Below are 72,089 nucleotides of genomic sequence, written 5' to 3' on the forward strand. Positions count from 1 at the left end.
CGCAACCCCAAATTTTGATGTGGTCTAGTTTGGGAACTTTACCAGTCCACATCTCATGAGGAGTTTTGGCAACTTTCTTTGTAGGGACCAGATTAAGGATATGGGCAGCAGTATATAAGGCATACCCCTAAAATGAGATTGGTAGTGAAGCTCAACCCATCATGGAACGATCCATATCCAACAAGGTTCGATTACGCCTCTCAGCCACACCATTCAACTGTGGTGTCCTGGGAGGTGTTAATTGTGAGATAATCCCACATTCCTTAAGATAGTCGAGGAACTCTGTACTAAGATACTCACCACCACGATCGGATCGAAGCATCTTAATGTTCCTGTCCAATTGATTCTCGACCTCCTGTTTAAACTCTTTAAACCTTTCAAAAGTCTCTGACTTATGCTTGATTAAATAACATATCCATATCTACTATAATCATTAGTAAAAGTCAAATAATAACAATTAGCATCCCTTGTGGCAGATTTGAAGGGTCCACACACATCTGTGTGCACTAGATCCAAAAAAACCTTCACCCTTAACACAAGAACTAGTGAAGGGTGACTTTGTCATTTTTCCAAGTAAGCATGATTCACAACTATCATCTGACTTTAGTTCAAATGACTCCAAGACTCCATCCTTTTAGAGTTGGTCTATGTGTTTCTTGCTCACATGTCCAAGATGACAATGCCATAATGATGCTTTATCCAAGTTATTATTACTAGAAGAATCAATACACAACACATTATTTCCTAGATTATCTACAACAGATACAACTTCATACACACCATCACAAGGTAATGCTTTAAAATAAAGAACATTATTAAAGAAAGCATTTACTGCACCAATTTCATTATCAAAAGAAAAGGTAAACCCTTGTTTGTACAAATCATGAAAGGAAATAATATTTCTTGCCATTTCTGGTGAATAACAACATTTATTCAAATCTAAAGTAAACCCACTACTTAGCAACAAAGAATAAACTCCAATCTTGGTGACAGGTGAAACTTTCCTATTCCCCATGATCAAGTTTATCTTTCCATGCTCCACATTCTCACTTCTTCTTAGTCCCTGCAAATCAGAACATATATGAATACCACAACCGGTATCAAGGACCCAAGAGTTAGAATAGGGCGAGTTATTAGATAGAATAGTGTAAATACCTACATGGTTGGGTTTGACTTTCCCAACCTTCACATCTTTCTGGTACTTTGGGTAGTTCCTCTTCCAATGCGACTTTTCATGGCAATAGAAGCATTTAGCCTCTTTTGGGTCAGAAGGAGGAGTGACGAAACCTTTCTTGGTTCCATTTGAAGAAGAGTCATCAAGGGTCTTACCCTTGGTACCCTTCGAAGGGCTCTTCCTCTTCTTCCCTCTACCTTTCCCGATTGCTAGGACAGGGGCGAAGTTTGGAGTAGGAGTAGTAGTGTTAACAACCGAATTACCTTTAAGACCTGTTTCTGCGGTCTTCAGGAGTCCTTGAAGTTTGCTGAGTGTGACTTCTTCCTTATTCATGTGGTATGTCATGAGGAATTGATCATAACATGGGGGTAAGGAGTGAAAAATGATATCTATTGCAAGCTCCTCGGGGAAGTTGACATTAAGCTTCAACAACCGATCTACATACCTTCGCATTTTATGCATGTGGCTTGTGACAGATTCTCCATCCTTCATCCTGGTTGTTATCATGGAGGAGATTATTTCATACCGCTATTGACGAGCACTCTGATGGTATCTTTCCATCATATCTTGGTGCATCTCAAAAGGGTAGTAGTCCTCATAGGACTTCTGGAGTTCAACTATCTTGGTGGCCATTATGATACATGCCATTTTGGTGGCATCTCTTTCATGAGTCCGAAAGTCAGCGATCTCCTGGGGAGTAGCAGTGGACTCATTGATTTCCTTTAGCTCCTTATCGATAAGGACATATTCATTGTCCTCGTAGCGAGTTACCATCCTGATGTTCCGGATCCAATCCATAAACTTGGAACCATCGAAGATGACACTCCCACATAGGTTCATGAGGGAAAAGGAGCCAATAGGATTTAATCCAGAAGCAGTGTTGTTGGAAGACATCTAAAAAGAAGAGAACAAGTTTAGTTTAGATATAAAGATAGTCCTTAATAAAACACCCAAATGTAATATTAAGGCTAGGATCCAATCACAATATTTCATAACTTAGAATAGGGATGCCGTAATCTAAGTTATAACATATTTGAAAGGTAGGTGAATGACGATTCACCAATTTCCACCAAAAAACGAAATATAAATTATTAGGTTTTAATTGGTTCTTAGAAATTCCTAGAGTCTTTTGAGATTCAATGAACTTTTCAAAGGCATGTTTCAATCTCGAGTGTGCCCTCCAAGTTTTGTGACTGGGATACCGAGGATCACAAAACGAGGTTTGAAGTAACAATATTGCAAATTACTTGGTACCCTTAAAGTTTATCACTCAATCGATGTGCCGGTTAACCACACGCGCTCCACCGACATATAATAAACCTTAAGTCACCCTTTACCCACCTTGTTAAGTTCAAGTTAGTGTGTCGGTTAACAACACACGCTCCACTAATGACTTAAACAAAGTGTAAAGTGTAATTTCATCGATTAGCACCTTATTCACATTTTCCTAAAGTAACTAAGATTAGGAATTTAATAAAACATTTAGTTACTTTATAATATTCATCATACTTTTAATGAGAATTTTATAAGTCCTTGTCCTACCCGTTCGGCTAACGACCCTCCACCGATCAAGGAAGCTGTGGGTGAGAGTGGACACCCATTAAGCTGCCATTTTATAGGCAGCAACCTTATACCCCCTTATAGACCGGCTTCGTGAATGAGGCGTACTAATGGTAAGACGACTTGATCTTATATATATATATATATATATATATATATATATATATATATATATTATTAACTTATAATATTATAAAGTATAAGGGTTGACTTTTAACTTTTAAAAATCTAGGAGTTGGAACTAAAGTTTATTAAGATAACTTTACATAATCCAAAACTTGAGGGCAAGTTTTGTAACTTAACAAAACTCTTCAATTCATAACTTATGAGTTATTAAAATGAAGACTCTTCATTTTTGTAACTTATGTGTTATTTTAATAGGTTTAAAACAAAGAGACTTTTGATTATCCATAACTTGAGGACAAGTTATGGACTCCATTAAAACACATAAAGATCATGAATTAAGCATTAAACAAATAATTCCTATGATCTATCAAGAACTCATAAGAACATGAATATTCATATCAAAATTTCAAGAACATATGAACACATATAATCATGTAATTTTGATATTAGCCATTGTAAATGGATTAGAACAACCATTACACCATCTAAAACAAGTTTTACAACACAAAAATAGTTTAGGGTAGTGTTTCTAGTCCACTTCCAGCAGCAAAAATCAAAATTCTGCACTCTGCCTGGCCAACTCGTCGAGTGCACGAGCTGACTCGCCGAGTTGGTTGAAGTTTCACTTGGACTCGTCGAGTCCCCTGTGTAGACAGCTCAAAAATTCAATTTTTTACACTATTTTGCATCAAGTATTAACAAACAAGCCTAGTCTCTGATACCACTGATGAGTTTTAAGCATTCTAACACTCCTAAGTGTACATGCAACCCTAGAAAACCTTGGATCTATGTTTTTCTAAAATACATGCAAAATATGATTTCCAAGGTTCATAATCCTATCTAGCATACATGGGGAACTTTTAACATAAAATGCGGCTAGAATTACATACCTTGTAGTTGATTTGATTTCTTGAAAACCTTGAGAGCCTAGCACCCAAAGTGTGATGCCTCAAATGTTTCACACAACACCAAATGCTTTGGAATAACTTTGAGAGAATGTATAACACACACACACACACACACACACACACTCTCTCTCTCTCTCTCTCTTGCCTCTCCATTTGCTCTTGGTGTTTGTGAGCCATTAGATGTACTACACTTGTGGTACTTGCTTTCAAAGACAAGAAGATTGAAGATTTATGTTGTTATTACAACATAACAACAAGAGGTATGTAATCCATTCTACTTCATGATTTTCGAAATACCAAGGAGCATGTTAGGGTTCTTCATGTGTTCATAATGTTGTGTATCTAATAGTGAAAAACATAGATCTGTATCTAGGGTTGCATGCACACATAGGATTGTTTGTATAAAACCCTTCAATGTTGATAATGGGCCAAGATGCAATGATGATCAAAAACTTGAATGAGGATTTGTCTAAGTTCTTTGATATGAAAGACTTAGGCCTAACACAATAAATACTGAGCATGAAAATTACCTGTGATAGAAAATCAAGAAAACTTTTCTTATCACATGAGAAGTATGTTGAACGTGTGATCAAAATTTTCAACATGTAAAATGCCAATCCCATTGGTACACTCTTGTCTTATCACTTCATGTTGAGTAAGAAAATTTGTTCGTCTTTTGAGAAAGAAAAAAGAGATGAAGGTAGTCCCTTATTCATCAGTCGTAGGAAGTATTATGCATGTGATGGTATGTACAAGACCATATATTGCTCATGTTGTTGGTGTTGTGAGTAGATATCTAGATAATTCGGAAAAGCAACATTGGGAACCATTCAAGTGGATACTTCGACACCTAAAGGGTAGTTTGAAATTATGTTTATGTTATGGGGGAGAAAAGCTAATCGTGGAAGGTTATACAAATGTCGATATGACAGGAGATCTTGATAAATAGGAAATCTACATCAAGTTACATTTTCACTTTGGCAGGGGGAGCTATCTCATGGAAATCCAAGTTACAGAAGTGTGTAGCACTGTCAATAACATAAGCTGAGTACATTGCTGTTGTTGAAGATGGGAAAGAGCTTATATGGGTAAAACAAGTTCTTCAAGAGCTAGACTTTCCACAAGAAGCGTACATCATTCATTGCAAAAGTCAGGGTGCTATGGAACTGAGCAAAAACTTGATGTATCAATCATGCACAAAACACATTGATATCTGTTATTATTGGCTTAGAGAAACAATCGAGGGACGACAGCTGAAGCTATCAAAGATCAACATAAATTTCAATCCTACAGATATGTTGACCATGGTGATGACAAAAGAGAAACACAAACTATGTTCTGACATAGTTGGGATAAGGATTGTTAGACAGAGATTGCAGGGGGAGATTTATTAACTTCCAACCTCCATCTAAAAGCCCAACATTTTTTACGGAACCATTTTCTTCCTAGGATGACAAACTTTTCTTCCTACCCTATAATGAACACATTAAATGGATGTTGGAGAAACGGTGGACGCCATATGTATAAATAGAGGCTTCATCTCTAGTTGTAAAGCATCCCAAACACAAAGAGTTCAAACATAACAATTAGAGTGAGCGTTTTACTGAAAATGAGTTGGTTTTTTATAATAGTTGAGTGTGAGAGTTGCTCATCCTATTATAAATCTATTATTGTGTTGAATAAGAGAGTTTTCTAGTCCCAACAGAGTATCTATAGATCTGCCTTGGTAAGAATTAACCCATATTTTTAGAAATGTAGAAAATCGAGTTTATGTCGTAATGGACTAGTCACCCCTAAAATTGACATTTGGATTGTGGTAACAAGCTTGATTGATAATGGTATGCAACTATCTTTTTAATTAATATAATTGCATATTATGCATTAATTTATAATCTTTTATTACAAAAACTCTAAAAATGTGTATACTTTAGAACCAAAATATATAAAATTCAAAAACGGAAATTACATATTCAAAAACTAAAATATATAAAATTCTCTAAGTATCTAAGTCAAACATTTACATATATTAAAGTTTCAAGGTTATAAGGTTGGTGGGTTGTTTCTTCCTGTCATGTTTCAAATGCATTTCGTTAAACATTTTCTCGATCTCTTATCTTTTGACCTCAATTTATGCTCATTTTGGTATCAGTTCTTGTTGTTTGGCATCACTATTCTATTAGCGTCATACCTTAAAGCGAGGTGGTTGAGTTGCTATATTGTTTTTTAAAAACCACTATATATTTTCGTTATGAGATCATATTGTAGTTGTCAACCTTAATTTGCATTAAAGCAAGAAGAATGACATGAAGCTGAACTCATGGAAAGGGAAGTTGCACTTAGACGTAATAACAAATTTTCAAATGTCTTAAAATCAATTTCATTTACGTACTAAGGACAAGTATATTATTTTATCAAGTTGACAAACATTTGGAGTTGTTTTCGGTTCATGAAAAGAATCATTTGAAGTGATAACTAATCGTCCTTGTTCTAATTATTTCAACTTTTAACATCTATATTGTTTTTTTAACTATATGTGCCTATCATTTTTTCTTTGTTCTAGACTTTTCAGTGTCTATTAATTACTATGAATGTAAAAGTCTAACTTGTTTCTTTAATGATCGAGGTTATATTCTCTTGAAATGTGAGAAGACATATGAGATATAATATGAGCATTCAGTAAAACAAAAGGGATTCACATAAAGAAATTAGCGAAGGAAAATATTAATCGTTGTTAGAGAGGGATCTCCCACAAAAATGATTGCAGATTTCTAAGCACATCGAGACCAAGTAGCGACGTATAGTTGTCTATCCTAAATTTTACATTATTAGTGATTGAATAATCGCAAAATTTATAATTCTCAAAGACTATATTTCTAAAGGAATAATATATTCTTTAAAGGTTAATGCCATAAAAATCATAAGTTTAACGTTTTTTTTTTTATCAAAAAGAAATTAATCTTTTTTGTTTTCATCATTTTCCATTAGAGAAAAAGGAAAGTTTTAAATGGAAAGAGAAGGAAAGAAATGGAAGAGAATTGAGATGGAAATCTTTCCTTCTATTCCCTCGAACTCAATAACTCATCCACCCAAATTTGATTTAACCCATTTTAGTTTTTAGCCTTCGTCGGCAAATAGAAAATTTCTTTTCTGCGATTCCTTCATCTTCTATCTCCGCATGCATCGACTTCGCAGGTATCAACATCGATTCTTCAATGTCTCATCTTCTCGGACCATCTCAGGTACTAGTCGTCTGTTTTGGAAAATCCCTTTTCTTCTAATCTCGATCTCGATCTCGTTCCTCTTTCCAGGGTTCTAATTCCCCCCCCCCCCCCCCCCCCCCCCAAAAAAAAAAAAAAAAAAAAAAATCCCTAATTTTAATTTAGGTATCTATCGACATCTCCGTATCTCTGGACCTTTGTGTTTATTTGATTTTTTTCATGTCAAGTCCATAAATCGGTAGTAAATTGTCTTGGGTAATTTGTTTTTTTTTTCCTAAATATTCATGTAGGTTTTGTTCATCCAACCGGATTGAAGTTTAGTAAATTTGCAAGCTTCAGCAATTTATCTATGAATAGGTTTTGATTCGCCAAGATTGTGGATAGGGATGAAAATTGGTCCAAACCCGGACCGGATGGACCCGGACCCGGAAAACGAGATTTTATAGAACTGGAAACCGGACCGGTATATAGAAACCGGTTCCGGATAGAGTGGGTCTAGAACCGGAAAACCCGGAAACATGAAAGTGGATAGGCTGGAATCGGATAAAGTGACTTTAAAACCGAAAAACCTGGAAAAACCGGAATTTTTTGGTAATTACTTACTACTTAGTGGGTTGAACTTTGAAAATTTTCATATTGATATCCTGATTTTGGGGGATTGTAACTCATTGAATACGAAACCAAAATTAACAAAATTATAGTCTAAAATCATGTACAAACTCTAAAACACTATGGACAAACCTGCATGTCAATCCAACTTTAAACGAATGAGATATGCTTGTGTTAATATTTTCACATAATACAAAGTACAAAAACAAATAGTTGAAAAGTTGAAAATTTTCAGTTTTGATATCCCGACTTTGGAGGACTATAAATAATTGAATATTAAACCAATCCAACTTCAAATGAATTAGATATGTATGTTTTAAAACTTTCACCGAATACAAAAAAACTGAAAAACTAAAAACTTCCAACTTTGATATCTCGACTTTAGAGGACTGTAAGTCAATGAATATAAAACTAAAAATGACAAATTTATAGTCTAAAATCATGTACAAACTCTAAACTACATGTTGGAAAAAATCGTATGTCAATTGGAATTGAAACGAATAAGATATGCATCTTTTAAACGTTTCACAAAAACTGGTTCCGACCCTAAAAGTGGTTCCGGTTCCAAAAACCAGTTCCGGTTTTTAGACCTGGTTTACCCGGACCCGATGGACCCAAACCCGGATTACCCGGAACCCGGATAAAGCAAATTTTTAAACCCGGAACCGGACCCGGTTCTACATATTCCGGTTCTAACGGTTTCGGTTCCGGTCCGATTTTTCGGTTCTAAATCTTATCCTTAATTGTGGACGAATCATCCAACATAACTAAATAAGGGTGCTAGAACCTGACAATTCTTTATCCTTATTAAATTTAACCCATATAAAGGAATATGGCCGGTCCTGAGGATTCAAATGCCTAGGACAAGTCGGAAAAAAAGGCCCTTCGGCCTTAACGTGTAAAGAATTAAATTACATAAACTATTTTTTTAAACTACGATAAACTTTATAGCAATAAACATAGAAAATCAATGTATTTTAATGAGTAATCACATATCGTAATAGCTAACCGACGACCCGTGAAGCTCTTCTAGCATTGTAGATAACAAATTTGTTGATCAACTCTACGTAGTCATACTATCTAGGATTTCGTTCCCGATAGATATTATTGCCAAACCGCTAAGTCTTTCTTAGGTCATTGTGGAGCGTAAGTAAGATTTCAAAAACTTCAACTTCGAAAAACTCTTTTCTACAGATGCACCATTACTGGAATAGTCAACAATTTTCTATATGCAATGCATGCATTTGGGAAATAATCAAGTTCTTTAAAAAACGTCAAAATATCTATTGGGTTGCTAAATTCATTAGTTTCCAATGTCTCAAATAATTTCAACTCCGTATAAAGTTGTTCGGCATCAATATCCTATCTTTTTCAAACTTGAGTGTTTTTTAAGACGATGGCAATACGACTTAAGATCTTTATCTTCAATTCCCCTCAATTATATGGAAATAAAAAAACCAAATACTTTATCATACTCTTTGGATTGTTCAAATCTTGTCTCAAGAGAAGAAATAGATTGGTCAACAATGTATAAGAAATAATTGATTCTAAAATTATCTTCGGCGGTAAATGAAACTTCTTCGCTACTTGAACTCTCATCAAACATTTTTTTCCTTGGAATCAAACACTTTTATGGAAATACTGGATCAACATCCATTTCAATGACAATCTTCTTAGCTTCATCAATCGCTTTTGACACTACAAAAAAATGCTAATTAGTGACCAAAACAAAATGGTCACTAACAATAGAAGGAATCGTCACTAAACCATTTAGTGACCAAAATTCCGGTCGTCACTTTTCGTCACTATAGGTCCGTCATAAAACCGATTTAGTGACAAAAATATACAAGTAGTCACTAAATAGTGAATAAAATATTTTTGGTCACTAAATCAGTGACGACCCGTTTCGTCACTAAATATTGTCACTAATCAATGAAAGTTGTCAATATTGTGTCCTATTAGTGACCATAAAAAGTCGACACTATGTTAGTCAATTAGTGACCATACAACGTCGCCACTAATTTATACGATTAGTGACCATAAAAAGTTGTCACCATGTTATTCAATTAGTGACCATACAAAGTCGTCACTGGTTTATCCACTTGGTGACCATAAAAAATCGTCACTGATTTTTGTTGCTATTTTTGTATTTAACTCATTTAAGTAGCTAGTCAATGGTAAAATATACTATGATTCATTTATAAAAATAAACAAAAATTATTCTCAAATTTAAACAAACACTGTCTAAATTATCATGTATGTATACATCATCACATACTCAACAAATCCTTAATACAACTTTTCAGCAAATTTTCCAGTTTTTTCCTGCAATAATTGTCTTTACATTCTCATTATCCTTTCAGCAATCTGGATGAAATAGTATTTCAATACATTAATCTATTACTCCTTCTAGTGATGCCCAAACAAAAATGTTATCTCAATCTGCAATACATGTATGAGATTTCAGTTAACAAAATTCACTGTTTTTTACTTGACAAAAATCTATCAGTCAAAGAAACTTACGGTAGTCAAATCTTCATTAGAGCCCTTACTCTAGAAAAGCCACCATCTGTTACCCAGTGAATTTCACATTCATAATTAGAACTAACCCCATTACTTACTTCATTCCTTATAACCAAATCATTATAAAGAAAGTTCTCACTTAATATAAAACTTAAAAGACAAATGAAACTCACAATTGATTAATCAATATAAAAAAGCTAAAAAATTTAGTGTTTTTTATGTTGATACCTGTAATGCGAACCATGGGTTCTGTTATCAGGCATAACAACTGCATGTTTTTGGCACCAATATTTGATGGAAATTTACGAAAAGAGCCAAATCAAGAACATTAATAATAATAAAAAAAATTCAATCAACAATGATATTTAATTATTTAAAAAAAATGGAATGTTCGAACCATACTATAAGATAAAAAATCTTACTTGAACACATTTACCATTAGAAGATCCTCTTGCAAGAATGTATAAACCAGACAACAAGAAAATTAAATATATCATCACATATGACATTCACATTTCACAATATCCTGGCCGATCAAAAAATTTAATCAATCAACTCTTAAAAGTAGAACTACTTACATATTCGAGTGTGTATAGAAGAATATTTTGCATATAATCACAAGGATACGCAATCGATGTACAAAATTGAAAGAAAATAACAAGTTGCTCTTATTTATTTCTAATCTTTATGATGTTTTTTCATGTACAAGACGACTAAAAACGCTTAAAAATAACAAGTTTTAAATGCATATAACCACAAAGGTACATGACAGAAATACAAAAATAAAGGTAAGTAACAAATTACTTTTTGTTTATAATCCTAATCTTTATAGTATTTTTTCATGTAAAAGACATGCAAGATAGCTTCAACTATTAAAGAAACATAGTTAAAAAGGCAAACAATGTAACTACAGATCTAACCTCAGGTACCTTGAAATATCCCAAAAATACGACCCGAAAATTTCATTTTTAATATAACCAAAAATCATAAAAACTGTGTATCACATAACAAAACCATACGCTGCGTATCTCAAACCATACTAAAATACTGTGAGAAAAGCTGTGTCACAACTGTATCAAACATATCTAAGAAACTGAATCAACTCCCAGGACAAAACTGAAGCTGTGGTGTGTGCGATGCCATCATCCCGAGCTCTTCCCTTTATTTGCGGAAGTACCTGAAACCAAAAACTGAAATCGTAAGCACGAAGCTTAGTGATCTCCCTTAGCTCGATTAACATGTAAAGATTCTATCTTTACGTGTCCATAAGCATCCATGAAGATTATAAGGCCCAAAATGCATGATAAAGGCTAGATCTAAGGTTCTCATGGAAAGCAACTTCAAAAAGGCAATAGATCCGGGCTCTACAACTCCTAAATGAACAGATCTAGGGATATCTCGACCTATTAAGGCATCCATACAACTATAAGGTTGGAAAACACATCAAACTAGCCCTAGAAGTGTTCTAATGGAGGTTTAAAGCATAAAACAGAAGGAATCCGAGAATACCTCAATGAACTCTGATTTTGACCTTGGATCTTTGCTCTACACCTCTTCTCTTTGGTTCTTTCTTCTTTTTCTTCTTCAAACCTTCAAGATTCCACACAAAAACACTTTAATCAAGCAAGGGATGGATTAGGGTTTCTCACAGCTCTCTCTGAGGGTGAAGGAGGAGAGTTTGGGGCATAACATTGCTTAAATAGTAAGCAAACCCAGGGATTTAGGGTTTCTTCCTGGCAGGCAGACTCGCCGAGTCCCGAATACGGACTCGCCGAGTCGCCGACTTACACGTGCTCGAAATCCCGTCCCTACTCGACGAGTCGGGCTATAGACTCGCCGAGTCCCTCTTGAAAACTTCTAAATAAATATCATGGAAACAACATACCAGAGAAGGGTCGTTACATACCTGTAAAGTATTTGTAATCTTTCCCAATATTCTTCACAATGTTATCAAGAAGGTATAGTGATCGCAACTTTTAATCACTTAGACCCTAAAAATATTTTCCATGCCAGCAAGTCAAAAAAAAATCACTCCCAAATCACATAATTTTAGCTGATAAGAGTGTGAATTAACTTGAAAAAGCAAAAATGTTGTTCACATATTAATATATTAGTAACAAGATCAATGTTAATAAGTGAGTATCTTAAGCTTACCAATTTTTTTTGGCTTACAATCATGATGGCATACACTAATGGCATTATAAATATAGTCAAGTGAATGACAAATTTAAATAAATAAAATTTAAAATGAGATTAAGTTAATCAATTTACTGTTCAAAAAGAAGAGAAAGATTAGTAAGTGCTCACCTTATATGTATACAATTGTACATATAACATTGGCATGTGTTGATTCATCCTATCACAATGCATTGATATCCTGTAGAATGTTGAAGGCACAACCGACACAATGCATTCAGATACACCTCAATAAGCTTATGTTAGCAAATCAAAGAGTTTAGGATAGATTCACCGACCTCTTGAGACACATGAGCCTAATTTCCAGTAAAGTGAATCCATCGAGCAACAATTGAAATCAGACACAGCATATTTATGCAGCTAGACTTGAAATCAAACACACTTAGAGCACTATTATATGATCATACATAGATTTATGCGATGATAATTGCTTGGAAATCAATATAACACAAAGTAGTATTGTATTACAATAAAATCAGAAACAGAAACATAAATAGAGCTTACGTGAGATCGCGGTCGTCGGCTTGATGAGGGAGGCCGACGGAGGTCGATCGTGGTCGCCGACTCGATGTTGGAGGCTGACGGAGGTTTTTCTGACAATGGATGCATGCAACGATCGACTTATCGATGAAGCCAGTTGTGGTTGGTTTTACAACGTCGTCTTGATTCGTGCCTGACCGAGAGGGAAATTTGCGATGAATTTGAAAAATTGGTTCAAATCGACGATCGAATGTCTGCACGTAACCCTAGTAAAAGAATTAAACATTGGCACATGGATTTAGGGGAAACACAAAGTTAACTTTTTGAAAAGTTATATAAAACACCCTCATCTTTGAATTTATTGATAAAAAGACTTGTTGGTTATACATTTCTAATAAAATACATGGTAATATTCAACTAAATTCAACTCTCAAAACATAAGTATTTTAAATGAAATATAATATTTTTGTTTAATTTTCTAGTGACCACTATATTTGGTCATTAATGTTACAATGGTGTGACCATTAATTTTGGTCACTAAGTTTGTAGATGAGTGACCATTATTTTTTAGTCACTAATATTTGTTATGATATTAAATATAATTTTAATTTAGTTTTATAGTTTAGTGACCAGTGAGTGACGACTATAATGGTATTGGTCACTAAATTTGTAGCATTACCAAAATTCAGTGACGACTTAATATATGGTCACTAAGACCAAATTTTAGGTCGTCACTAAAAAATGGTCACTAATAAGCAGTTTTCTTGTAGTGTGAAAAACCAGTTTCTCTAATAACTTGCAAACTTTATGTTGTTGTGGAGTAAAAATGAGGCCTTTTGCTGTCCAATAAACCGAAGTATTAGACAGAAATAGGGGCCTAATTACAATTACTGTGGGTCGATACATAGGTCAAATTGCGGACAAAAGAGAGCTGAAACAATATGAGAACTTCCTTATTTCTTGAAAGCTAAAAACGTACAGCAACAATGAAAGGGAAAATGGGTACACTACTACAACTTCTTTACTACATTACTAAGACATCAAACAAAAGCCAGACCCTTACATCATGATATAGATGATAACCCATAGTAGAAAGTCAAAGATGGCATAGAGCAAAAAATAACGTTGCTGATTTCAGTAAGTTTAAATCATCACAAAAACATTCTTAATGCATATTCCTTTCATTGAAAAAAAAATACAATCTTGATCCTTCAATACAATATCAGGATTTTTGATACATCAAATATAAAAAAAAAAAAAAAAATTGATACCTAGGTGACCAAATGTCAATAGGAGGTAATTATTTGACCAAAACAAATCAATGAAATAAAGTGTCATTTAGGAGGAAAGAAACGCAACAATGGGGCTCGTAACCTTGTGAACTCCATCACTCCAAACCAACGAACCCGAAAGCGTCTTTGACCCAATTGTGGCGCCAACTGTGACCACAAAAGATTGCGTCTCCCCCACTGATTTGAACGATAGACTGATCGGGTCAACCTTGACCGAAAGCCCTGATGGTGCAATCATACTAGCCTGGTACGTCGATTCTGCTGCACCCACGTTAGTAACCGTCCTGTTAAAGGTCCGGACGATGCTGCCTGATTGTGGAGCCGAGAGAGCGAAAGAAGGATAGTTCAGGTCCCACACGGTTGCGTTACTGGCCGCCGAGCAAGCACTAGCGTCGCCGGTCACAATTTTCAAAGTTGTGGCGTTGTAACCTTGCCCACATAAAAATGAAACGAAATCTGATTCTCCGGCGTCATACACCAAACCTGGATCGGTGGCCTTTAATGGGTCGATATGTCCAGAACCATATGCAAATTCAGCGTCTAGGTTTTTGATTGGACTCATCGTTGCAGCTGCCACAAAAATTAAAACCGTTCATCAATTCGTTTAAATACATGAATGTCATAAACTTTCTAGGGTTTTAGGTTTTATATAATGTATAATCATACCTGTTGTCATAAGGGCCGACTTTATCGCAGCAGGAGACCATGTGGGGTGGAAGGATTTAACATAAGCAGCAGCACCAGAGGCGTGAGGGCAAGACATGGAAGTTCCGGAGATGATACTGTAAGGGACAACACGGGTGTCACCTTCTTCTCCGGTCACAGTTGTACCCATTGACCATGCAGCTAAAATGTCCACCCCAGGTGCGGTTAAATCCGGCTACAAAAAGGTTACTTAAAATATTGTCATCGGAAATCATATATTTATTTCCTTTTGAATCATATATATACTACGTACCTTGAGAAGGTCTAGAGTGATTAGGTTGGGGCCTCTTGATGAGAAGGAAACCACAGTTGGAGCTGCTTTGTCCACAGGTTCATAGGACTTGAGGATACTTGCACTTGGTGTCCTACCAAACACAATAACAAAAAAAAAAAGGTTCAAAATGGATCCCACGCTTGTAATTAATTAATATGTGGATTGACAAATGGGTTAATAATATAATGTTAATTAGGTAGCTAGACTTACGTGGTGGAGTTTAAGTAACTTAGAACTGAATTGCCATCTTTGCCGCTCAAATATGTGGTTGGTAAAACGAAAGAGAAGGCCAGATCATCGTAGCCGAAATCACCTTCGATCACTACACCGCTTGCACCTGAGAGCAACGCATTCTCTGGTCCATCAAAATCCTCACAAACCACAATCTTGTCCTTCACCAAAGTTGGGTCCAAGGAATCTTCTTCGCAGTATCTGCATTTAAATTTCATATATACGTTGCTCATGAATATTATTCTAGATTGTATATATATCTTCGATCGCCTCGATTTTAATTGATCGAAAATTAGATTTTCTTATTACCTAGAATCGTCTGATGTAAATCCCTTTTTGGTATTCGGCACTGATCCCCCATAAACTATTGGATGAATTGCACCATCGAATGTGTTTACAGTTGGCCCCTACACAACAACATTTAGTTAGAATCATATGTATCAACAGTATAAAAGTGAAAAAAAAAAAAAAAAAAAAAGTTGAATTGTCACCTCATAAGTTGCATTGTTACCCAACACAATCTGAGTTAAGAACTTCCGATCGATGCTGCTAGCGGCAACAGACAACGACCATGGTGAAAGATTAGTAATTGATCCAGCTCCAGGACCGTCGTTTCCGGCGGAATTGGAAGTAAGAATTCCATTCTTCATGGAATGAAAAGCTCCAATGGCGATGGTATCCTCAAAATATTGTAAAGGGAAAGAGCCTCCAACGGAAAGAGAAATGATATCAACTCCATCAGCAATCGCATCATCAAAAGCCGCCAAGATATCGGCATCTGAACAACCACCCGTCCAACAGATCTTGTAGACTGCTATACGTGCGGATGGAACACCGCCTCTAGCCGTCCCTTTGCCTAGACCTAACATGCTCGCGTTGTTCACTGCACGTCCTGCTGCAGTGGATGCCGTATGTGTGCCATGGCCCTCAGTGTCTCTTGCTGACAGCTCCTCATCTCCAGCACTCCCGTCGGTGTTGTAGTATTTTGCTCCGATCAATTTGCTGACATTAATTAATATAACGCCACAATCATAAGAACTAATTAACTAGAAGCATATAAATATAAAGTGAATTTATTAATTAATTACTTGTTGCAGGTGAAATTTTTTGAAGCGCATGATCCCTTCCATTTGGCTGGTGGAGCACCAAATCCGTCGTCCTTGAAACTGTCCGACTCCGGCCAGGCGCCGGTGTCTAGCATACCTACGATGACGTCGCTTTCAAGAGGTGCCCTTTTGACATCTTGAGGGAAGCCCATGAAGTCCCATGATCTGGTCGTGTGAAGTTTCTTGTTTTGGCTTGGGAACACAGACACCACTCCCTCCATTTCTGCATGCAAAAGAATGTACGGCTATTATAAATATTTAATCATACTTTTTACGTAATTAGGGAGATGCCATGTACATGTATTAATCTAATAATTTAATTAATTGGTCAACAAAATCCACTCACGAGCTAATTGGTTTTTTTCATCTTCGGTTAGCTTGGCAACGAAGCCATTAAAGCTCCTTTTGTAGCTATGGAGTAACGATTTTGATGCCCGGCTGCATGAAAACCATCAAGACGTAAGTAACAATTATAAGCCAAATTAATTAATTATACAAGAAATTAATTATAAAATCTTTAAAGCTCAATGTCGCCATAGAAGGAGCTTTAAAACCATCACATATATATACTAAAAATTAAAATAATCAACCTGCCAATAACTTGTTGTAGCATGTTTGAATGGACTGCTGCCACGGAGAAATCAGTCTTAGTCTTAGGAAGGTCACCCATGTACACAATGTAGGTCTGCAACAACATATAAAACAATTATTTATGCTGAAATTTTCCAAATATGCATGCATAAAATGATATAAACTATATAAAACTAGATATTGAATTGATTGTTTAAACTGTGTTTTTAAACGAAAGAAATGCCTTGAGATCATTGGAATCAGCTGCTTGAGTGTAGCTAAAGATGAGAGAATATGTGACAGTGAGTAAGAAGAGCAGCCATAATGGAGACGACATTGACACTGACTTGATTGATTTGAAGATGATTATGCAGATAATAACTAATTAGAGTGGTTTGTATGTATATATAGCGAACTCGACCTCATTGGTTTCTCAAAAATAATTCAATGTTGTTAAAATCGTCGGACGTTGTACAAATGCCGGCTTCAGGCGAGGTAGACAATGTTAAATTTAGAATATGCACGTTATCATCCGTTTCTCTTTGGATTTAAATTGTTATATATAATTTAATTAAGATTTTTTTTTTTTTTTTTTTTTAATTTAGATGAAATACATCTTCACCTTCCATCCAAAACTCTAAAAAAATCATGACCGTCACCATCCTTGCAAATATTTTTACTGAATTTTTCTAAAATCATTAATTTATCCAACTTAAATATTAGAGCTGGGTATCTATAGCAAACCAGGCCATACTACAGAAAATACTCACACCAACTAAAAATTAATCAAAAATATAATTAATTATATGTATTCTATCTATCATTCAATTCGCAATAACAAATCTTCAAAAAAGAAAATTACTTATACCCTACCTCTGTTTTTTCCAATTAAGTTATCCCAGTGGTGATATATCATCGATTCATTAAATATTGGAATTCGAAAATATTCCCGTTAACTCAAAGTTTGGGAAACTTATTGAACCCTACTCCCATGGCTATTTGGTTCCAAATCCTAACATATAGTATGTCATATTCAGTCACTGTCGAGCAAACATAAAATTCAAGATCAAGACCCAAAATATCCAAGATCAAAGATCCAAAATATCCATTTTTATGAAGAATGATACTTTTAATGTTCAACTTTATTAATGTCTTTTTCCTTTTTTAAATTGGATTTATCTTTAGGTCTTAGCTACATATCTCCAACTCATCCCCAAAGTCTATTTATTCATTCATTTCTTTCTCCATTCTTCTCCAACCCTACCCCACTTTCACATCCATTTTTGGAGATATCAATAGTATCCCCCCATATATTGAGAAATACTATTCATATCTCTAAAAATAAAGGTAAAGTTTGGTTGTCAATTTTAGTCTCTCATTTTTATTTTATTTTATCTACTAATTATAATTTAAATGCAATATTTAATATTTATAATATCATGTTATATACTAATTTATATTAATTAATCATAAATATAGAGTTTAATTAGTAGCGGGGGTGTATTTGATAATATATATAAGTTATAAAAATAGAATATTCTAGAATATACTTTTTGGGGTAAAAAATATGGTAGAAAATAGAATAGGATTGGAGATGAAGCACTATTTACTCCATTTATGAGGAAAAATAGAGATGGGTTAAAGATGGTCTTAAGCCATAGGTTGTATACTCATTTTGTGGTTAGGTGGGGCCCGAAACAACACACGGAACCGTAGGTGTGGTGATGATGAAACTCTCTCTCTCTCTCTTTTATTTTTGAAAGTAACAATCAAAAATTATATATATATATATATATATATATATATATATATATATATAAACTATTTATCAATCTACAAATACCAACCAATTTTAACCTTCAATCTCACACCATCTTTTATCTTTTTTATTTACTTTTACAGCAAAATGGATTCCAATAACCTCATCCAAAAATTCGATCGAAGAAAATATATTGCTTTTAATTCAAGCATGTCAATTAGAAATATTTTCCTTTCAATTGGTTGAGTTTATGGTACCCCACTTGATGCCTATTGACCCTTTAGATTTTGAATATCAAAATCTTCAACAATACTACTGTAACATCCCGAAATATCAAGAGTAGAGTTGAAGGGCTAAAAGAGTAAGTTGTGAAAGAGTGACTCGGCGAGTCCATGGATGGACTCGGCGAGTAGAGTCGCGACTGGGTCGCGTGCTAAGTAGCCAACTCGGCGAGTCAGTGAGGAGGACTCGGCGAGTAGGCGCTGATTGGAGACAACCCTAATTCTCGGGGTTGAGCCCTATATAAAGAACATTATGTTTTCCTCCCAGCCTCCTTATCACCCCTTGAGCCCCAGAAAACCCTAAATCGCGGAGAAGCACCATTGTTGAGTGGATTGGAGCTTGGAGAAGTAATTGTTGAAGGAATTTTGGGAGATTGAAGGCTTGGAGCAAGGGGCTTTGCTTGGATTCGAATTACATTGCAGTTGGGGCATCTCTTGGAGGTAATATCTCGTTCTTGGGCTGTTATTATGTGTTTCTTCATTTTGGGGTTTGTGGGAACTTGTCTATGGATGTAATGGGAAGTCTAGAGGTTAGATCTAAGGTTGCTACCTCAGATCTGGAAGGGAAAAGAATCAGAGAGCATGAAAGTCCCTGTGTTGGAGTGTTTAGTGAAGCTTTCATGTCCCAAACCCTAGCCCAATGTGCAAATGGCCTAGATCTCTTTGGATTCACGTAAAGTTTGCCACTTTACGTGATGGATGAGTGGTAGGAGGCTAGATCTATGTTTTGTAGCAATTGCATGGCCTGGAATGCTTCTGAATGGATTCAGACCGGTGGTACTCGGCGAGTCACATGGGTGTACTCGACGAGTTGGATGAAGATGGCCTGGAACTCGGCGAGTTGTATGAACAACTCGGCGAGTAGGTTGATGATAGTCTTGGACTCGGCGAGTCTGTTCTTGGACTCGGCGAGTCTTGTCGAAGAGTCCCGATATTCCCTGGTTGAGTCGAGAATCGGTGAGTCAAGGGATGACTCGGTGAGTTGTGTGCGAGTGGACTCAGAGTTGTTGGACTCGGCGAGTCTCGGAGTGACTCGGCGAGTTAGGTCGCGGATTGAGTGAAGTTCTGATTATAGAAACTCGGCGAGTCATAGAGTTGACTCGGCGAGTAGGGTCAGTCAGGGGTTGACTTTGACTGAGGACTTTGATTTTGGCCAAGGGTTGACCGTTGACTTTTAGGGTTTGGTCAGCGATGTGGCCTTTGGGCCAAGAGAGGGGTAAAATAGTCTTTTACCCTTAAGAGGGTGCATTGAGAGGATTGATTCTAGTCTCGAGAGTTATAGTCATGAGAGTTTTGCCTTACGTGTTAGGCGGTGGCGAGTTCGAGATCCGAGTATGGAGATATCTGCTTTTGCTTGCCAGGTGAGTCTTCTCACTATACTTTACCTTGAGTAGGTAACCAGAGTTATGTGACAGAGTATTTGTATGCTATGTATGTTATGTGTTGTACTGCATTATTTCTATGTGATTTATGCTGTGCATGTTTGCAGAGTTGGAACCGAAGGGTTCCTAGAGTTAGAACCGGAAGGTTCACAGAGTTAGAACCTGAGGGTTCACAGAGTTTGGGTGCACGGACCCATAGAGTTATAGCCTCGAGTGGCTTATATGTGTTATGTGTGTGGTATTTTGGGGAACTCACTAAGCTTCGTGCTTACAGTGTTTTGTGTTATGTTGTTTTCAGGTTTCTTTCAGTATCACGGTACGGCACCGGCTTGATTGTACACACCAGAGCAAGAGTCATATTTTGGAGGATCCTGGTTTTCTATGCAAGTGAAAATGGAGCTATGTTTTGTAATTTGATTATGAATGAGATTTTTAACAAGTGTTCTAAGAATAAAATGATTATTTAAAATGAAAATTTTGTCTTGAAATTTACGGTGTTACAAGTTGGTATCAGAGCCTTGGTTTGAGGGATTCGGATGCGCCTTCGGGTAATTCTGGACTCAAACTGAGGAAGTAAGAAAAGTTTTCAAAGAAATAATTTTCTAAAGCGAATAAGAGTTCAAAGAGAAAACGAGAAAGAACAGTGTGTACAATCAGCCAGAGCCCGAACGGTGATTTCCCAAAATACCCTTACTTTTGTGTTATGAGATATTTATGATGCACTTTATGAGATATTATTGCATGCTAGAGACAGGCTAGGTATTCCATATATTAGGAGTAGAGTGGCCTGATTTGTGATGCCTTAGCCTAGGAATTGCTGTGATATGCGTTGTGCTTTTGAGTATGTGATGAGTGAGAATATTTGATTGGAATCCTTTAGGGGATTTGAGTAGTGGAGTAATCTAGGGAAGATACCTAGATGAGTACTGTAGTACTTGGAGAAAGAATAGTTAGAGCCCGCGAGGGGAAGAGTTGCAGAGTTCGGTGGTACTTCCGAGGATGAGCAGAGCAAGCGGAGTTATCACCCAGAGTGAGTCATATATATTCTTCGATGCTCGAATGCTGCTTGCTTCGTGCTTTGTGGAACTCTCGATGATGGGAGTCAGCTACCAAGCGAATATGACGATATTCAGGAGGTAGATGGCTGGCATCATTAGGAGCTCTTCAGCAGCTGATGGCAGAGAAGTGTGGGAATCTGAGAAGAGCCTAGGGAGTAACCTTAGCCAGATGAGTGCACTGGCAGGGTAGAGAATTTCGCTGGGGAGCGAGCGCGCGATGGAATTGGTGAACGAGAAGGTCGAGCAGCTACTTAGGAGCTCCGGGATAGTCCGTGTGGAAAAGTATGGGTAGATGTGGAAGGCAGTATGGGCCCGTACTACTGAAAGCAGAGGACCCATACTTGATACAGGGAGTATTCTGAAGATTCTAATGAGCGCATTAAGGAGTGATGTATGGTTCGAGTACCATACATCAGAGCAGATTGAGGAGTGATGTTATGGTTCGAGTACCATACATCGGAGCAGATTGAGGAGTGATGTTATGGTTCGAGTATCATACATCGGAGCAGATGGAGGAGTGATGCTATGGTTCGGGTACCATACACCGGAGCATATTGAGAAGAGATGTCATGGGATGAGTACCATGGTTCGTAGTGAATGATGCTTGTGATTCTCTGGTTATCCGATCACGATTGATGAGGTAGAGATTGGACGCTATGGGTTTTAGGCCTGTAGGCCATGATTGAATTTGGAGAGGCGTCCCTCGAGAGGGAAGGCGAGAGCCTATCAGAGTATTTTGGTAAGGAGTTAGAGGGAGAGGAGAATTTCGGTCTGAGATGAGCAATCAGTCGATAGAGGAGAGGTCACCTTCTATGTGAGTGGTGCTATTTATGTTCGTGTGCGGAACATGAAAGGCCTGATGTTTTAGTTTTGGGTTTGGGGGTAAACCCTGCAGGTCGTTATTGATGATGATTTCTTCCAGAGTATCAGGTAGCATGTGTGCCGCGAGGCAGTGATTTGTCATGAGCAGATAGTCAGTTGGGACTGAGATAGTCGAGGACCACACTACACCTATTTGAGTATAGTAGGATGTATTATAGTGGTATCGGTGGGGAGTTCAGTCGAGTTTAACAGTGCAGAGATTTTTCTATCTATGTTGGGTGTTGAATATGGGAGTGGGTCCCTGTTCTTGGGATGATCCCGGTGTTGGAGCGATGTTTGATGAGTTGAGGTGAGGGGTACAATGATTTTGTGGTTCGGTCTATGAGCCAGGGATGTTATTGAGCAGTTGAGTTGTTTGGTACTTGATTGGTACGAGATTTGGAACGACTAGAGGCAGTCGTGGCGAAAAGTTCTTGAGGAGTTCATCTGAGGATCAGAGTTATGAGATCGATTAATTTCCTTAAAGGGGATTATCGGGTGTTGCGTAGCACTTTCCAGGGGCAGGTGCGTTATTGCTGGTGGAAATAGTTCGTGAGGTTGTTGATGTGTCAGATAGTGATGGTTCGAACCCTAAGTGAGGGAGAACTGGGTGGTTTATTGAGAGAACCAGAGATTGGTGCAAGAGCGGTTAGGGGTTGGATGCAGAACCTGCGGCTTGAATTCATGAGATCAGGGTCATGGGTGATTAAGGAAGGTGCAGGGCGAGATAATGCATGTGATATATGTCTAAGAGAAGGATGGGTGTCTCCACGGCGGGTGGTCAACGATCAGGAATCTGATGGTGGTCAGAGTCGTCTCAAGTGGAAGGTTCGTAATGATGGTATGGGCAGTTGAGAACTTCTGGGTTGAGATATGGGTAGCCGATTATCGAGTAGCCCATTTCCCGGGCTAGGATGTGTATTCTTGCTTGAATTTTGAGTGGTAGTGGAAAGGGTTTCGGAGGATCATCAGTGTGTTCTGAAGGGTTAGCGCCTTCCTTGTATTCCAATTGAGTGTTTGGATGCACTGAAGTTGCGCATCGTGTGATATCAGAAATTATTATGGGATTCAAAGGAAATGTATTGTCGTGAGTGTATGGTATTGGGAGTAAGGGAATCAGTGGTTGTGGCAGGATCTTGTGATGTTCTGTTGGGATATTCTAAGGTATCCGGGTATGATACCTTTATTTCGGAGTTACTCGTAAATCTTGAGTTGAAACGATTTGTGGTGTATCACGTATCTACGGATCTAGTGGGAGCCCTTCGAGTATGGGCATCCAGGGAGATTATTAAGAGAATGGAACTTCGCAAGGGTGGGCATTTTGATATGTCGATTGCTTCCAGAGTCTGGAATGTGTATTCGAGCCGAGTATGGGTAGCTACCTGTGATAGTCTGCGGAGCATGAACTAGTGGAGTCAGAGGGTGTTGTGATGCTGCGGGGAGCCGTAGTGCTCACTAGTCAGAGAGTGTTGTGATACTGCGGGGAGCCGTAGTACTCACTAGTTAGAGGGTGTTGTGATACTGCGGGGAGCCGTAGTACTCACTAGATGGCAAGAGAATGTGATGATGGAATGATCTCCGATCAGTGTATGATGTGGAAGAGTTTTGGGCTTGAGTATCCCTAGTATTGAGTTCTGGAGCCTGGGTGTTGAACCGGGGGCGAGACTGGGGTCACCGTCTCTGTCGGGAGATGCGGTGAGATGCGCAAGGGATATGCGCAACAAAAACCAGAGATTAGAGTTTAGGCGATCCTCGGTTGGATTGTATTTTCTCGCATGAGGAAAAGAGAATTTTGTGACTTGCGCGTCCCTGGGCCGGGATAGTGGTCACGGGGAGGAAGTTAGTGGGTTATTTGGATCATGATGATGTCTGAGGACACTTCAGAGCGAGCGAGCGATTCAGACGCTCGAAGACATGCTTCGGGCATGTGTATTAGATCTCGGAGGGAGTTGCGGCACGTATTTATCTTTAGTTGAGTTATCCTATATCAACAGCCATCATTAGTGCATTTGTATGCCACCCTTTGAGCTGTTGTATGGGAGGAGGTGTCGGACCCTCATTTCTTGGGGAGAGGTAGCGCATGGACCCGAGGGCCCTTGCGAGCAGATCCAGAGCATGTGTGATACATGGAATAGTGGCAAGGTTGGCTAGTGGTTTCCCTGGGTAAGGGAAGAGAAAGGTATGTAACCCCCGGGGGGGGGGGGGGAGTGTTGGTTCATGGAAGTGAAAGTAGTAGTGAGAGTGGATGATTTGGAGTATGGTGGTTGAACATTGTGTCTGTGACAGTGGTATGGAATGACATCATGTTGGGATGTCTGCTGAGGACGCGGAAGGGGTTCCGTGAGAGTAGGGCCAAGAGTCTCAGGATGAATGCAGGGAGGGAGTCGGGGACTCCCAGCTTGATTCTGATCAGGGTATTGGATATGTACTAGTGGTTCATCCTGGGGGGATGTTGGAGGATATCATCAGTGCATCGGGTTTTTCCCAACCCGAGGGTACTGGGCAAGTTCAGCATGCGTATGTGATTGCAAGAGGAGAACTCGTGGGAGTTGTTCTGAGATTGAAGAGTGGGTCTTTCTGTCAGCACGGAATGGATTAAGTGGGATTCGGATCGGGGATCCGATGGTTCATGGCTTTCTAGCCCTTATGGGTCGAGCGGCTGTTAAGATTTGGAGCAGTGATACATCTCGAGTAATTCTCGATTGTTGAGTGTGATTATCAGAGGGTACAACCGGTGCCCGGTTTGAGACGGTGGTCAGGACACCGCAAGGAAAGAGGAAGTGAGTTCGAGTTTGATGGTTATGCTTTGAGGAACCTGGTCCAGTTAGGGCCAGGTGGCGCGTCGTGGGAGTATTTTGGAGTTGAGTTGCCATAGGCTTCGAGGACGAAGCCTAATTTAAGTGGGGGAGAATTGTAACATCCCGAAATATCAAGAGTAGAGTTGAAGGGCTAAAAGAGTAAGTTGTGAAAGAGTGACTCGGCGAGTCCATGGATGGACTCGGCGAGTAGAGTCGCGACTGGGTCGCGTGCTAAGTAGCCAACTCGGCGAGTCAGTGAGGAGGACTCGGCGAGTAGGCGCTGATTGGAGACAACCCTAATTCTCGGGGTTGAGCCCTATATAAAGAACATTATGTTTTCCTCCCAGCCTCCTTATCACCCCTTGAGCCCCAGAAAACCCTAAATCGCGGAGAAGCACCATTGTTGAGTGGATTGGAGCTTGGAGAAGTAATTGTTGAAGGAATTTTGGGAGATTGAAGGCTTGGAGCAAGGGGCTTTGCTTGGATTCGAATTACATTGCAGTTGGGGCATCTCTTGGAGGTAATATCTCGTTCTTGGGCTGTTATTATGTGTTTCTTCATTTTGGGGTTTGTGGGAACTTGTCTATGGATGTAATGGGAAGTCTAGAGGTTAGATCTGAGGTTGCTACCTCAGATCTGGAAGGGAAAAGAATCAGAGAGCATGAAAGTCCCTGTGTTGGAGTGTTTAGTGAAGCTTTCATGTCCCAAACCCTAGCCCAATGTGCAAATGGCCTAGATCTCTTTGGATTCACGTAAAGTTTGCCACTTTACGTGATGGATGAGTGGTAGGAGGCTAGATCTATGTTTTGTAGCAATTGCATGGCCTGGAATGCTTCTGAATGGATTCAGACCGGTGGTACTCGGCGAGTCACATGGGTGTACTCGACGAGTTGGATGAAGATGGCCTGGAACTCGGCGAGTTGTATGAACAACTCGGCGAGTAGGTTGATGATAGTCTTGGACTCGGCGAGTCTGTTCTTGGACTCGGCGAGTCTTGTCGAAGAGTCCCGATATTCCCTGGTTGAGTCGAGAATCGGTGAGTCAAGGGATGACTCGGTGAGTTGTGTGCGAGTGGACTCAGAGTTGTTGGACTCGGCGAGTCTCGGAGTGACTCGGCGAGTTAGGTCGCGGATTGAGTGAAGTTCTGATTATAGAAACTCGGCGAGTCATAGAGTTGACTCGGCGAGTAGGGTCAGTCAGGGGTTGACTTTGACTGAGGACTTTGATTTTGGCCAAGGGTTGACCGTTGACTTTTAGGGTTTGGTCAGCGATGTGGCCTTTGGGCCAAGAGAGGGGTAAAATAGTCTTTTACCCTTAAGAGGGTGCATTGAGAGGATTGATTCTAGTCTCGAGAGTTATAGTCATGAGAGTTTTGCCTTACGTGTTAGGCGGTGGCGAGTTCGAGATCCGAGTATGGAGATATCTGCTTTTGCTTGCCAGGTGAGTCTTCTCACTATACTTTACCTTGAGTAGGTAACCAGAGTTATGTGACAGAGTATTTGTATGCTATGTATGTTATGTGTTGTACTGCATTATTTCTATGTGATTTATGCTGTGCATGTTTGCAGAGTTGGAACCGAAGGGTTCCTAGAGTTAGAACCGGAAGGTTCACAGAGTTAGAACCTGAGGGTTCACAGAGTTTGGGTGCACGGACCCATAGAGTTATAGCCTCGAGTGGCTTATATGTGTTATGTGTGTGGTATTTTGGGGAACTCACTAAGCTTCGTGCTTACAGTGTTTTGTGTTATGTTGTTTTCAGGTTTCTTTCAGTATCACGGTACGGCACCGGCTTGATTGTACACACCAGAGCAAGAGTCATATTTTGGAGGATCCTGGTTTTCTATGCAAGTGAAAATGGAGCTATGTTTTGTAATTTGATTATGAATGAGATTTTTAACAAGTGTTCTAAGAATAAAATGATTATTTAAAATGAAAATTTTGTCTTGAAATTTACGGTGTTACAACTACCACATGGCTATACCAATTATTACACAAATATGATCAATAACTTCGGGACTTTTCCATCATATTCTGCGAATCGCACCCCATCTTGGCCACAAAATTACAAAACACTACTAGAAACCTGACCTACTACGACGGAATTAGCGACAGAACCCTTTTGTAGCTAATTTGTGTAGGTTTTCCGAGGGATCAACTACGGATTTCACAAAACCCTCGACTCAGTTAAATTCATAAATTTAGTGAGGGGTTATCGAAGGCTTAGTGACGGATTCATATAACTTTTTCGACAAAAATAAATTCATTGCTAATCTGTCGCAAATTAAAGATTTTTACCTAGGGAACAACGACGGATTTCTTAAAAACATGGGATTTTTTTTCTTGGCTTGCCAATCGATCGCTAAAAGGCCTACGCCTTTTTTTCATTCCGCTCTCTTTCTTTTTTCGTTCCCTCACTTTAATTTCATTTCGTCCGAAAGCCCTAAACACAACTTCCTCTCAAAGCCCTAAATCGCAATGTGTTAACCCAATTCCATCATTTGCGCTGGAAATCACCTCAACCACCGTCCACTTGCATCGCCTCTTTTACCTGTATCTCCTCTCATTGAAGTTTACTTGAAGCAACGTCAAAGAACATATGTGTGGCTTTCCTCTCGGTCTGTCTCCCTTCCTCATTGACTCGTGGTTTCCTGCCATTGTCGTTTGATGTGTTGGTTGCTAGAAAATTGTAGCGGTCATCCCATTCAAGCTCTTGTTGTTACCAATTTGATTAACTTTGAGGTAATTTTGAACTTTTGTGGATGAATTGCATACTTTTAGGCCACTGTTATATGTTATATGTGTTAGATGATAGTGCTAGTTGTGAATTAATGTTACAGTTGATGAAATTTGATTAAATTTGAGGTAATTTTGGATGACATTGCTATGAAGATAATTTGGGTGATGAAGAAGAAGGAAATAATACGTCACTTCCTGAAAGGGTAAAAGTCTATTCCCTTTCAATTGAAGTCTTAATTCTGTCAATTAAAATAATAGTGTTATATAGCCTAACACTTTATATGATTAGATATTTGCCTATGTCATCATGGATTGGATTTTTGCTAATATTTAGTGGGACCCCAGCCAGGGGATCTGCCCTTTGGACCCTGTTAGGGACGCTGCCCCTAGACCCCGCCAAAGGGGCGCTGCCCCATTGGAAACCCCGGACCCAGGGGGCTGCCCCGGGCCCCCGACTTGTCGTTGAACCGACTTCTAATTTTATCTTGTACATGCGTGCACTCAGCACAAACCTGGACATATATTAGCGTGCAAATTATAAAGCCCCTTAGCTCACATGTTAATTCCAGTTACATAATGTAACATCCCGGATTGACAAGAGTAAAGTTGAAGTGTTAAAAGAGTAAATTGGAAAGGGCAACTCGGCGAGTCCACGAGTGGACTCGGCAAGTAGGGTCGCGATTTTGGTCGCGTGTTAAGTGGCCGACTCGGCGAGTCGGCAGCTGGACTCGGCGAGTAGGCGCTGAGTGGAGAAAACCCTAATTTCGGAGGATGAGCCCTATATAAAGGACATTATACCCTCTCCCTAGCCTTCTTACCTTCCCTTAAATCCAGAAAACCCTAGAAACGCGATTATGAAGGATTGGAGTGCAATTGAACCTTGGAAAAGAGATTTGGAGGAAGATCTTGGAGAGTTAGGAGGCTTGGAGCAAGGGGCTTTGCTTAGATTCAGATTCATCTGCTGTTGGGGATTCCTTTTGAGGTATAATCTCGTTCTTGGGTTGTTACTCTTCTAGATCCATTATTCTTGGAATGTATGGGAGGTTTAGCTTGTGGTATCTTGAGTTTGAAGAGTAGATCTGAGGTTTCTACCTCAGATCTAGAGTGGAGGAGGTCTAAAGTGCATTAAAGTCCCTGTCCTTGAGTGGTTAGTGAAGCCATCATGTCCCAAACCTAGCCCTAAAGTGTAAAATGCTTAGATCTCTTTGGATTCACGTAAAGTTTGCCACTTTATGTGATGGATGGGTTGTAGGAGGCTAGATCTACGTTTTGGATCAATTGCATGGCCGAGAAGGTTTTGTTTGGAATGAGATCTAGAGGCACTCGGCGAGTCACAAAGGTGTACTCGGCGAGTTGCTTGAAGATGGTCTGGAACTCGACGAGTTGGAAGAACAACTCGGCGAGTAGGTTGAAGATAGCCTTAGACTCGGCGAGTCTGTTCTTGGACTCGACGAGTCTGGTCGTGAGGTCCAAGTTTCTTTTGGTTGAGCTGTGACTCGGTGAGTCGAGTGAGGAAGGACTTAAAGTCGCTGAACTCGGCGAGTCTTGGGGTGACTCGGCGAGTTAAGTCGCGGATGGGGGAGATTCTGTGTATGTGGACTCGGCGAGTAGAGTCAATCAGGGGTTGGCTTTGGCCAAGGGTTGACCAGTTATTTTCCAGGGGCATTTTGGTAATTGTTGAATATTGTTTTGAGTTCGGTGTCTTGGTGTTGGCCAGTGTTGGAGATCGTATCAGTGGTTGGAGTACCTTGGGTTTATCTGTTCAGTCGGCAATTTCGAGGTGAGTTATCCTCACTATATCAACAGGGTCTAAGGCACCAAGGCCGACCCTTTATCGGATTGAGATCCGGGTATTTGTTGTTATGATACTGCTTTGATATGTTGCATCCTGGTAGCTAGGATGGTATATGTTAGAGACCTGGTTGATTTCGGTATCCTGAGATGTAGGGTGATGCTATGCTAGTGATCGGTTAGGTCGATATCCTGGTTAGGATGATGATATGTTATGTGATCTGTTTGATCGGTTTGTTGACTGTGAATTGTTATATGATTGTATGTTTATGTGCACATGGTTGTTTGGACTGGAGTTGGGTTGAGGCGGGTCCTACTTTGTGTTGTAGGCCAAGATACCCAGGGCGGACCGGTTGTCCCAAAGGCCCAGCGAGCGGTCCGGATAGGCTGTAGGCCCCAAGAGGGCAGACCAGACGTGTCGAGGCTCGGAGAGTGGACCAGGCCGACTGAAGGCCCGGTGCGGGCGGACCAGTCATATTGTAGACTCAGAGAGTGGACCAGGTGGATTGAAGGCCCAGTGCGGGCGGACCAATCACACTGCAGACTCGATGTATATGGCGAGACTCGGAGGGTGAACCAGGTGGACTGTTGGCCGGTGCGGCGGACCAGTCACACAGTAGACCCATAGTGCATAGCTGTTCTGTGATCGGATATGATATGGCATGTTATGCGCGTATGGTATATGTGGTTGGTATTTTGGGGATATCTCACTAAGCTTTCGGGCTTACAGTTGTGGTTTTATGTTTTTCAGGTTCTTCAGGAGACCGTGGCAAGGTGAAGGCGTGATCGTACCGCTCCTCATGTTTATGATGTGATGTGGTTTTGGGAATACTTTAATTTAATTGCATTGACAACCTTTTTCTAATAATTTAATGAAATCGGGTTGTTTTTAAAAAGTTTAAATTGGTTGGAAATTTTTGGTCGTTACACATAAAATGACATGGAGACACTAAAATCACCAACAATCCTCCCCCATTTTAGTGTAACCCTTGAACAAACATAACCTTATCAAACAAACCAAACTAGTACAGAATGAAAATATCGAAACGATTGAATTTCCACTTAATATCATACATTTGCAAATACTCGAGAATCAGGGTGTTCTAAGAACTAAAAACATCAACCCATTTGAATACCAGAAAGTAAAATACATACTAGTTTATTGAATTTCTAGAAAAATTCAACGTGACACTATTATAAAGCCGTATGTCCCAATCCTCTCATGATCGTATCAAGGTCAAGTCCACAACCTTTTGAAATGCAGCTACATTTCACAATCACGTAGGTAACTCCTTTCCATGTATCTACACATATATTTATCAAAGGAATTATTAAGAAGTTAAACTTCAACCTAGCTAACTTGCAGAACCGAACACATACCTGGAATGAATACTTCATGTCTTCCAATCTATCAGTATGAGCTTTCCATATTGAATTCAACTCTTAACATTATATTAGGAGGGAATCGGGTGTCTCATCATTACATAATTAAATGGACTTTAATCCCATCCCGATTACAGACTTGTGCACTAAGTCTCTTTTCAGACCTTTAGTTAAGTGATCTGCCAAATTTGTAGTGATTTCACAAACTCAACCGAAATCACACCCTTCACAAACTCAACGAGATTATACCTCAAATTTGAGTCATTACCAAACCTTTGTTCGTCCTTTTAATTCTTATTCCAAGAATTACATCAGCCTCTCCTAAATCTTTCATGGAGAACTTAGATGATAACAATTTCTTTGTTTCATCTACTTGATTTTGGTCGGTACCCAAAATCAACATGTCATCTACATATAAGCAAATGATCACTCCAGCTCTAGTAGCATCATCAAATCTACTATAAACACATTTGTCACATTGGTTTGTCTTGAAACCAAAATACAAAATAATCTCATCAATTTTTTGATGCCATTGTTTAGGTGCTTGTTTTAGCCCATACAAAGATTTGACAAGTTTACAAACCATGTGCTCTTTACCGGGCATAATGAAACCTTATGGTTGTTTCATGTAAACTTCCTCATCAAGATCACCATTTAAAAAGGCTGTTTTCACATCCATTTGGTGAATAACCAGATTGTGGATACTTGCCAAAGCAATCAACAATCTAATAGTAGAAATATGTGCAACTGGAGCATACATATCAAAATAGTCAACACCGGGTTTTTGTCTAAAACCTTGAATGACTAACCGGGCTTTGAACTTGTCAATAGTCCCATTAACATTCATTTTCTTTTTGAAAATTCTTTTGCAACCAAGTGGTTTAGAACTTGGAGATAAATCAGACAACACCCATGTGTTGTTCTCAAGAATTGATAACGTTTCATCATCAATTGCTTCCTTCCTACAGGCACTATCACGAGACTCCATAGTCTCTTCATATGTCTTAGGATCATATTCAATACTATAGTAATAAGAGTATTCAAGATTAATTTCATCCCCTGAACCTTCCACCAAATATACTTGGAAGTCGGATCCAAAATTTTTCGCAATTTGGCATCTTTTGCTTCTACGAAGCTCTTCTGGTTCTTGTACTTTACCAGCATCTTGAATTTCTGAATTTTTCTATTTATTAGCACCAAAAGTCAGATCCTTAGGCCTTTGAATCGATGAAAACCACATCTCATCAAAAATTACATCTCGTGATTTGATAACAGTGTTAATCGAAACATAATCATTAGGTTCTATTACATAAAACCTATATGCCTTCGAATGTTCAACATATCCACGGAATATACAATCAATTCCACATTCTCCAAAAAATTTCTTTTTGGGTTCGATGAGTTTTACAACTTCCCGACATCCCCAAACCCGAAAATAACTTAGATTCGACTTTTTCTTGAAACAAAAGTTCATATGGGACTGTTTTGTTCCTTTTATTTGGAACCCTATTTAATAAATAGCAGGCCATTAACATGGCCTCTCCCCAAAATCCTTCACTTAATCCCGAGTATGACAACATCGAGTTTACCATTTCCTTTAAAACTCGATTTTTGCGTTCAACAATACCATTCTGTTAGGGTGTGTAAGGTGTCGTGGTCTCATGAATGATACCCACTAATTGGAAGTATATGGGATCCATATATTCACCTCCCCTATCAGTCCTAAGATATTTAACTGGAATGCCTAATTGCAATTCCACCTTGTTTTTGTATATTTTGAATTTATCTAAAGCTTCATCCTTAGAATGTAACAAATACACATAGCAAAACCGAATGCAGTCATCAATAAAAGTGACTACATACTTTTTGTTTCCCAAAGAAGGAGTGCAGTGAAAATCACACAGGTCACTGTGTACAAGTTCCAAAATAGCTGAATTTCTAATGACATTAGGAAAGGGTTGTTCTATTACTTTTGTAAGCATGCATATTTTACATTTATCAAATGTCATATCAATTGTAACACCCTGACTCTCAGGTATAAACTTTTCAATTTTATATTTCCATTTGTATAGGTCGACTCGACGAGTTGGATGTCCTGACTCGTCGAGTAGGATTGGATTTGGCCATGTGTTTTAAGAGACCAACTCGACGAGTTGGAGGACACGAATCAACGAGTTAGAGCTAGAGGATGAAACCCTAATTTTCAAGGTTTTGCACCCTAGTTAAAGGGTCATTAGCCTCCCTTAGCCCCCCTTATAGCCCCCTTTGAGCTCAGAAACCCTAAATTGCGTTTTCTCTCCATATTTGTGTGTTTTAAGCTTGGAAGGTAGATCTAGGTGAGAGGAGCTTGAAGATCAAGAAGCTTTGAGCAAGAAACAGTTGAGGATCTGAATTCTACTCCAGTTTAGCATCACTTGAAGGTAAAAAGTCGTTACCTTGACCTCCTTCTAGCTAGATCTTTCTATATTTGAGTTTTGGGGCCATTTTAGCATGTTGGTGTTCAATTTTGGGTGTTAGGCCATGATCTGAAGTTGCAACTTCAGATCTAGGCTCATCTTGGTCCTTATAATCATAAAGTTTTAGCCTTTAGCAAGATAATGCCTTTTCCTTACCGAGGACCTCTTCTTTAGCTTATTTTGGGCCATTAGCACCTTGCATGTACGTAAAGTATGCAACTTTACATATGAAGTAGGCCTTAGGAGCTTAGATCTGCAATATGGAGCTTTCGGGTGGCTTAAAATCATCTAAATGGAGAAAGGACTGAAGCGGCTCGACGAGTTGCATGGCCAACTTGGCGAGTCCGATGAAGATTAGCCTTTGAGGGTTTCTGCATGAAATCGGCGAGTCAACAAGACGACTCGACGATTCAGTTAGGGTTTTCTCGACTTTTGGACTTGCATGGACTCGACGAGTTGTCTGGAAACTCGACAAGTCAACTGGGGGTTTGACGACTTCTCGAGTTCTGGAAGGACTCGACAAGTCAGTAAGCTGCACTCGACGAGTTGGGTCAACATGGACTGTTGACCTTGACCATTGACTTTGACTTTGACCAAGGGCTGACCAGTTTGACTTCTAGGGGTATTTTGGTATATTGGAAATTTATGGAATGATTATGGTAAATATAGGTGGTGGAGTCCATGGTTATGATTCAAGAGTTTGAGCTTATCACTTCAGTTCGACGTTTACGAGGTGAGTTTTCCTCACTATACTCAAGGGTCGAAGGCACCAAGGCTGGACCTTTGGATTGTTATCCTGATATGTTATGCTAGTATGATCTATTAGATCAGTATCCTGGTAGATAGGATGTTATTATGTTGCTATTATCTGTTAGATCGGTTTAACTGTCTATAGACTATTATGCGATTATTTGTTATATGTGCACATGTTTGATTGTGAAAGCCAATAGACCTGGGCATTCCAACTCGATGGTTGTGGGCCGTGAGTATTCCATCCCGAGGATGATTGGACTCGTAGTATGTGGGCATTCCAACCTGTTGGTTGTGGGCCTGGGGTATTCCATCCTGAGGATGATTGGACCCATAGTATGTTGGCATTCTAACCGGATGGTTGAGGGCGTGGGGGTATTCCAACCCGATGGTTGGCTGGACCCATAGTATGCTGTTTGTGATTATATGTATATTGTTGTATGTAAGAGTATTTTGGGGGAACTTACTAAGCTTTGGGCTTATAGTTTCAGTTTTGTTTCAGGTACATCAGATGATCACGGGAAGGCAAAGACGTGATCATACAGCTCCTCATGTTTTTATGACCTTGTTTCTGGGATACTCTGATATTATATTATTTTGAAAACAAGTTTTGTAATATTCAATGGTTTTGATATGTTTTAAAAAGTTTAAATTTGGCATGATTTTTATGGATGTTACATCAAAGGCTGGAATTAATCCATCTTTTGACATATCATGCATCCTTCTAAAGTTGACATGACCTAATCTTACACGCCATTGCATAGATTTATCAACATCGGAAGCAGAAGATACAAATGAAGAATTTTGAACAGGTAATAATTTGTCAACAATATTTAAATGAAGCATTCTATTATTTAAATATCCAAAGCTAACAAACATTCCACCCTTAGATAAAATAAACTTATCCGACTCGATAACTTGTTTAAAACCATCAAAATTCAAACAACTAGAACTAACAAGATTCTTGCGAATCTTGGGAACAAACAAAACATCAAATAACTTAATTGTCATTCCATAAGTATTTCAAGACACACGACACCTAAACCACAAACAGGAATAAAAGAATCGTCTCTCATTTTCAGCACCGACCCATCTTTAAGTGGAGTTAATATTTCAAACATCCGTTCATCCTTGCATACATGGTTTGTTGCCCCAGAGTCGATCCACCAAGCAACATCATCATCATCATGTACATAGAATAATTCAGGAATGAATGAAACATAGTAAACATAATTCTGATTAGAATTATCAAAGTTAGTCAAAAACTGACCTCCTTTAACTTTGGTTGGAGACCCGTTCACTTTCACATTGGTTCCACTGTTTCCAGTACCATTGTTTCCTAAATTCACATGACAATCACGCTTGTAATGCCCAACTTGATTGCACCTCCAACAAACCAGATCCTTTCTCTTTTTGTTGGAGTTGCTTGGGACATGTTCCTGCTTACGTTTGCCATGTCCTTTGTGGTTCTGGTTCCTTGGTTTGTTTTCAACCATATGAACCGAGGGTTGTCCAGATTCAACTTTTCCTTTGGGTTTTTCAGATTTGTCACTTTCCTTCGCACAAAAAGATTCTTCAATACGAATGTGTCTAGCAAGTTGAACCAAAGACAGTTCATCCTTTTGATGCTTCAAGTTGTGTTTGAAGTCTTTCCAGGATAGAGGCAGTTTTTCAATTATGGTTGACACAGCAATGGATTCATCCATATTCATACAGTGCAGTTTAAACTGACTGTATATGCCAAGGAGTTCATTGTATTGTTCAGTAACAGACCTTGAATCGACCATCTTATAATTGTTAAAGTTACTGACCAAAAACTTCTTGCTAGAAGCATCATTGGTGATATATTTTAATTCAAGTATGTCCCACAACTCCTTGGCACACAGGGCTTCACTATGGATATCAATTAAAACATCAGACATATCGTTCAGAATGTGACCTTTGTAAATGTATTCATCGTTATCCCACTTCTGTCTCCTTCTTATCTCTTCAATTTTCTCAACAACACCTTCCTCAGGCTTCGCTGGTCTTGGAATAGTCAGCATGTATGCTGCTTTCAGAGTAGTCAGCATGAAGTGCATCTTCTTCTTCCAACGCCTGAAGTCGACGCCTTTGAAATTCTCAAATTTGGCAAACTTAATGGTCATCTCGAGGACCGAGTCACCCATATCCAGAAATAGAAGATATTAGTTCGATTGTTAGAAATTTAGGGTTTGTGGTGGAGATTTGGATACTTTCCGAATAGATATTTCAACCCTATGCCTGGGTTGCAAGAAATTCGGCCTAGGATAATCCAAGTGGACACTTACGATACTAGTCACGGAAATCGGAAGCCAAATTACTAGAAGGATTTCGTGAATGTTTGAAGAAAAAGAGAGCTAAATTTCATGTGTCCCTTTTGAGAAGGAAGAACCGTTTATATAATAAACGAGATTAGGGTTTCACTAGGGTTGGATTGTCATGAGTTGCTTTGGAAGCAAGTCAGGGTAATCCGGAATTGAATGAAGATTTAGGGTTACCAAAACTAACGAGTTTCGTTAGTTTTACCGTCATGAGTTGCCTTGGACCCCGCTAGGGGCGCTTCCCCTTTGGATACCCCGGACCCAAGGGCGTTTCCCCCGAACCCCCGACTTGTCATCGAACCGGCTTCTAATATGATCTTATACATGCGTGCACTTCGCACAAACCTGGACATATATTAGAGTACAAATTATGAAGCCCCTTAGCTCACATGTTAATTCCAGTTACATAAAATGACATGGTGACACTAAAATCACCAACACTTTTTTCATCTAACAGTTGATTACTTTTGGTTGTTATTGAGTATCAAAAAATAAGGTTTTCCGTATATGAACAATAGATGTGGATTGAAGTCTCATTTTCCTTCTGCTTGTTGTTCCAAACATTGTTCTTTATAGTCTTTTAAATTATGTTTTAAGTACTTTTAGTTACACAAGGCATTTGTTTATATACGGGTCTTTTATAGTTTAATTATTCAAAACTATCTTTCATTCTGTAAATGTTTTTAACTTTTATCAACAGAAACTCCAAATTGGCAGTTGTCCATCATATAATATTAAGAGAAACCTAAGAAAGGGAGGTTTTGGACAGGTATATGTTGGGCGACACATGAATGCACCAATCCCTAATAAAAGAACTGGTCCTGAAGCAATAGAGGTATCACATTATTTTTTTGGTAAGAATGAATAATGTCATCTAATCCATTACTTGTGATCCAAAAGGTTGCATTGAAATTTAAACACATAAGCAACAAAGGATGTAACTACGGGCCACCATATGAATGAAAGGTTTACAAGTAAGTCGACCCATTTTTCCATATGAATGATAGGTTTACAAGTAACTATCGGCCACCATAAAGAAAGTTATCATCAAAATATTTTTCTAATTTGATCGTTTTTTAACAAAATAATTGTTATTAAAACAATTGTATTGCATTTGTTTTAGGTCACAAGTGTTGGAATTAATACTGAATGAGGATTACTTATGGCCAGTATCTCAGATGATAATGGTGAGGAAACACCATTATAGGTTAGTTTTACATTAGAAATTATTAGGGTTAAATTCATCTTAAAAACTACTTTATTGCATAAATTAACAATTTAATTCTAATTTAATAAACATTAGTCTCTTATGGCTTATGATAGGTGCGTTTGAATGGAGTTGCAACATTTACTGGCATGGTTGGGTTTGTGGTAGTTGTAGTTGTTCTTATTGTCCTTCTTGCAAGGTAATTAAAACAAAAATCAACCTTTTTCTTTTTACCTTTTTAATATAAAATGTTCTTTTTTTAGACATATATAATTTTTTTGTTTGGTGGGTATTTTTACTGGAAATAGTAAAAATCAAGATGAAAGCTTCAGTTTATTGCTGGCAAAACTAGTCTTAGTGATGTTGTAGATGGTACTATTAAAATTTTCATTGTTGTAGTATGTAAACTATTTTTTTTTCAAATTCAAAATCAATATATTTATTTATTTACTTATTTATAGAAGTTTGATTAATTATAAGTCACTATTGTTGTTGTTGTTGTGCCAGAAGGGCTACCCTTAGCTATCACATTAACGTAAGTTTATATTTTTTTTCATATAACATCAATTGTAATTATTTTTTATAAAATTTCAGCCTTTAATACATTGTTATTTAATTTTATAGGCTTGCATACTCTATGCGTAAAATGATAGCTGACAAAGTGAAACGACCCAAAAATACGGCCCGAAAATTTCATTTTTAATATAACCATAATCATAAAACGGAGTATATCATAATAAAACCATACGTTGCAAATCTCAAAACCATACTAACATACAAATGAGAAAACGGTGTCATGACTGTATCAAAACATATATAAGATAACTGATCAACTCCCAGGATAAAAACTATGGTTGTGGTGTGTGCGATGTCATCATCCCGAGCCCTTCCCTCTGCTTGCGGAAGTACCTGAAACCAAAACTGAAACTGTAAGCACGAAGCTTAGTGAGCTCCCCCAAACTACCACATACCACACAAACATATAAAGCACATACTGGGCCTTGCCCACTGCGTCGGACCGAAGTCCGGCTGACCGGGGCCTTGCCCCCGACATCGGACCGAAGTCCGAAGCTGACTGGAACATCGGACCGAAGTCCGAAGCTGAATGGGATCTTCGTCCCCTAAATCGAACCGAGTCCGAAGCTGACTAGGACATCGGACCGAAGTCCGAAGCTGACTGAGACATCGGACCGAAGTTCGAAGCTGACTGGGACCTACGTCCCCTACATCGGACCGGAGTCCGAAGCTGACTGGACCTCTGTCCCCTACATCGGACCGAAGTCCGAAGCTGACTGAACATAGCATAAACATATCAATTGGCATAAACACATATCCTGTCTGAACCACGAAGGCATCAAACATACTAACTACTACATCGGATCGAGGTCCGAAGCTGACTGCTAGCTAAATGGGTCGGCATTGTGGCCTTAGACCCGTTACTACTGGAAGGAAACTCACCTCGTGAACTGGCTGCTGTGTGAATGGCTCTGGAAGCTAACTGTTGCTGCTCCGGTATCTCCCCGGCTACAAGGCCATAAACACACTCAATCAAATACTAAACACTGCACTGGGGTAAATGACTCTTTTACCCTTGGTCAAAGTCAACTCTCCCGGTCAAAGTCAACCCACAGTTGACCTGACTCGCCGAGTTGGGCCACCAACTCGCCGAGTCTCTAATCTCATTTCACAACCCCACTCGTGGCTACTCGTCGAGTATGGCATCGACTCGACGAGTACTCTCTCTATCCAAGAACTCAGACAATCTTCATCCGACTCGCCGAGTCATATGAACAACTCGACGAGTTGTTCTTGAGCTTAAGAAGATTGCCTTGGACTCGCCGAGTTGTATGAACAACTCGCCGAGTCCCTCCATTACTGAGTCTGCTCTCCGACTCACTGAGTCCACTCTACTACTCACAGGCTTCCACTCGTCATCACTCAAAAGGGGAAAAACGGGGACTCGCAACTCGACTCGCCGAGTCGTTCTTCTGACTCGCCGGGTCGCTTGCATGCAGCAACTCAAAACTCGATTCTGCTTGAATCCAGTGTATAAAACTAATAGATCTGGACTCCCTTAACTCGATTAGCACGTAAAGATTCTATCTTTACGTGCCCATATGCATCCATGAAGCTAAAATGGCTCAAAACGCATAATAAAGGCTAGATCTAGGGTTTTCATGCAAGATAACTTCAAAAAGGCAATAGATCTGGGCTCTACAACTCCCAAATGAACAGATCTAAGGATATCTCGACATAATAGGGCATCCATACAATCATAAGGCTTGAGAGAAGCATCAAACTAGATCTAGAAGAGTTCTAATGGAGGTTAAAAGCATAAAACAGGAGGGAATCCGAAGAATACCTCAAAGAACTCTGATTTGCCCTTGGATCTTTGCTCTACACCTCTTCTCCTTGCTCCTTTCTTCTTCTCCTTCTTCAAGCCTTCAAAATTTAACACAAGAACACTTAGATCACTCAAGGATGGATTAGGGTTTTCTCACAGCTTTCTGAGGGTGAAGGAGGCGAGATTGGGGGCTATAAGGTGGATTAAATAGTGAGTAACCCGGGGATTTAGGGTTTCTCCCAGGCAGGCAGACTCACCGAGTCCCGAATATGGACTCGCCGAGTCGCCGACTAACACGTGCTCGAAATCCCGTCCCTACTCAGCGAGTCAGGCTATGAACTCGCCGAGTCTCTCTTGCAAACTTCTAATTAAATACTATGGAATCATCATACCGGGGATGGGTCGTTACAATTCTCCCCCACTTGGCTTAGACTTCGTCCTCGAAGTCTGCTACAGATGAATCTGCAAATATCTCCGGATAGTGCTCTCTCATCTCCTCCTCAGCCTCCCACGTCCACTCAGACCCCTTCTGGTGCTGCCACTGCACTTTCACTAACTGAATTTCCTTGTTCCTCAAGGTCTTTGTCTTCCGGTCTAGAATCGCGACCGGTCTCTCAATATAATTCAGGCTGCTATCAACCTAAATATCCTCTAGGGGAATGACTGCTGACTCATCCACCAAACACTTCCTCAACTGGGATACATGGAAAGTGTTGTGGATCTGACTAAGCTCCTCATGAAGATCCAACCGATAAGCAACCCGACCCACCCGGGCCAAAACCCTGAAAGGACCAATAAACCTGGGACCCAACTTGCCCTTCTTCCGGAACCTGATAACACCCTTCCAAGGTGAGACCTTTAGAAGGACCATATCACCCACCCGGAACTCCAAGTCTGAACGCCTCCTATCGGCATAACTCTTCTGCCGACTCTGTGCAGTCTACAGTCTACTACGGACCTGCTGGATCAACTCGGTCGTCTTGAGCACCACCTCTGTGCTTCCAATGACTCGCTGACCTACCTCGCCCCAACAAATCGGGGTCCTGAACCTCCTCCCATAAAGCATCTCAAAGGGAGGTCGATCAATGCTCGCATGATAACTGTTGTTATACGAAAATTCCGCTAACGGAAGGTACGTATCCCAACTGCCACCGAAGTCTAGAACACATGACCTGAGAATGTCCTCGAGAGTCTGAATCGTCCTCTCAGTCTGCCCGTCCGTCTGAGGGTGGAAAGCGGTGCTAAAATGAAGACGAGTACCCATCTCGTCGTCAAACCACTTCCAGAATCTGGATGTAAAACGGACATCTCGGTCTGACACCACCGATACCGGCACTCCATGACGTGCCACGATCTCGCGCACATAGATATCGGCTAACTTTTCTGCCGATATACTCTCCTGGATCGGGATAAAATGAGCACTCTTCGTCAACCGATCCACCACTACCCATATCGAATCCACTCCTCGTGCGGTCCTGGGAAGCTTGGTGACAAAATCCATGGTGATGTCCTCCCATTTCCACACGGGAATGTCTAACGGCTGCATCTTGCCGTGAGGCCTCTGGTGCTCCGCCTTGACCTTCCTGTAGGTCAGGCACCTCTCAACATACCAAGCGACATCCCGCTTCATGCAGGGCCACCAATAATCGGGTCGAAGATCTCTATACATCTTCGTCACCCCTGGGTGGATAGAAAATCGAGACTTATGAGCCTCATCCATCAACACCTGTCGTACTCCTCCCCAGTACGGTACCCACACTCTCCCATGAAGTGTCAGCAATCCCCGACTGTCATAATCAAACAAAGATGCTCGGCCCACTATCCTCTCACACTTCTGCCTCTCCTCCTTGAGGCCCTCGACCTGAGCCTCCCTGATCCGTTCTAATAACGGAGTAATCACTGTCATCCTCAAACACAAATCTCTGATAGGGGTTGCCGACACTTTGCGGCTTAGGGCATCGGCCACCACGTTGGCCTTCCCTGGATGGTAAAGGATCTCACAATCATAATCCTTCAGCACATCTAACCACCTCCTCTGCCTCATGTTCAGACTCGGCTGATCCATAAGGTACCTCAAACTCTTGTGATCCGTGTAGATAGTACAACAGACCCCATAAAGATAATGCCTCCAAATTTTGAGGGCAAACACAACCGCCCCCAGCTCTAAATCATGGGTAGGATAGTTAGCTTCGTGAGGCTTCAACTGTCTCGAGGCGTAAGCTATCACATGGCCTCGCTGCATCAACACTGCTCCCATACCTGTGATTGAGGCATCACAGTAGACTATGAAGTCCTCCACTCCCTCTGGCAAGGTAAGGATCGGAGCCTCGCACAACCTCTGTCTGAGGGTCTCGAACGCTGCCTGCTGCTCAGGCCCCCAACGAAATACCACCGACTTCTTGGTCAGTCGGGTGAGCGGCACTGCTATCTTGGAGAAATCCTGAATGAATCTCCGGTAATACCCTGCCAACCCTAGGAAGCTCCGAATCTCATATGGAGACTTCGGGACCTCCCACTGCATCACGGCCTCTATCTTGGCCGGATCCACCAGAATACCCTTCTGGTTGACGAGGTGACCAAGGAACTGCACCTCGCGCAACCAGAACTCACACTTGGAGAACTTTGCGAAAAGTCTCTCCCTCCTCAAAACTTCCAGCACCTCCCTCAGGTGCTCCTCGTGCTGCTCCTGTTGGATTAATGTCTAAGTCCATAACTATAATTGGTAAGACTTGACCCGACCCGGCATGGTCCATTTGGGTTGCATACCATCATGCACTTGGATAGACTATAATGAGAGAAATAAGACACTTATGGTTATTAATATATTATAAGTTCTAGTATATTAATAATAAGAATAATAAGATTATTTAATTAGTATTGATCAAGAATTAATCTAGGATTAATTAAGTGATCAAAAGAAGACTAATTAAATATATGGGTTGATTGTGTAAATCATCCATACTTGTATAGTGGGCTAATGCTCCATGGATAATCAAGTTGGGCTAAAACCCATAGGATGGTCCATGGATGCTCCATGGTGTATTTGTACCCATGGATCATGGAAATGAAAGGCCATGTCAATTAGGGTTTACATGGTGTAACCCTAACTATATAAGCATCTTATTCTTGACCAAAATCGGCCACTAGTGTGTGTGAAGAAAGGGCTAGCCGATTTTGGTGAGTGTAGAATTCTCTCAAGTCATTCTAAGTGTTTTTGATGATTGTGATTCCATTTGAGGTGTCACACTTGGGGCACTAGGCACTCAAGCTTCATGAAGACATTCTACACCAAAGAGGTATGTATTCTATCTTGCTATAGTCATTGTTTTGTATGCTAGATTAGGATAATACCTTGGAAGTTATTATTTGCATGTATAATAGAGAAAACATAGATCCAAGGTATTTAGGGTTGCATGTACACTTAGGAGTGTTAGAATGCTCAAAACCCAACAGTGGTATCAGAGACTAGGCTTGTTTTCTTGTTATACTTGCAAAAGAAGCTAGAAAATCGAGTTTTGATGCTGTCTGCCCAGCAGACTCGCCGAGTCCATAAATGGACTCGCCGAGTCCAAGGCAAAATGCATCCAACTCGCCGAGTTGGTTCGTGCACTCGACGAGTTGGACCCCCAGACAGCATAAACTCGAGTTTTTTGGCTAGAAATGGACTAGGAACATTACCCTAAGTTGTTTTTGAACTTATAAACTTGTTTTTGATGTGGTAATGTTCATGCTAATCCATTTTCAAAGATAATTGTCAATAGATTCATGTTTTGTATTAGTTTAAGGTTTAGACTAATTACATGAAAAAGTTTGATTTGAATTATCTTGTTCTTATGAGTTGCTTAGATTAATAGAAAAGTTAATTGAAATAGTTGTTTTCAATCCATTTTAATCTAAGAGTTGAGTATAAAATGTGTTTGTGTAACTTGTCCTCAAGTTACATGAAGAGTCACATTAAAGACTCATAAAATTCATAAAAGTTGGCAATGGTTACAAAATGAAGAGTCTTGTGTCATTGAATAATTTTTTATGACTCCATAACTTGTCCTCAAGTTATGGAAGTTCAAGAGACACTTCATTAAAGAGAAATATGTAACCATAATTAAATCCATAAGTTATAAAATAAAGAAAAAGTTAGTTCTTTTATTAGTTTAAAGTCTTCCATAACTTGTCCTCAAGTTATGGAACTTGAAGAGTTTTTGGATTAAAACTACTTTAAACTCATAAGTTATGGAATTAATTAGTTTTGAATAGTTTCAAAACTTGCCCTCAAGTTTTGGAATTTGTAAAGTTTTCTCTTATGAATACTTTAATTCCAAGTTAGCCCTTAGAATTTTAAGAGTTAAAATTCAACCCTTATACTTTATAATATTATAAGTTAATAATATATATATATATATATATATATATATATATATATATATATATATATATGTATAAGAGTAAAGTCAGTCTTACCGCTAGTACGCCTCATTCACGAAGCCGGTCTATAAGGTGGGTATAAGGTTGTTGCCTATAAAATGGCAACTTAATGGGTGTCCACTCTCACCCACCGCTTGCTTGACCGGTGGAGGGTCGTTAGCCGAACGGGTTTGACAAGACTATAATTCTTCCTTCATTAAAAGTATTAATGATAATACTAAGTAACTAAACTCTTAATAATACCCAATCTTAGTTACTTATGAAAAAGTGAATAAGGTGCTAATCCATGAAATTACACTTTACACTTTGTCAAAGTCGTTAGTGGAGCGTGTGTGGTTAACCGGCACACTAACTTGGACTTAACAAGGTAGGTAAAGGGTGACTTAATATTTATCATAGTATCGATGGAGCGTGTGTGGTTAACCGGCACATCGATTGAGGGGTAATTTATTAAGGGTACCAAGTAATTTGCATGGTTACTTCACACCTTGTTTTGTGATCCTCGGCATCCCAGTCACAAAACCTAAAGGGCACACTCGAGATTGAAACATGCCTTTGAACAGTTCAATGAATCTCAAAGATCTAGGAGTTTCAAAACCAATTAAAACCTAATAATACATTTCGTTTATCTTGGTGGAAATTGGTGAATCGTCATTCACCTACCTTCAAATATTTTATAGCTTGGATTACGGTATACCTCTTCTAAGTTATAAAATAGTTTGTTGGGTCCTAGCCTTAATATCTCATATTGGGTGTCATATTAAGGACTTAAAATCAACTATCTTGAATATCTCCCAAAAGATGTCTGGTTTAGACACCTATGATCTTCCTAAATCTCTTGAAACAAGGTTTCCTAATGAAGATGATGTCCCATGGATATCATACTTCTTTCTCCTCCTCCAATTATTCTCCCCAACCCACAAGTTCTTGAAAAGTTTAAGGTCACTCAAGCCCTATTGGCAAGGCAAGGTCTAGGTGTGATCACATCTTGGAGATGTAGTCACATATTGACAAGCCGGGAGAGTTGGGTGTCAAAGTCTTGAGAAAGTTGGTGGTTCAACTACTTTCTAAGTCACATAGTGAGTTCTTTTAGAACACCTATGAAAAAGACTATGACAAGACCCTTAATGATCTTATCTATTTGTTAAGATCAACTTCCTAAAACTTTATGGACATTGACAATGATGACATTGGATATCCAGTAAAGCTCTCTCTTCCCAATGGAAAGGGATCGGCCATAGTCAACTCGGTTGACCAAATGGTAAAGAGAAAAGCTAAGTCTGTGATAGTCTCGTGTACCATTATCAAAGGGTCCATATGTTTATATTGCCAAAGGAAGGGGCATTGGATGCGAAGCTGCCAAATTTACCTAAGGATGTTAAAGTCAATAAGTTTGACTCTACTTCAGGTAAAGTCCACTATCTAACTCTGCTAAGTTTTTATTCTGAGATTCTTGATACATGATGTGACTGGGTCACATGGTGATGTTTTAAGAATCAAAGGAAAAGTGAAGAAACTTAAAGAAAGAATATGCTAAATCTGATCGCATAGATGGATTTCTATCGCATAGCTTGAAAATCGGATTCTTGAGCTACTTCTTAGGAGTTATGAGATATTGCTTAGGAATCGATAACAACAAGTTTTCATATGGATTGTAAGGATAAGTTTTTCCGCAAAGTTTTAAAATAAAAAGAAAATTTTTGATTTTATTTATTTTAAAATATCCTTACAATGGCATTTGAGGAAAAATTGTTGGTTATATGATTCCATTAAGAGCAAGAGTGGAAATATGAAATTGATTCTTTCATTTGTGGTAATGTCTAGATTTACCAAATAAGGAAAGATTCTCATCACCCATGTTTCAATTGGATCGGAACTTGGAATCATGCAAGTTGTATAGCATGATGAATGAGAACTTTCAAGTATTGGAAAATTAAGACTAATTACTTGTTCACATGGATGTGTGAGTCAATTGAAGGACTAAGGGACCGAGCACACATTCTTGTGCACTGGTCAAGTCCACCACAAAAGATTGGTAAAACTATTCGTCATAGTTTACTAAAGCTCAGTAAATATGATTATACTTACAAGCTTAAGTGTAACTCTGAGACATTGGAAAAAGGTTCCAATGTATGACAGAGCGAATAAGAAGAATCAAATTAGGCAGAAGGATAAAATTTTCTCAAATCTGAAAAGATGGGAGAGTACTTTAGTATCAGTTTTGTGATCATCTTAATGATTAAGAAACCATAGCACAATTAGTTCTCTAAGAAAATCTTAGTGCATTCTTATGACTAAGAAGAGGAACTTGAATTGTTGAAGTGGTTAAATCAAGAAGATGAGTCATACTTCGTTCCAATACAAGTCTTAGAGTCATACTCCAAGATTGTAACTTGAGTGACATGTCTTAAAGAAGGTTTAAAACACTTGTCAAATGTAAGAGTAAAAGTTTTCTACTCTTGTACATTTGAAATTGGTAAGTTGTGATGTTTTGGATAAAACAAAGATCAACTTAGGCCAAATGTGTGAAGTGTTTGTCTTGATTAGAATCCACACTATCTCTTGGATATTTGACAAGGGAGTCTTATAGGTCAAGAGGACAGTGGGAGCCTTAAAGGTCTTGAAAGTCTCAAGAACTAATCAAGAATAGAACCTGAAGTTCTTCACTAGCACACGACTTGAGGTTTATAACCTATCGTGTTGACATATTCTGTGCCCATTCCAGTTAAAGTTGGCTTTTCATATGAGTTCTTAGAGTTCTCAATTTGTTGCACAACAACTTGGAAGCAATGGCAGGCCCTTGAGCTGCCAGGGGGCAAGAAATTAAGATTGAGTTCAATCCATATGAGTTTGGGTTTGTCATTATCCTTGTCTTGTGACTATGATTTTGACCATTCACATGGATAGGAACTCATACACCATATAAATCTAAGTGTCATAAGGTTTCTCTCCGATTCATGAAAATGATGGTGAGGAAACACTTTCACTAAGTAGATTTTAGCTAGATAGCAATTGTGATATTTGCATTCTCAAAGTTGTTAGTGGAGCGTGTGTGGTTTATCGGCACACTAACCTGGACTTGTGAGAAGTGGCAAAAAGGTCTAACCATTATGATTACGGCATCCCTCTTCATAATTGTTTAGACACACAAGTGCGCTATCTAAGGGAAGGTGTATGACTTTGATAAGGTTTTATCAAAACAATCTAGTATCAGAAATCTGAACTTTGGTGAGAAAGTCAATGAAGTACATGTCAAAGCTAGTGGGAGCATAAGTGTTATGCTAATAATCATCATGTTAGTGGGAGCATGATAATTATGATAAGTATTGCAAGTTAGCAATGTTAATTATAGAAAACAAAAAATTTCAATTGGGAAAAGTTGTTTTGCTATAATTAAGGGAGAGGAAATTATACTTCATATCAAATCTATAAGGTTTAGATCTGAGGTTTTAATCATTTAGTCAAGGATATATATATATATGAATTTCATGTTGGAATGGCTCAACATAAGGAAATTCTGTATATGAGTCCATTATTTGCGTTCTAAAATTCGATTATGATTACGGCATCCCTTTTCATAATCTGAATTATGAGAACTTGGCAAATAGAAATGGAAATGTTATAGCAAAAGACTGGTTTAGTCTTTATGTGAGACATCATGAATCGTGTCCCATATGCTTCGGATATAGGATCGGTTACATGTGCTATAATCATTTGTTCTAAAATTTTCCAAATGCCTGGGGCATTAAGAAGGGAAAAGGCTTAGAACTGGATATGACTAAAAGGATTAAACAATTGTCGAGAACAATCTAAGGTTTACCAAAGATTGGTTGCTCAAGGACAGTTGGAAGTATAGTGATAATTCTGGAAGGACCATATTGACATAATCTGTAAGGAGGCAACTCTTGTTCAGAAGTAATAGTCAAAATGGAATCTGGAAATGTTTCAAAGTTAGAATTTTCAATCTTTGTAAGATTAAGGAAACTTAATGCAAGAAGGATGTTTCCAAGGAACTGATCTCCTTTGGAATGGTCTGTAATGGTTGTTGTCAAGTCCTTCTGACTTTGTGCATAATCATTACAAGAGGATCAATGCATATGAGTTTAGAATCTAACATATTTCAGTAAATGGCATGAATTTGGAATTCTTGCTTTTGCAGTATAGATTTGGGAGTGTGAAAAGAGAATCATTGAAGTTATGTTCAATTGATCTAGTTCACAAAGTAAGGATCATAGACAAACATAGTATGCATACTTGGTGTATGGCATGACTAGTGTTTAGAAAACATAGTGTACATGCTTGGAGCATGAGACAACTATTGTTTTAAATTCAAGAATAAAGTTGATAGCTGAAACAGTATACAATGAATAATGTGTAATCATATGGTGATAAATAAAAGGTGTTTTATTTATATTCATAAGTTCTGAGACCATATTGGATTCGATTATTATTGTGTTTCACTTTGCATGTTTTGACTTCCCGGATAAACTGGGTTATTCTTCCGGAATGACTAAGTTATTCAAACCATCCACAGTCGGTCATATTTTGGAAGTAGATATGAATTAAGACTGTCATGATGGGTTGTAGAGGTCTAAGGTGTTGGACAAGGCTACAACAATCATGAGTGCTCATAAGTTCTGAGTATTGGATTCAACCCGCGCTCATTGGAATCACTTCATGGATTTTATCACGAGTGATCATGAGACGATAATATCTTATATTCTTCAAACCTAGAGATATGAGTTGTTACTATGAGTTGGTAGTACATTGATTGCACGAAACCGCATTCGGTAACTCGGTGCTATAAAACGTGCCTTTGTGTATGATTCAACAAGTAGTAGAATAAGCCATATGAGTCGAAGTTTATCTGTTCCTTTTACCTTCGGAATAAAAGCGATATCTGTGGGCCCCTCGATGATTTGATGATGACAAATGGAAGTGCTCGGCCGGGCCAGGACTGATTTGATTTGTTCAATTAGTCAGTCGTCATAAATCGGAAATCGGGAAACAACAAATGGACAGAGAGAATGATTATAATCCATGTCTCAGTCCATATGATATCTAGAATGGAGGAATATATGATCCCTTATCTAATGGACAAGTCACTGACAAAGGTCAGAGTTCATCTACAAGGTCAGAGTTCGACAGAAGCTTTTGAGAGCTACGATTGCCAGTTGGTTCCTGAAGTCATACGCAATAATAGTTATAGACTTATCCAAGTGGGAGACTGTTGGATTAATGTCTAAGTCCATAACTATAATTGGTAAGACTTGACCCGACCCGACATGGTCCATTTGGGTTGCATACCATCATGCACTTGGATAGACTATAATGAGAGAAATAAGACACTTATGGTTATTAATATATTATAAGTTCTAGTATATTAATAATAAGAATAATAAGATTATTTAATTAGTATTGATCAAGAATTAATCTAGGATTAATTAAGTGATCAAAAGAAGACTAATTAAATATATGGGTTGATTGTGTAAATCATCCATACTTGTATAGTGGGCTAATGCTCCATGGATAATCAAGTTGGGCTAAAACCCATAGGATGCTCCATGGTGTATTTGTACCCATGGATCATGGAAATGAAAGGCCATGTCAATTAGGGTTTACATGGTGTAACCCTAACTATATAAGCATCTTATTCTTGACCAAAATCGGCCACTAGTGTGTGTGAAGAAAGGGCTAGCCGATTTTGGTGAGTGTAGAATTCTCTCAAGTCATTCTAAGTGTTTTTGATGATTGTGATTCCATTTGAGGTGTCACACTTGGGGCACTAGGCACTCAAGCTTCATGAAGACATTCTACACCAAAGAGGTATGTATTCTATCTTGCTATAGTCATTGTTTTGTATGCTAGATTAGGATAATACCTTGGAAGTTCTTATTTGCATGTATAATAGAGAAAACATAGATCCAAGGTATTTAGGGTTGCATGTACACTTAGGAGTGTTAGAATGCTCAAAACCCAACAGCTCCTGCGTCTTGGAATATACCAAGATATCATCTATGAATACTATCACTGACCGATCCAGCATCGGCCTGCACACGCGGTTCATGAGATCCATGAACGCGGCTGGGGCTTGGTGAGCCCAAATGGCATCACCACAAACTCATAATGACCATACCTGGTCCTGAAAGCAGTCTTCTATACATCCTCATCCCTAACCCGCATCTGATGATACCCGGAGCGTAGATCGATCTTGGAGAACCAAGACGCTCCCTGAAGCTGGTCAAACAAATCATATATCCTCGGAAGTGGGTAACGGTTCTTCACCGTCACCTTATTCAACTCCCGATAATCTATACACATACGATGCGACCCATCCTTCTTCCTCACAAACAGGATAGGCGCTCCCCAAGGCGAACTGCTCGGCCGGATGAAACCCTTGCCTAGCAGCTCCTGCAGCTGCGTAGACAACTCCTGCATCTCAGGGGGAGCTAGGCGATACGGTGCCTTGGCTATCGGAGCCGCACCAGGAATCAGGTCGATCCCAAACTCAACCTGCCTCTCAGGAGGTATCCCCGGTAAATCCTCGGGAAATACATCCCGGAAGTCTCGCACTATCGGAACATCATCAACTGTCGTCTTGCCCTTCTCCCGGGCATCCAAGACATAAGCTACATAACCAGCGCAACCCTGCTGAAAGTAGCGCCTCGCCCTTGCGGCGGAACAAAAGGTCGGTCCGCGTTGTGGCCTCTCGCCCTGAATCACTAACTCTCCCCCACTGGGAGTGCGAACCCTCACTAGCTGAAGCTCACAATCAATCACCACCCCATTGGGGCTTAGCCAATCCATGCCCACAATAACCTCATTCCCTCGCAGGGGAATAGGAACCAGGTCCACTGAGAACTGCTCATCAAACAACTTAAGGGAACACCCTCTATGCACTCTGCCGACCCTCACGGTCCTGTCATCTGCTTTCTCAACCTCTAATGGACAATCCAGCTCCCCTGAAGCTCTGCTAAATCTCTTGCTAAGCGCAAGCGATACGAATGATCGGGTAGCCCCCGGATCGAATAATACCATAGCAGAAATGTCGTTCACAGAGAACGACCCTATATAAAACATACAATCATAAGCAATAATCAATCAATAAAATAAAGAGATGAAGGGAAGATACATACCCGTCACCACATCAGGAGTCGCTCGTGCCTCCTCTGCTGTCATCTGAAACGCTCTACTCTTCGCCACTGGCGCCTCAGCTCGGCCCTGCCGGCCATCTGTAATCCTCAAGGTAGCAGGGGCAGGTGCCACCACCTTCCCTACTGCAGCTAAACTCGGACACTGGGACTTTTTATGTCCCCTCTGATTACACTGAAAGCAAATCAGATCTGATGCTGCAACAGCAGTAGCAGGGGCCGTACAATCCCTGCTCAAATGCCCAGTCCGACCGCACTTGAAACAGCCGGAACTCCCTGCCCTGCACACCCCATCGTGCATCTTCCCACACCTGCCACAACGGCTGTGGCTCGGCTGAGACCTGGACCTGTGATCTGAAACCTTGGGCTTTTTGCCCGAACCTCCTGAACCCGAAACCGCCTGCGGTTTCCTCTTCTTCTCCATCTCGAGATCAATTTCCCTTTCTCGAGCCCTAGCAATCATGTCGTCCAATGTTTTATAGCTGGACCGGCTCACAAACTGGCGGATATCGCTCCACAACATCTCATGATAACGGGCCTTCTTCATCTCCTCATCGGCTGCATACTGAGGAACAAGAAGAGCCCTCTCTCTGAACTTGGCGGTGATCTCCGCCACGGTCTCCGTAGTCTGGGTGAGGTCCTGAAACTCTCTGCCTAACTGCTGCACCTCAATAACTGGTGCAAACTCAGCCCTGAACCTGGTAGAGAAATCAGCCCAGGTCATGGCATCCAATGCTGCATCATCTCCCATAGTATGTCCGACCTCCTCCCACCAATCCCGTGCCCTGTCCTTCAGAAGACAGGACGCTAATCTGACCTTGTCCCCCTCGGGACACCTGCTAGTGCGGAATGCGTTGGCCACATCCGCCAACCGTCTAGTACTCGCTATGGGGTCCCGCGCCCCATGATAGTCTGGAGCTCCACATGCCCTGAACTCCCTGAAAGTAAGTGTGCGCGACCCTATCATGGCCGCCACCTCGGCACGGAAGGTGCCCAATCTCTCATCCATCAGCTCTAGGATCCCCTCCTTGATCGAACCGAAGATCACAGGAGTCTGCTCTAAAATGATACGAGTAATCTCTGAAGAAAGAAACTCTCTGGTCTGCTCATCCATGTGCTCGTTTCCTGAGTCTGATCCTGATCCCTCCCCGGCACCTCCACTGCCGGCTGTTGTCCTCGGACGCAAAACCACCATACTGAAACACATCATAGCAATATCAGAAAACTGAAATATCTCAATGGATCATTGATACTACTACTAGCTTCCTGGTCTTGTCTCGGCCTTCCTTGATTCGAGTACGGATCCTCTGCTTTCAGTAGTACGGGCCCATACTACCTTCCACATCTATCCGTACTTTCCTCAAGAACCGCCTTGACTCCACCAAGTCACTTCTACTACTACTGATCTCTGCTACTCTCATCCTAGGCTTGCCCTAGGGAAATCGCTGACTCCACTCATACCAGTCCTCAGCTGCCGAAGGCCTCCTTGTAATGCTGATTAGCCACCACCTGAATACCATCACATACAATGAGGCTCAAATAATCCTTCGAGTAAAAGACTCGTCCCTACAACGGTTGGACTCAAACAAGAGCTGTGCAATAGGGCCAAATCCAGCACTCTGAGATTATTCAACCCTAATCACATGTGATGTGGCGTATTCACCTAATGGCTAACTCCCACCACTCAGAGTCCCACAAAGCACAAAGCAAGCAGCATTCGGATAAGGGAAACATACTCAGGCAAAACTATTCTCATAACGAGAAGCTACTCTAGCATACAATGCTAAGCTCGCGCTACCATGCATAACCTAAACAGGCTATCCTACTACTGTTTACTCAATACTAGCATGCAATTCTCATAAAGCTGTAACACATAAAGCAGGCACATAAGGCATCCTCCTAGATCCTTAGTCCTATACTAGCATGTTGTTCTACTGAAGCTGGAACAATTAATCATAATAAAACTTGTATTGGTAATTTGGGAGTACTTACTTGAGCTCGGCTGATCGCATGCACCACACCCTTATCTTGTTTAAAAATTCTTTTCTTTCTAAGTGCTTTTCAAAATCTCATTCGAAAACATTTTTTTTTCTTTTTGAAAATCTTTTTATCTTTCCCTTAGTTTGAGTTCAGATGCACCCGGAGGTGTATCCGAATCCCTCAAACCAGGGCTCTGATACCAACTTGAAACGACCCAAAAATACGGCCTGAAAATTTCATTTTTAATATAACCATAATCATAAAACGGAGTATATCATAATAAAACCATGCGTTGCAAATCTCAAAACCATACTAAAATACAAATGAGAAAACGGTGTCATGACTGTATCAAAACATATATAAGATAACTGATCAACTCCCAGGATAAAAACTGTGGCTGTGGTGTGTGCGATGCCATCATCCCGAGCCCTTCCCTCTGCTTGCGGAAGTACCTGAAACCAAAACTGAAATTGTAAGCACGAAGCTTAGTGAGCTCCCCCAAACTACCACATACCACACAAACATATAAAGCACATATTGGGCCTTGCCCACTACGTCGGACCGAAGTCCGGCTAACCGGGGCCTTGCCCCCTACATCGGACCGAAGTCCGAAGCTGACTGGGATCTTCGTCCCCTACATCGAACCGAGTCCGAAGCTGACTAGGACATCGGACCGAAGTCCGAAGCTGACTGGGACCTACGTCCCCTACGTCGGACCGGAGTCCGAAGCTGACTGGACCTCTGTCCCCTACATCGGACCGAAGTCCGAAGCTGACTGAACATAGCATAAACATATCAATTGGCATAAACACATATCCTGTCTGAACCACGAAGGCATCAAACATACTAACTACTACATCGGATCGAGGTCCGAAGCTGACTGCTAGCTAAATGGGTCGGCATTGTGGCCTTAGACCCGTTACTACTGGAAGGAAACTCACCTCGTGAACTGGCTGCTGTGTGAATGGCTCTGGAAGCTAACTGTTGCTGCTCCGGTATCTCCCCGGCTACAAGGCCATAAACACACTCAATCAAATACTAAACACTGCACTGGGGTAAATGACTCTTTTACCCTTGGTCAAAGTCAACTTTCCCGGTCAAAGTCAACCCACAGTTGACCTGACTCGCCGAGTTGGGCCACCAACTCGCCGAGTCTCTAATCTCATTTCACAACCCCACTCGTGGCTACTCGTCGAGTATGGCATCGACTCGACGAGTACTCTCTCTATCCAAGAACTCAGACAATCTTCATCCGACTCGCCGAGTCATATGAACAACTCGACGAGTTGTTCTTGAGCTTAAGAAGATTGCCTTGGACTCGCCGAGTTGTATGAACAACTCGCCGAGTCCCTCCATTACTGAGTCTGCTCTCCGACTCACTGAGTCCACTCTACTACTCACAGGCTTCCACTCGTCATCACTCAAAAGGGGAAAAACGGGGACTCGCAACTCGACTCGCCGAGTCGTTCTTCTGACTCGCCGAGTCGCTTGCATGCAGCAACTCAAAACTCGATTCTGCTTGAATCCAGTGTATAAAACTAATAGATCTGGACTCCCTTAACTCGATTAGCACGTAAAGATTCTATCTTTACGTGCCCATATGCATCCATGAAGCTAAAATGGCTCAAAACGCATAATAAAGGCTAGATCTAGGGTTTTCATGCAAGATAACTTCAAAAAGGCAATAGATCTGGGCTCTACAACTCCTAAATGAACAGATCTAAGGATATCTCGACATAATAGGGCATCCATACAATCATAAGGCTTGAGAGAAGCATCAAACTAGATCTAGAAGAGTTCTAATGGAGGTTAAAAGCATAAAACAGGAGGGAATCCGAAGAATACCTCAAAGAACTCTGATTTGCCCTTGGATCTTTGCTCTACACCTCTTCTCCTTGCTCCTTTCTTCTTCTCCTACTTCAAGCCTTCAAAATTTAACACAAGAACACTTAGATCACTCAAGGATGGATTAGGGTTTTCTCACAGCTTTCTGAGGGTGAAGGAGGCGAGATTGGGGGCTATAAGGTGGATTAAATAGTGAGCAACCCGGGGATTTAGGGTTTCTCCCAGGCAGGCAGACTCGCCGAGTCCCGAATATGGACTCGCCGAGTCGCCAACTAACACGTGCTCGAAATCCCGTCCCTACTCGGCGAGTCAGGCTATGAACTCGCCGAGTCCCTCTTGCAAACTTCTAATTAAATACTATGGAATCATCATACCGGGGACGGATCGTTACACAAAGGGTAATTTTTTATTGAAAATCTTAAATAAAAATTCATGTATGTTATTTATATAATAATTATTTGTTTTTGCAGGTTAGAAGACTATCTGCTTGTGAGAAAATGAGATCTGCTACTATAATTTGCAATGATAAAACTGGAACACTTACATTAAATTTGGTATGTCTCTGTCTCTTTACTTTTTTTAGATTATTTTTATGTTTTTTTTTTTCTAATTTATAAAATCTTTGATCCACCAAATAACACGTCTGAATTGCCATCTAAACTTGTATCTTTTCTCATTGAAGGCATATGAAACATCCAAAAAATACGGTCCAAAATTTTCATTTTTAATTTATAAATAAAACCATAGTAAACCAAATCATCTCATAAAAACATAAGTGATAGTATTTCAAAATGACATATCAAAACATTGTATCAGAATCTCATGTACAAACATCATAGTAAATTATCCCAGGCTAATCAAATGGTGGGTGCACTGCAATCATCCCGAGCTCTTCCCCTAGCTACCGGAAGTACCTAAAACCAAAACTGAAAATTGTAAGCACGACGTATAGTGAGTCTCCCCAAACTACCACATACCATACACATAAACATACTACTAGGAGATACTGGCCCCACCTACACTCCGTTAACTTGGAGATACGATCCCCGCCCACATTCCACTGATTACGACATACAGGCCCCACTTACGCTCGGCTAACTATGAGATACGGGCCCCGCCCACACTCATCTACTAAACATACATACAAGTATCACACAGACAACAAGTATAATCAAGTCTATCAATCAGTCCTATATCAATACTCAAATAATGCTATGAGATACGGGCCCCGCCCATACTCGGCTAATGATGAGATACGGGCCCCGCCCACACTCAGCTACTAAGCATACATACAACATATACGTGTCGGCCTTGGTGCCTTCGACCCATTCTAACCAGGGGAAAACTCACATTGTAAAACTAACTGTGAAATCTCGTGTGAGGAATCTCTAACGGCTGCTCTAACGACTCGCCGACTATCATTATTATAATAACACGTAGTCAAAATCCAATAATCCTTCTCAGGGTAAAATGACCATTTTAGCCCTGGTCAAAGTCAACGTTCTGGGTTGACTGAACTCGCTGAGTTCTATAAATCAAAACCCTGAAATCGCGATTCAGCTCGTCGAGTCATCCCCCTAACTCGCTGAGTTCCCGAGCTACTCGTAGTTGTGATAAAGCGAGTCAACTCATTGAGTCCCTCCTAAGGCTCATTGAGTTCTACCTTGTACATAATCGGGGCAAATCGACTTAACTCGTCGAGTTCCTCTATGGACTCGACGAGTTCCTTAGTCTGTTTGGGCCATCTTAAAGGATTAAGCCCCTACTCTTCAGATCTGGGCTTCATGTTTTTCATATACACTGAAAATGTCCTTTTAAGCGTAAAGTTTCCAACTTTACCCATTAATACCTTTACTTAATGGGTTTAGCTTAAACCCTAACTCTTTTGGACCTAGATCTTGATCAAAAGCCATAATACTACAAACTAAAGCATAAAAACTGGGATCTGGACCTTATATACTATATGGACACGTAAAGTCCTTGACTTTCCTTCCGTGCATGGCCTTTTGGGGCTTAAAAGATCAAAATGACACCTTAAAGCTTGTATGGGGCCTCAATGGCCATAAAGTTTGCACCTTTATGTCATGAAGGCCCTCCATGGTTCTAGATCTAATGATATACTCACTTGGGATGTCCATTACCCAAGGGTCATGCTTCTTGCACCAAATACTCAATAAAAGTGAAAATGAAGAGATATAAGCATACTATAGACAAGATAGGAGCTTTATACCTCTAATGAACCAGAAATGGAACTAGACTTTTGGATCTAGTCTTCGCCAACACTTTCTTGCTCCTTCTTTAGGTTTCCTCTTCTTCAATACCACAAGAATGCACTAAAAATGGCTCAAAGCTCTTAAAAGTGTATTACCATTTTTCATGGCTAGGGTTTGGGACGGTAGAGGCCCCAAATTAGGCCAACCTTTGGAGTTTAAGGTGTTTAAATAGGGTGCTAAACCCTGAAAATTAGGGTTTCATTCTGGCAGCCCTACTCATCGAGTTGAGGCTCTCAAATCATCGAGTAGATTTTAAATCCCGCATCCAAATTTCATTTCTACTCGATGAGTTTGGGGCCTCCAACTCGTCGAGTTCCTGTATAAAAATGAATAAATTGATTTAAAATACATACCAGGAACCCGAACGTTACATCATAGTTCAAAATACAACTGGTCGTGTATTTTTACCAAAGGTAAATTTGTTAAGAATTTATTTATCTTAAAAATATTTTTTATAACTGTTTGTAACTTTTGATATAGGGTGGTGAAAATGTGGAGGTACCATTTACTCATATATTATTTTATTTTACAAATTTGGATTTTTTCCTCATGATATATTATTATTATATGTAGCTTGGAATGAATTTTGATGACGCTAGGTCAGCATCTTTGGTAGTTCATGCATCGCCGTTCAACTCCGAGAAAAAGGAGGTGGGTTGTTGTTAAACCGATAAAATCATATTTTTATTTGTATCTTATTATAATTATTTTGATTTAATTGTTTTTAATATTTGGTATTATACTTGTTCTAACATTTTATTTATTCAAGAAATTTGTATTTGAAAGTAAAATGGTCTAATGTGGGTGCCATTCCATAATTCTTTTCTTTTGTTATCTATTTCTGTATAAAAAATACTATGTTGGCTGTTATAACATCTTATTTTTGTGTTTCTTAATCTATTTATGTTGGTTGTTATAATTTATTTCATGTTTACTTTTTCTATAATAAGAGGCTTATGGAATAATATTTGGATTCACATCTAGGACAAAAACGTCCTAAGAGGTTCATTTAATATTGTCTATTATAGTATCCTACTTCCATTACATTGTACTGTATAGTTTTTCTTATCATGACATTCTACTAACAAAATCTATCTAACATCTTATATTCATGTTTTAACTGTAGGTTATGTATGAACACAGAAAATGTGTGGGGAGATGGATATTAAAGATGTGGAAATTGAGGCTAAATATCAACAAATGTGAAAGTTGTGGAAATAGATACAAAAATTGCAGCAATATATGCCAAACATTAGAGGGAATTAAGAATTATGGTACTTTGAAATCAAATATCAATTAATGTTAAACTTTGATATTTGATGTTTTAGGATTGTTTGATAAACTTTTATAGTTGATGCTTTTGGTATTTTAAGGTTAATGGTTGGTTTTTGAGTGTATATTTATTAATGTTTTTTGTATTTAAATTTAATGTTTGTTTTGAGATTGTATAATTTATTTGATTTTTTTTGGTATTTTTGTTTTATATTTGTAATAAAAAAACAAAAAAAAATATGTTATTATTTTATTAAATTTGCGAGGGTTCAAAAATGAACTAAAAAATATCATGCATTTGCGAGGGATCAATGATGGATTACAAAAATCTGATATCATCCATTTGTGATGGATCAGCAACGGACTACAAAAACAAATATGGAGATTTAAGACAGACCAGTAACGGACTAATGTTACTAAGTTCTATCGTTGGATGTCCTAAATAAGTGTAGTAAGTAATCATTTGAGATGGATAACTTGTCGCTAAATCGTCGCAAGGAAAACCAGTATGTCTCAAAATCCCTGGCTAGCACATAAGCCATGCTTAAATTGGCTATGGAGTTTGTCTGTTGCTGATCCGTCACAAACAATCATTAGCAACAAAATAGCGACGGACTGGTCTGTCGCTAAAACTCTTGTTTCTAGCGGTGAAATTAGTCCATATTTTTGGGTTGTGATCTATTTTTCCGTACATATGTTTTGATACATTGTTTTTTATTTGATGTTTTATAACAGCTATGTCGTTTTATCATGTATAATTATTATTTCGGTTACATTTAGTAGGAAAATCTCTGGAAAAGTCTAAATATTTTACCCTAATTTACGAAAAAATCTCAAACTAAAATTTGTTTATAAAAAAATCTCAATTACCGGTAAAAATGACGATTTGACCCATTTTTTCCGGTTTCATTACTTATCCGGTTTTATTAAAGTCTCATTATTTTACCATAATTTACGAATAAATCCCAAATTATGGTAACATAATGAGACTTTAATGAAATTATGTGTAACGCCCGTGATTCTAGGGTAGACATTAATATTGATGTAATAATCTAGGTTGACCTTTGTAACTCGTTTTGAAATAATAAAAATGTATTATTTGAATATTACGTGTTTTATGCTTAGTTATTGTGACTTAATTGGATTAAAGATAAAATAAGCGTTAAAGTAAAATATTAGATAAACCCAATACGTATGAAGAAAGTTGTAGTGGTCGTGAACCGGGTAAGTATTGAAACTGATAAACTGGATTAATGATCAAATTGTCATTTTTACTGGTAATTAGAATTTTTTCGTAAATAAATTTAGTTTGAAACTTTTTCGTAAATTATGATGAAATATTAAGATTTTTCCGGAGATTTCCCTATTTAGTATATATGAAAATTAAAGTTTTCATACTACACTTTTATATTTTTATCTTTAGTCGCGTAGTAAATAATATGATTTAAATTTATTAAACATTTAAAATATTATTTATACATAAAATTACCAATATACATCATTTATTATATATAAATTTTTGTTTATGATCATATTATTAAATAAATTATTTACTATATCATCCGTATACAATGGCCCGTAAGAAAATACATCAGGGCCGGGTCCATTAACGATGTAAAGATTATCCACTAAATACAATAGCTAATAAAATCCATTAATTCTTGAAGGCAACAATCGGACTCCTGACATTATGAACTCCATCACTCCAAACCAAGGAACCCGAAATCATCATTGACCCAATTGTCGCGTCAACAGTCACCACAAAATATTGCTTCTCCCCCACCGCTTTGAACGCAAGACTGCTCGGGTAAACCTTCACCACAAGTCCTGATGGCGCTACCACATTAGCCTGGTATGTAGACTCCGGTGCACCCACATTAGTAACAGTCCTATTAAAGGTCCTGACAATGGTGCCTGAGTCTTTAGCCGATAGAGCAAACGAAGGATAGTTTAGGTCCCAAACAGTCGCGTTATTCCCCGCCGAGCAAGCACTTGTATCCCCGGTGACGATTTTCAAATTTGTGGCGTTATAACCCTGCCCGCATAAAAATGACACGAAATCTGCTTCTCCGGCGTCATACACCAAACCTGGATCGATGGCCTTTAAGGGGTCGATATGGCCTGAACCATACGCAAATTCATGGTCCACGTTTTTAGTTGGACTCATTGGTGCAGCTGCCATTTATGAAAATAAAAACGTCCATTGTTATTTCAAATATGGATTAATTAATTATTTCCCGTGCTAGGGTTTTAAATATAATAGTATTACCGGTGGTCATAAGGGCGGACTTAATTGTGGCAGGAGACCATGTAGGGTGGAAGGATTTTACATAAGCTGCTGCGGCGGAGGCGTGAGGGCAAGACATGGAAGTTCCGGAGATGATATTGTATGGTACAACACGAGTGTCTCCTTCTACTCCGGTGACAGTCGTATCCAGCGACCATGCTGCTATGATATCCACTCCAGGTGCAGTTAAATCGGGCTATAATTAACAATATATATCATATATTATCATTCATAAATAAGACATACATGCGTATATTATATAAATACTAAGACCAGTTAAACAGAAATTTACTTTAAGGATGTCGGATGTTATTGGGTTTGGGCCTCTTGATGAGAAGGAGGCAACAGTTGGAGCAGCTTCGTCTACAGGTTCAATACTCTTAAGGATGCTTGCACTTGGAGTTCTACGTATATATATATCAAGGAAAATCACATGAAAAATAATCAGAAAAGTGGTCATTAGGGGCGAAGAAATCACAAGTAAGCAATCGACTTAATTACGTGGTTGAGTTTATGTAGCTTTGAACTGCACTGCCATCTGTGTCGTTCAAGTATGTCGTTGGTAGAGGCCAAGAGAATGCCAAATCTTCAAACCCGAAATCACCTTCGATCACTGCACCACTTGCACCTGATTCCAACGCTGTTGAGGGACCCACTGTACTATCGCAAACGACAATTTTGTTTTTAACCAACGTTGGGTCCAAGGAACCTGGTTCGCAGGTTCTGCGTTTCGTTATCATTGATGATTAGTATTTTTCTTTAAATATATCTTTCAATCAGTTCTTCATGTTTGATCGAAAATTAGATTGATTGATAATTAATTAATTACCTTGAATCATCTGATGTAAATCCTGTATTCGGCGCAGAAGCACCATAAACTATAGGATGAATCGCAGCATCGAATGTGTTTATTGCCGGCCCCTAGCACACAAGATACAATTACAAAACCATCCATGATCTTCTTGCGATATCTGAAAGTGAAAGAGAATTTCTCACCTCGAAGGTCATATTGTTGCCCAACACAATCGGAGTTATAAACTTCCGATCAATGGTGCTAGCGGCAACCGTTAACGACCAAGGGGAATAATTAGCAACTGTTCCGGCTAAAGGACCGCTATTTCCGGCGGAATTGGATGTAAGAATTCCGTTCTTCATGGAATGAAAAGCTCCAATGGCGATAGAATCCTCAAAGTAATCGGAGGCAAAAGGACTTCCGACGGAAAGAGATATCATGTCGACCCCATCAGCAATTGCATCATCAAAAGCTGCCAATATATCGGCTTCTGTACAACCACCCTCCCAACAGACTTTGTACACAGCTATGCGAGCCGATGGAACACCACCTCGAGCCGTCCCGTTAGCTAGACCAAACAAGCTTGCATTGTTCACTGCACGTCCGGCCACCGTGGAAGCAGTGTGAGACCCATGACCCTCGGTGTCTCTTGCTGAAAGGTTGGCGGCTCTCTGGTCAGTCAGGTAGTATTTTGCTCCGATGAGTTTGCTGAAATATTTCGTAATGTTAATTAATCTCTCCGTATCATTATTATAATTAAGAAACTAATATGGTTCGATCGAGGTGGATCTATCTACTTGTTGCAGGTGAAATTGGTGGAATCGCAAGAGCCCTTCCATTTGGATGGTGGGGGGCCAAATCCATCGTCCTTGAAGCTATCGGATTCCGGCCAGGCACCGGTGTCCAGCATTCCAACGATGATGTCGCTTTCAAGGGGTGCTCTTTTGACATCTTGAGGGAAGCCCATAAAGTCCCAGGACCTTGTTGTATGCAGTTCCATGATTTTGCTTGGAAACACTGACACGACTCCCTCCATACCTACGTACATGCAAACATATATACATACATAATCATAAGTAAATAAGTATTTTAATTTAGTTTGATTTCTTAAAAAAAATCTCACGAGCTATTTTGTTTTTTTCATCATCTGCTAGCTTGGCGGCAAACCCATTAAAACTTCTTTTGTAGCTTCGGAGCAACGCAGTTGATGCCCGGGTGCTTGAAATGAAATCCATTAAAGATTAATTAGTGATGATCAACTGATCACTAATTGCATCGAACTGAACATACAAGAGATAATATCGATCTTTGCGACTGTAGAGTTTAATCATGTCGCGAATTGTTACCTCCCACAAACTTCTTGTAGCATATTATAGTGGAGTGACGACACTGATGAATTACCCTTTGGAAGGTCACCCATATACACAATGTACGTCTGCAAAACAAACAACAATATTTTATCTCAGAACACAATCTTATAGTTATACGAAAATGTTGATATATTTATTATCTTGGTGTGATCAAAACTCCAAAACGAGAAATACTGAATGCCTTGAGATCATTGGAGTCGGCAGCAAAACTGTCACCAAAAATAAGAGAACATGTGACAGTAACCAAGAAAAACCATAATTGAGACGCCATTAATTTGAAACACAAATGGAACTTGTTTATATATATAGCAAACGTAATTCATTGGTTACTTCGAAGTTAGCCAATGTTGGTGATATCGCAGCAGTGGCGGATCCCTTAAGGGGCTGCGGGCCCAGCTTTTTAGCCAATAGCCATATCCAGTAGCACATGCACATCGTATGATTCTGGAATAAATGGTGCTTGGAAAACTCTATGCATGTTTTTTAAGAAGAGAAGAGAGAGAGAATTGAATTGGGATCCTCTGTGTAGGAGTTTGTTAAATTAAAATCCAATTTAACACTAACAAAGTTTGGCGTATCTAATTTTTTTCATTAAATATGTATTTAATGTAAAAAAAGAGAATAAACAATGTCTCCAGTAAGTTACATATTAGAACCTACAAGCTGTCAAGAGATAAGAGGCGATAAAAGAGGAGTACGAGTTAATTTAAGACTAGTCGCCTACCCGTGCAAATGCAGGGGAGACAAATTCTTTATTGTAAGAAGTTAAAACGTTATGGTATTAAAAGTTGAGACATTTGTTTATTCAATTTGAAAAAATATTTCTAAAAATTCGTTTTTAGATTTTTTTTTTTTGGGAAGGGCAAATCTAATCTACTCCACACTACTCTTAAATTTTCACTTATGTTTCTCACGAGACTTGAACCCTTAACCTCAAGAAGGAAGGACAACACCGGATACCGTTAGGCTAGAAGCCCGTTGGTATGACTATGCATGCAGAAACCACACTGTGGATAGACTCTAAATTATGTAGAATAGCAACATATTTTTCCAATTCCATAAAAACACCATGCTCCACAAGCTGCTTCAGATCAGTCTATCTGTTAATGTCCAGATGAAAAAATAGGCAAAAATATGCAGTCGTACGGACAGAGTCACATGTTCAATACAAGCTGAGGGTTAAAAGGATAAATTCTTACCATGGTAGGATACTAGGATTGATCGAAACTCTTTTGACCACCTTATCTTTATCAATAACTAATACGTTATACCTTGTAGAAGCTATTATTACAATAATGATACAAAATTTGGTAAAGCAATGTATACTGTTTTATATATTAAGAATACACTTTCAACAACTTTTATATACTATGGGAAAAAGAAAGGAGACTAACGTGAAGTGTGGTGTTTGGTGGAGATCCTTCGTTGGTTCTTGAGGGGGATGATAAACTTAAATATGAGTTTGAGAAAATGATTTGAAGTGAAAAGATACTAAAATATCTAAATTTGAAATAGAGATGAAGTGAAAATATACTAAAATAACTAATACGTTAAAATATCTAACTTACTCTCAAGTGTTTAAGGATCCTAACTTGCTAAATGCTTTGTAACAACCTACAACCTATGATAAAATATTCCATTTAAAAATCAATAGTTTCAGTCACCAAATAGATCCAAGTTAATAACACTGTACAATATCCAGAGTAATAGTATCCAAAAAGTGTAGAAATCACGACGGGATGATAATGTTTCGTCACGCCAGACTATTCTTTTTTGTAACGGAAGTATCTAAAATCATAAACATAAACTGTAAGCATAAAACTAAGTAAGTTTCCCAAAATATCACATATCAAACATATAAATTGCGCCTAGCCCTGGTGTAACGCCCCTAATTTCAACCCAAATTTTTTGATTAAAACTTTAAGTGTTTAATTGAATCATAACTACAAGATCTTAAAACATTTATCAGAGTATCATTAAAAGTTATCATGTACACAAGTCTCATATTGATGCAATACAATCAATTCGTGCCCCTCCTTTATTACAAGAAAACCTGAAAAACTTTTAAACCAAAAATCGTAAGCACAAAACTTAGTGAGTCCCCCAAAATACCACATACATCACAACACAAATAAAAAGCTACGAGTTATTAACAACCCTGGAGACAACCCGAAGTCTCAGTGAGCAAACAACATGCTCTCTGTGTTATCAGCAACCCTGGCGACTACCCGAAATCTCAGTAGGCAAACAGCACGCCCGGTGGGTTATCAACAACCCTGGATACTACATGAAGTCTCAATATCTATATAGTAACACATATCATGGTAACAACAAACAAGACCCAGGTGGTCAGCACACATACACACACACACACACACACACACACACACACACACATATATATATATATATATATATATATATATATATATATATATATTACCACACAGGTTCATATAAACATGCAAGAGTCACAAAGACAACTAACATCCTACATACATAATTTAGTGAGCCGACATTGGTGCCTTCAACTCACAAGCACAGGGAGAAGACTCACCTCAATCTAAGATAATCGAGATACACAGTATGCTGCTACCGAAAGCCCCACACTGAACATAACAAGTTATCCTTAAGCAATAATTAAGACAACTCTCAAAATCCAAGGTCCAATCTATAATTTATTTTTCCAATGGGTAAAAGACCATTTTACCCTTCCCGTATATTGTCCAATACTCCATGGCCCATCCTCCAAAAGGCCTAAAATTAACTTCTCGGGGGTACGCCCCGCATACCAGAAGCGTACGCCCTATGTACTGCCCGCTGCTGCATAACGTACAAGTCACTAAAGCGTAACTCGAGGAATCCATGCATTACGCTGAGTGTATGCCTATGTACGCCCAGCGTACTCATCAGATGGCTAAAACTCATATTAAGCTCTTAATGGTTAAGACCAAAACATCCAAACACAAATCTATCCCTTAAGGGGTGTCTTAAGTCATAAAGTTTTTGACTTTATGACTTTGCATGGCTTAATGGGGTCCAAACCACAATCCAAACTCCCTAACTTCATAAAAAGGTCACCAATTCTTGCATGAGAGGATAATACTCCTCAAGATCCAAACTTTATGACCTAATGACCTCAATAAGGACCAAATATACGACTAAAAGGTTCTGGAGTAACTTCTACTCATAAGAACCACAATCTTCAGACCAAAACATAACAATACCTCCCAAACTATATCTACAAGAGAAGTCATCATGGTTAAGACTTTATACCTCCAAAAGATAGATCAAGATGCATAAATTTTGGATCCACAAGTTCCACGCTAACCAACATTTCTCTAATGAGCTCCTTCCTCTTCAATGTGTACCAAAAACACTCTAAATCACTCAAAAGCCCCAAGAATGTTCAAATGAAGGCTATGGTTTCGCTTTTAGGGTTAAGGTTGATGGAGGCTGAAGATAATAGGGTTTGCTCATAAGTTAAGGCCTTTAAATAGGGTCCAAGACACTAAATTAGGGCTTTCACCTGAATAGAGCACCCCCAACGTACTCCAAGGTCCCTCTGTTATCAACCATCCTAGTACACCCAACGTACTCCTTGTATGCACAACATACTAGGCTTATCCCTAAAACCACCAAACTTCCGACGACCATAACTTCTTCGTTCTAAGCCCTATTTCAACGATCCTTATATCCACAGAAAGGTAATGAGAAGCTCTACAATCCTATCATCTCTCATTAGCCTTAGAACTCTCATAACTAAAATCTATAATTTGTAAAAGGCCTGAACTATCACTTTACAATTGTACCCTTGGGCTCCAAAGCACAAATCAAACTCTTTGATCAAATAGTCTACACTCCCCACATCCAAACGGGTCTAAAACTCTTTTTCCCAAAGCCCGAATCCTTATGATATTTGATCTTCAGTTCATGGCCCCGAATTATGAAACAGCTCAAAACAGGGTGTTACACCTGGGGTATATTCCAACCTAATAAACAAATATGGGCCCAACCATGGGGTTGACCTGGAGTTTATTTCAACCCTATCATACGATAGTGAGCCCCGCCCTGGAGTTTATTTCAACCCGATCATATGACAGTGGGGCTCGCCCTGGTGTTTATTTCAACCTGGTCATACGATAGTGGGCCCCGACCTGGGGTTTATTTCAACCCGATCATACCATAATGGGCCCCGCCTTGGGGTTTATTTCAACCAGATCATACAAACATATATGTAACAATCACATACAGCTAGCATTCTACATAACAAAATAATGGGCCGGCATTGGTGCCTTTGTGTAACACTCCAAAAATCAAAGAAATTTAAAATTTTCAAAATCAATCATTAACTAGTATTGTCTACAAAAATAGTCATTGTTTCAAAAGAATTATTTCAAAATCAAAGTTTCCCAAAACCCAGTGACATAAAATAGGAAGTTGTGCACGATCACACCTTCGCTTTCCCACGATCCTCTAAAGTACTTGAAACCATAAACTAAATTGTAAGCCAAAGCTTAGTGAGTTCCCCGAAAGTACCAACACACTACATAACAAAAAAAGCATACAAATATGAGTAGCCAGCCTAACTAGACCGCCTCGCAGGGCCTACAACCTATCTGGACCGCTCTACGAGCCTTTGACAAGACTGGACTACCTTGCAGGGCCTACATCCTATCCAGACTGCTCTACAGGCCTTCGGCCTGACTGGACCGCCTCGCAGGGCCTACAACATATTTGGTCGTCCTCGGGTGTCTTGGCCTACAACACAAAGCAAGAATGACTCAAACCAACACAATATGTCGACATATGTAACATAAACATAAACACAAAGCTAGCAAATACAGATAATCATATAGTTCTACAATTAGTTGTATACTAGCATATCACTATCATATAACTAGCATACAAAATCTAGTGGGCCGACACTGGTGCCTTTGACCCATGGTACAATGAGGAAGACTCACCTCTTAGTCTGAATGTAGTTTGAATAAATCCCTACTCTGACTATCGGCTCTACCCGACTCCTAAATATCAAAACATTTCCCATTCTAAAGTAATAACATTTTTCCCAAAATACACTTGGTCAAAACTTGTCAAAATCAACAAATCAACCGAGTCAACCCTGCCGAGTCAACTTAGGCCTCGTACGCGGGGTTTACTTCGGATGTACGTGGGGCGTACTCATGGTCCGAGGCATCGGGGATCAACTTACATACGTGCATCGTACCATTTGGTATTGCCAACGTATGCACATGTTTTCTTCTTAACCACTTAAAAGCTTAATACTTTGACTTTTTACGTCTAAATGCAGATCCAAGGCCAAAATACCACTGAGAGTCATAAAGTTTCCAAGTTTATGACTTTGCATGTCCATTAAGTGCTTAATATAAACAATCCCAACTTCTTAACACCTACAGACCTTTTTGAGCATGCATGGGGAAGAACTAAGCATCAAGATCTCATTTTTATGACTCAAGACCCCTCATTGGGTCTGAAAGGACAACTTATTTGATCAAGAGCATGCCATGCTCAAGAATCACAAAGGTTGGGACTAAAAATTCTGTATATGGAGGAATATTTAGATCTACAAGAAAGGATGATCAAGCTAGGAGCTTTTTACCTCCTGAAGGTTGCTAGCAAGGTGAGAATTCCATATCTAAACTCCTTCTAAGCTCCAATTTCTTTCTACCACATTCTTTTTCTTCAAGAATGCCACCAAAACACACAAATGATCTTAAGATGCACTCTTCTCACTTAGTGTTAGCTAGAGAGACGATTTTTAAGTGGAGGCTGATGAGGGTGGAGGTCCCGGGGCCATAAAGATGTTTAAATAGGGTCCAAACCCTAAATTTTAAGGTTTGAAACCCGTATGTACGCCCTGCGTACGCAATATATACCCAGCGTACTAAGCTCTCGCATGTACGCCTTGCGTACGAAGCATACGCCCAACATACTAAGTCTCGACCCAAATTACCAAAATGCCACTATGGGCCATTTTGCAATCATTCTCATGCACATGGGATCATACATAACAAAGTGTTGTGGATCTGACTGATCTCACTCGACAAATCCAACTGGTAGGCCACCCTTCCTGCCCTGGCGATCATACGTAATGGTCCAATATATCGGGGACCCAATTTCCCCATCTTCCTGAAGCGTATCACACCCTTCCAGGGTGATACCTTCAGTAGCAACATATCGCCGAACTGGAACTCCAACTTTGATCTTCAACAGTCGACATGGCTCCTCTGCCGAATCTAAGCGATCTGTAATCTCTACCTGATCTATTGGATGAGCTCTATGTTTTGGATGAATACCTCAGTCCTTCCCATGACTCTGTGACCGACCTCCCCCCAAAAAACTGGGGTACGACATTTCCGACCATATAGAAGCTCGAAAGGCGGTGCACCAATGCTGGAGTAATAACTATGAAAGAAGTAGGTAGGAATCCTAACTCCCACTAAAATCTATGATACGAGCCCGCAACATATCCTCAATTGTCTGGATGGTCTGCTCACTTTGGCCATCAGTCTGCGAATGATAAGTCGTGTTGAAATGCAGCCTCGTACCCAGTTCCTCGTGGAACTTCAGCCATAATCGTGAAGTGAACCGACCATCTCGGTCTGATATAATGGAAACCGGGACCCTATGACAAGCAACAATCTCACAAACATACACATCGGCCAATTTTTTGACCAAGGACCTCTCCCGTCTGGCCGAAAAGTGGGCATTCTTGGTCAACAAATCCACGATGAACCAGATAGCATCAAAACCCTTGGCAGTCCTAGGTAGCTTGGTGATAAAATCCATGATGCTCTGTTCCTACTTCCACATGGGGACTTCCAAAGGCTACAACTTTCCATGCGGCCTTTGGTGCTCAGCCTTGACCATCCTACAAGTCAAGCACCTCTCAACGTACCAAGTTATCTCCCTCTTCAAACACGACCACCTGTAACTTAGTCTCAAATCATGATACATCTTGGTAGCTCCTAGGTGTATCGAAAAACAAGACTTATGTGTCTCTGCCAAAACTGTATGTCTGACCCCGCCAGAAACCGGAACCCATACCCGACCACACCAGGTTAACAATCCCCGCTGATCGGTGACAAATCTGTCGATCTTGCCCCTGATCTTCTCCTGTTTTCAGTTCTCCTTCTTGAATCCTTCTACCTATGTCCCTTTGATCAAATCCAAAAGTGGAGAATCAATGGATATCCTCATACACATACCCCTAGCCGAAAATCCAATTGACTTGTGGCTCAAAGCATCTACAACTACATTCACTTTACCCAGATTGTAAAGGATCTCGTAGTCATAATCCTTTACCATGTCAAGCCACCTATTTTGTCTCGTGTTCAAGTTCATTTGGTCCATAAGATATCGTAAACTCTTGTGATAAGTGTGGATGGTGCACCAAATCCCATACAAGTAGTGTCGTCAAATCTTGAGAGCAAACACTACCGCCCCTACTCAGATCATGAGTAGGATATCGTGCCTCATGCAGCTTTAGCTGACGAGAAGCATACGTAATCACTCTCCCTCTATGCATAAGATACACCCTAAACCAGTGATGGATGCATCATAAAATACAAAAAAAAATCCTCGACATCCTCCAAAAGGGTCAACATTGGGGCCTCGCATAACCTCTGACGCAGTGTCTCAAATGATGTCTGCTACTCATGGCCCCATCAGAAATCCATGCCCTTCCTCGTTAGACAAGTGAAAGGGTACACAAATATTGGAGAAATCCCTCATAAATCTCCTATAATATCATGCTAAACCAAAGAAACTCCTGATCTTTGAGGGAGACTTTGGAACCTCTGACTGCATCACGGCCTCAATCTTGGTCGGATTTACCAAAATCTTGTTTTGGTTAACGAGATGCCCAACAAACTGGACCTCTCATAACCAAAACTCACACTTCGAAAACTTGGCATACAATCGCTCTCTCCTGAATACTCCTAAAAGCTCTCGAAGCTACTCATCATGTTGGTCTCTGGTCTTGGAATACACCGAGATATCATTAATAAAAACAATAATTGATCGATCGAGCATTGGCCTACACACCTTATTCATCAAGTCCATAAACACCAAAGGCGCATTGGTGAGCCTAAATGGCATCACCATGAACTCATAATGACCATAACGAGTCTGAAACGCGGTCTTCTCCACGTCCTCCTTTCTAACCCTCGCATGATGGTACCCCAACCTCAGATCATTACTGAAGAACCAAGAAGCACCCTACAGCTGATCAAATAGGTCATCAATATGCGGAAGGGGATAACGGTTCTTCACCATCAACTTATTCAACTCCCGGTAATCAATGCACATCCGGTGTGAACCATCCTTCTTCTTGAAGAACAATATCGGGGCTCCCCATGGCGAACTGATCCGTCGGATGAACTGCTTGCCTAATAGCTCCTGAAGCTGAGAGGACAATTCCTCCATCTCATGTGGTGCGAAACAGTACGGCGCCTTGGAAATCGGAGCCACACCTGGCACTAAGTCAATCTTGAACTCAACCTGCCTCTCAGGAGGCACACATGATAACTCTTCCGGCAACACATTAGCAA

General features: G+C 39.6%; 3 protein-coding genes across 3 annotated transcripts; all 3 read right to left on the reverse strand.

Moving 5' to 3' along the window:
• Positions 1–14,132: 14,132 nt before the first annotated feature.
• On the reverse strand, positions 14,133–17,309 carry LOC145090790 (cucumisin-like). Its single transcript, XM_079028861.1, has 10 exons — positions 17,217–17,309; positions 16,993–17,087; positions 16,749–16,840; positions 16,385–16,625; positions 15,788–16,298; positions 15,606–15,703; positions 15,276–15,497; positions 15,045–15,156; positions 14,753–14,966; positions 14,133–14,656 (listed from the first exon to the last, which is right to left on the reverse strand). Exons 1-10 carry the CDS (start codon positions 17,307–17,309, stop codon positions 14,133–14,135), a joined length of 2,202 nt encoding a protein of 733 aa, XP_078884987.1.
• Positions 17,310–31,634: 14,325 nt separating this feature from the next.
• On the reverse strand, positions 31,635–36,374 carry LOC145090043 (uncharacterized). Its single transcript, XM_079028402.1, has 3 exons — positions 35,280–36,374; positions 34,906–35,199; positions 31,635–32,204 (listed from the first exon to the last, which is right to left on the reverse strand). The coding sequence occupies exons 1-3, from the start codon at positions 36,372–36,374 to the stop codon at positions 31,635–31,637; spliced, it is 1,959 nt and encodes a 652-aa protein (XP_078884528.1).
• A 24,226-nt stretch (positions 36,375–60,600) lies between these two features.
• LOC145090791 (cucumisin-like) lies at positions 60,601–63,612 on the reverse strand. The gene is made up of 9 exons (XM_079028862.1): positions 63,490–63,612; positions 63,267–63,361; positions 62,941–63,181; positions 62,347–62,851; positions 62,180–62,271; positions 61,852–62,073; positions 61,643–61,754; positions 61,333–61,546; positions 60,601–61,238 (listed from the first exon to the last, which is right to left on the reverse strand). Exons 1-9 carry the CDS (start codon positions 63,561–63,563, stop codon positions 60,718–60,720), a joined length of 2,076 nt encoding a protein of 691 aa, XP_078884988.1. The 5' UTR covers positions 63,564–63,612; the 3' UTR covers positions 60,601–60,717.
• Between the last annotated feature and the right edge of the window lie 8,477 nt (positions 63,613–72,089).

The sequence above is a fragment of the Lactuca serriola genome, chromosome 2, assembly GCF_051521515.1.
Source record: "Lactuca serriola cultivar US96UC23 chromosome 2, Lser_US96UC23_V15, whole genome shotgun sequence".
Taxonomy (NCBI): Eukaryota; Viridiplantae; Streptophyta; class Magnoliopsida; order Asterales; family Asteraceae; genus Lactuca; species Lactuca serriola.

Excerpts from the sequence above, each read along its gene's own strand:
- LOC145090790 (XM_079028861.1), bottom strand. The coding sequence starts at position 17,309 with ATGTCGTCTCCATTATGGCTGCTCTTCTTACTCACTGTCACATATTCT. Across the intron at positions 17,088-17,216 it reads CTGATTCCAATGATCTCAAG|ACCTACATTGTGTACATGGG; the intron begins GCATTTCTTTCG and ends ATGTTGTTGCAG. Across the intron at positions 14,967-15,044 it reads TCACTCTAGACCTTCTCAAG|CCGGATTTAACCGCACCTGG; the intron begins GTACGTAGTATA and ends ACCTTTTTGTAG.
- LOC145090043 (XM_079028402.1), bottom strand. The coding sequence starts at position 36,374 with ATGACCATTAAGTTTGCCAAATTTGAGAATTTCAAAGGCGTCGACTTC. Across the intron at positions 35,200-35,279 it reads GAGACGATTCTTTTATTCCT|ATTCGCAAGAATCTTGTTAG; the intron begins GTTTGTGGTTTA and ends TTTGTTCCCAAG. Across the intron at positions 32,205-34,905 it reads GATTAATTCCAGCCTTTGAT|AAAAATTCAGAAATTCAAGA; the intron begins GTAACATCCATA and ends GCTAATAAATAG.
- LOC145090791 (XM_079028862.1), bottom strand. The coding sequence starts at position 63,563 with ATGGGTGACCTTCCAAAGGGTAATTCATCAGTGTCGTCACTCCACTAT. Across the intron at positions 62,074-62,179 it reads TTTACATCAGATGATTCAAG|AACCTGCGAACCAGGTTCCT; the intron begins GTAATTAATTAA and ends AACGAAACGCAG. Across the intron at positions 61,239-61,332 it reads GTCCGCCCTTATGACCACCG|CTGCACCAATGAGTCCAACT; the intron begins GTAATACTATTA and ends CATAAATGGCAG.